The sequence below is a fragment of the Leptodactylus fuscus genome, unplaced genomic scaffold (genome assembly GCF_031893055.1).
Source record: "Leptodactylus fuscus isolate aLepFus1 unplaced genomic scaffold, aLepFus1.hap2 HAP2_SCAFFOLD_338, whole genome shotgun sequence".
Taxonomy (NCBI): Eukaryota; Metazoa; Chordata; class Amphibia; order Anura; family Leptodactylidae; genus Leptodactylus; species Leptodactylus fuscus.
Genome location: NW_027440361.1, coordinates 1 through 69,053, shown reverse-complemented (window position 1 = coordinate 69,053; position 69,053 = coordinate 1). Strand labels below are relative to the sequence as shown.

Below are 69,053 nucleotides of genomic sequence, written 5' to 3'. Positions count from 1 at the left end.
TATAGGACTTGTATTCTGCAGTGTCCCCTCTCCCGGCTATATCTGACTGTTATAGGACTTGTATTCTGCAGTGTCCCCTCTCCCGGATATATCTGACTGTTATAGGACTTGTATTCTGCAGTTTCCTCTCTCCCGGATATATCTGACTGTTATAGGACTTGTATTCTGCAGTTTCCCCTCTCCCGGATATATCTGACTGTTATAGGACTTGTATTCTGCAGTGTACTCTCTCCCGGATATATCTGACTGTTATAGGACTTGTATTCTGCAGTGTCCCCTCTCCCGGATATATCTGACTGTTATAGGACTTGTATTCTGCAGTTTCCTCTCTCCCGGCTATATCTGACTGTTATAGGACTTGTATTCTGCAGTGTCCTCTCTCCCGGATATATCTGACTGTTATAGGACTTGTATTCTGCAGTTTCCTCTCTCCCGGATATATCTGACTGTTATAGGACTTGTATTCTGCAGTTTCCTCTCTCCCGGCTATATCTGACTGTTATAGGACTTGTATTCTGCAGTGTCCCCTCTCCCGGATATATCTGACTGTTATAGGACTTGTATTCTGCAGTGTCCTCTCTCCCGGATATATCTGACTGTTATAGGACTTGTATTCTGCAGTTTCCTCTCTCCCGGATATATCTGACTGTTATAGGACTTGTATTCTGCCAGTTTCCTCTCTCCCGGCTATATCTGACTGTTATAGGACTTGTATTCTGCAGTTTCCTCTCTCCCGGATATATCTGACTGTTATAGGACTTGTATTCTGCAGTGTCCCCTCTCCCGGCTATATCTGACTGTTATAGGACTTGTATTCTGCAGTGTCCCCCTCTCCCGGATATATCTGACTGTTATAGGACTTGTATTCTGCAGTTTCCTCTCTCCCGGATATATCTGACTGTTATAGGACTTGTATTCTGCAGTTTCCCCTCTCCCGGATATATCTGACTGTTATAGGACTTGTATTCTGCAGTGTCCTCTCTCCCGGATATATCTGACTGTTATAGGACTTGTATTCTGCAGTTTCCTCTCTCCCGGATATATCTGACTGTTATAGGACTTGTATTCTGCAGTTTCCTCTCTCCCGGATATATCTGACTGTTATAGGACTTGTATTCTGCAGTTTCCCCTCTCCCGGCTATATCTGACTGTTATAGGACTTGTATTCTGCAGTTTCCCCTCTCCCGGATATATCTGACTGTTATAGGACTTGTATTCTGCAGTTTCCTCTCTCCCGGCTATATCTGACTGTTATAGGACTTGTATTCTGCAGTTTCCCCTCTCCCGGCTATATCTGACTGTTATAGGACTTGTATTCTGCAGTTTCCTCTCTCCCGGATATATCTGACTGTTATAGGACTTGTATTCTGCAGTTTCCTCTCTTCTGGCTATATCTGACTGTTATAGGACTTGTATTCTGCAGTTCCCTCTCTCCCGGATATATCTGACTGTTATAGGACTTGTATTCTGCAGTTTCCTCTCTCCCGGATATATCTGACTGTTATAGGACTTGTATTCTGCAGTTTCCTCTCTCCCGGATATATCTGACTGTTATAGGACTTGTATTCTGCAGTATCCTCTCTCCCGGCTATATCTGACTGTTATAGGACTTGTATTCTGCAGTGTCCTCTCTCCCGGCTATATCTGACTGTTATAGGACTTGTATTCTGCAGTGTCCTCTCTCCCGGATATATCTGACTGTTATAGGACTTGTATTCTGCAGTGTCCTCTCTCCGGCTATATCTGACTGTTATAGGACTTGTATTGTGCAGTTCCCTCTCTCCCGGATATATCTGACTGTTATAGGACTTGTATTCTGCAGTGTCCCCTCTCCCGGATATATCTGACTGTTATAGGACTTGTATTCTGCAGTTTCCTCTCTCCCGGATATATCTGACTGTTATAGGACTTGTATTCTGCAGTTTCCCCTCTCCCGGCTATATCTGACTGTTATAGGACTTGTATTCTGCAGTATCCCCTCTCCCGGATATATCTGACTGTTATAGGACTTGTATTCTGCAGTGTCCCCTCTCCCGGATATATCTGACTGTTATAGGACTTGTATTCTGAAGTTTCCTCTCTCCCGGATATATCTGACTGTTATAGGACTTGTATTCTGCACTATCCTCTCTCCCGGCTATATCTGACTGTTATAGGACTTGTATTCTGCAGTGTCCCCTCTCCCGGATATATCTGACTGTTATAGGACTTGTATTCTGCAGTGTCCCCTCTCCCGGATATATCTGACTGTTATAGGACTTGTATTCTGCAGTGTCCTCTCTCCCGGATATATCTGACTGTTATAGGACTTGTATTCTGAAGTTTCCTCTCTCCCGGATATATCTGACTGTTATAGGACTTGTATTCTGCAGTGTCCTCTCTCCCGGCTATATCTGACTGTTATAGGACTTGTATTCTGCAGTGTCCTCTCTCCCGGATATATCTGACTGTTATAGGACTTGTATTCTGCAGTTTCCCCTCTCCCGGATATATCTGACTGTTATAGGACTTGTATTCTGCAGTGTCCCCTCTCCCGGCTATATCTGACTGTTATAGGACTTGTATTCTGCAGTGTCCTCTCTCCCGGATATATCTGACTGTTATAGGACTTGTATTCTGCAGTGTCCCCTCTCCCGGATATATCTGACTGTTATAGGACTTGTATTCTGCAGTGTCCCCTCTCCCGGGTATATCTGACTGTTATAGGATTTGTATTCTGCAGTTTCCTCTCTCCCGGATATATCTGACTGTTATAGGACTTGTATTCTGCAGTGTCCCCTCTCCCGGATATATCTGACTGTTATAGGACTTGTATTCTGCAGTTTCCTCTCTCCCGGATATATCTGACTGTTATAGGACTTGTATTCTGCAGTTTCCTCTCTCCCGGATATATCTGACTGTTATAGGACTTGTATTCTGCAGTTTCCTCTCTCCCGGATATATCTGACTGTTATAGGACTTGTATTCTGCAGTGTCCCCTCTCCCGGATATATCTGACTGTTATAGGACTTGTATTCTGCAGTTTCCCTCTCTCCCGGATATATCTGACTGTTATAGGACTTGTATTCTGCAGTGTCCCCTCTCCCGGATATATCTGACTTTTATAGGACTTGTATTCTGCAGTTTCCTCTCTCCCGGATATATCTGACTGTTATAGGACTTGTATTCTGCAGTTTCCTCTCTCCCGGATATATCTGACTGTTATAGGACTTGTATTCTGCAGTGTCCCCTCTCCCGGATATATCTGACTGTTATAGGACTTGTATTCTGCAGTTTCCTCTCTCCCGGATATATCTGACTGTTATAGGACTTGTATTCTGCAGTTTCCTCTCTCCCGGATATATCTGACTGTTATAGGACTTGTATTCTGCAGTGTCCCCTCTCCCGGATATATCTGACTGTTATAGGACTTGTATTCTGCAGTGTCCTCTCTCCCGGATATATCTGACTGTTATAGGACTTGTATTCTGCAGTTTCCTCTCTCCCGGATATATCTGACTGTTATAGGACTTGTATTCTGCAGTTTCCTCTCTCCCGGATATATCTGACTGTTATAGGACTTGTATTCTGCAGTTTCCCCTCTCCCGGATATATCTGACTGTTATAGGACTTGTATTCTGCAGTTTCCTCTCTCCCGGCTATATCTGACTGTTATAGGACTTGTATTCTGCAGTTTCCCCTCTCCCGGATATATCTGACTGTTATAGGACTTGTATTCTGCAGTTTCCTCTCTCCCGGCTATATCTGACTGTTATAGGACTTGTATTCTGCAGTTTCCCCTCTCCCGGCTATATCTGACTGTTATAGGACTTGTATTCTGCAGTTTCCTCTCTCCCGGATATATCTGACTGTTATAGGACTTGTATTCTGCAGTTTCCTCTCTTCTGGCTATATCTGACTGTTATAGGACTTGTATTCTGCAGTTTCCTCTCTCCGGATATATCTGACTGTTATAGGACTTGTATTCTGCAGTTTCCTCTCTCCCGGATATATCTGACTGTTATAGGACTTGTATTCTGCAGTTTCCTCTCTCCCGGATATATCTGACTGTTATAGGACTTGTATTCTGCAGTTTCCTCTCTCCCGGATATATCTGACTGTTATAGGACTTGTATTCTGCAGTATCCTCTCTCCCGGCTATATCTGACTGTTATAGGACTTGTATTCTGCAGTGTCCTCTCTCCCGGATATATCTGACTGTTATAGGACTTGTATTCTGCAGTGTCCTCTCTCCCGGCTATATCTGACTGTTATAGGACTTGTATTGTGCAGTTCCCCTCTCTCCCGGATATATCTGACTGTTATAGGACTTGTATTCTGCAGTGTCCCCTCTCCCGGATATATCTGACTGTTATAGGACTTGTATTCTGCAGTTTCCTCTCTCCCGGATATATCTGACTGTTATAGGACTTGTATTCTGCAGTTTCCTCTCTCCCGGCTATATCTGACTGTTATAGGACTTGTATTCTGCAGTATCCCCTCTCCCGGATATATCTGACTGTTATAGGACTTGTATTCTGCAGTGTCCCCTCTCCCGGATATATCTGACTGTTATAGGACTTGTATTCTGAAGTTTCCTCTCTCCCGGATATATCTGACTGTTATAGGACTTGTATTCTGCACTATCCTCTCTCCCGGCTATATCTGACTGTTATAGGACTTGTATTCTGCAGTGTCCCCTCTCCCGGATATATCTGACTGTTATAGGACTTGTATTCTGCAGTGTCCCCTCTCCCGGATATATCTGACTGTTATAGGACTTGTATTCTGCAGTGTCCTCTCTCCCGGATATATCTGACTGTTATAGGACTTGTATTCTGAAGTTTCCTCTCTCCCGGATATATCTGACTGTTATAGGACTTGTATTCTGCAGTGTCCTCTCTCCCGGCTATATCTGACTGTTATAGGACTTGTATTCTGCAGTGTCCTCTCTCCCGGATATATCTGACTGTTATAGGACTTGTATTCTGCAGTTTCCCCTCTCCCGGATATATCTGACTGTTATAGGACTTGTATTCTGCAGTGTCCCCTCTCCCGGCTATATCTGACTGTTATAGGACTTGTATTCTGCAGTGTCCTCTCTCCCGGATATATCTGACTGTTATAGGACTTGTATTCTGCAGTTTCCTCTCTCCCGGATATATCTGACTGTTATAGGACTTGTATTCTGCAGTGTCCCCTCTCCCGGATATATCTGACTGTTATAGGACTTGTATTCTGCAGTGTCCCCTCTCCCGGGTATATCTGACTGTTATAGGATTTGTATTCTACAGTTTCCTCTCTCCCGGATATATCTGACTGTTATAGGACTTGTATTCTGCAGTGTCCCCTCTCCCGGATATATCTGACTGTTATAGGACTTGTATTCTGCAGTGTCCCCTCTCCCGGATATATCTGACTGTTATAGGACTTGTATTCTGCAGTTTCCTCTCTCCCGGATATATCTGACTGTTATAGGACTTGTATTCTGCAGTTTCCTCTCTCCCGGATATATCTGACTGTTATAGGACTTGTATTCTGCAGTTTCCTCTCTCCCGGATATATCTGACTGTTATAGGACTTGTATTCTGCAGTGTCCCCTCTCCCGGATATATCTGACTGTTATAGGACTTGTATTCTGCAGTTTCCTCTCTCCCGGATATATCTGACTGTTATAGGACTTGTATTCTGCAGTGTCCCCTCTCCCGGATATATCTGACTTTTATAGGACTTGTATTCTGCAGTTTCCTCTCTCCCGGATATATCTGACTGTTATAGGACTTGTATTCTGCAGTTTCCTCTCTCCCGGATATATCTGACTGTTATAGGACTTGTATTCTGCAGTGTCCCCTCTCCCGGATATATCTGACTGTTATAGGACTTGTATTCTGCAGTTTCCTCTCTCCCGGATATATCTGACTGTTATAGGACTTGTATTCTGCAGTTTCCTCTCTCCCGGATATATCTGACTGTTATAGGACTTGTATTCTGCAGTGTCCCCTCTCCCGGATATATCTGACTGTTATAGGACTTGTATTCTGCAGTGTCCTCTCTCCCGGATATATCTGACTGTTATAGGACTTGTATTCTGCAGTTTCCTCTCTCCCGGATATATCTGACTGTTATAGGACTTGTATTCTGCAGTTTCCTCTCTCCCGGATATATCTGACTGTTATAGGACTTGTATTCTGCAGTTTCCCCTCTCCCGGCTATATCTGACTGTTATAGGACTTGTATTCTGCAGTTTCCCCTCTCCCGGATATATCTGACTGTTATAGGACTTGTATTCTGCAGTTTCCTCTCTCCCGGATATATCTGACTGTTATAGGACTTGTATTCTGCAGTTTCCTCTCTCCCGGATATATCTGACTGTTATAGGACTTGTATTCTGCAGTGTCCCCTCTCCCGGATATATCTGACTGTTATAGGACTTGTATTCTGCAGTGTCCTCTCTCCCGGATATATCTGACTGTTATAGGACTTGTATTCTGCAGTTTCCTCTCTCCCGGATATATCTGACTGTTATAGGACTTGTATTCTGCAGTTTCCTCTCTCCCGGATATATCTGACTGTTATAGGACTTGTATTCTGCAGTTTCCCCTCTCCAGGCTATATCTGACTGTTATAGGACTTGTATTCTGCAGTTTCCCCTCTCCCGGATATATCTGACTGTTATAGGACTTGTATTCTGCAGTTTCCTCTCTCCCGGCTATATCTGACTGTTATAGGACTTGTATTCTGCAGTTTCCCCTCTCCCGGATATATCTGACTGTTATAGGACTTGTATTCTGCAGTTTCCTCTCTCCCGGCTATATCTGACTGTTATAGGACTTGTATTCTGCAGTTTCCCCTCTCCCGGCTATATCTGACTGTTATAGGACTTGTATTCTGCAGTTTCCTCTCTCCCGGATATATCTGACTGTTATAGGACTTGTATTCTGCAGTTTCCTCTCTTCTGGCTATATCTGACTGTTATAGGACTTGTATTCTGCAGTGTCCTCTCTCCTGGATATATCTGACTGTTATAGGACTTGTATTCTGCAGTATCCTCTCTCCCGGATATATCTGACTGTTATAGGACTTGTATTCTGCAGTGTCCCCTCTCCCGGCTATATCTGACTGTTATAGGACTTGTATTCTGCAGTGTCCCCTCTCCCGGATATATCTGACTGTTATAGGACTTGTATTCTGCAGTGTCCTCTCTCCCGGATATATCTGACTGTTATAGGACTTGTATTCTGCAGTGTCCCCTCTCCCGGATATATCTGACTGTTATAGGACTTGTATTCTGCAGTGTCCCCTCTCCCGGATATATCTGACTGTTATAGGACTTGTATTCTGCAGTTTCCTCTCTCCCGGATATATCTGACTGTTATAGGACTTGTATTCTGCAGTTTCCTCTCTCCCGGATATATCTGACTGTTATAGGACTTGTATTCTGCAGTTTCCTCTCTCCCGGATATATCTGACTGTTATAGGACTTGTATTCTGCAGTGTCCCCTCTCCCGGATATATCTGACTGTTATAGGACTTGTATTCTGCAGTTTCCTCTCTCCCGGATATATCTGACTGTTATAGGACTTGTATTCTGCAGTGTCCCCTCTCCCGGATATATCTGACTGTTATAGGACTTGTATTCTGCAGTTTCCTCTCTCCCGGATATATCTGACTGTTATAGGACTTGTATTCTGCAGTTTCCTCTCTCCCGGATATATCTGACTGTTATAGGACTTGTATTCTGCAGTGTCCCCTCTCCCGGATATATCTGACTGTTATAGGACTTGTATTCTGCAGTTTCCTCTCTCCCGGATATATCTGACTGTTATAGGACTTGTATTCTGCAGTTTCCTCTCTCCCGGATATATCTGACTGTTATAGGACTTGTATTCTGCAGTGTCCTCTCTCCCGGATATATCTGACTGTTATAGGACTTGTATTCTGCAGTTTCCTCTCTCCCGGATATATCTGACTGTTATAGGACTTGTATTCTGCAGTTTCCCCTCTCCCGGATATATCTGACTGTTATAGGACTTGTATTCTGCAGTGTCCCCTCTCCCGGATATATCTGACTGTTATAGGACTTGTATTCTGCAGTTTCCTCTCTCCCGGATATATCTGACTGTTATAGGACTTGTATTCTGCAGTTTCCCCTCTCCCGGATATATCTGACTGTTATAGGACTTGTATTTTGCAGTGTCCTCTCTCCCGGATATATCTGACTGTTATAGGACTTGTATTCTGCAGTTTCCTCTCTCCCGGCTATATCTGACTGTTATAGGACTTGTATTCTGCAGTTTCCCCTCTCCCGGATATATCTGACTGTTATAGGACTTGTATTCTGCAGTTTCCTCTCTCCCGGCTATATCTGACTGTTATAGGACTTGTATTCTGCAGTTTCCCCTCTCCCGGATATATCTGACTGTTATAGGACTTGTATTCTGCAGTTTCCTCTCTCCCGGCTATATCTGACTGTTATAGGACTTGTATTCTGCAGTTTCCCCTCTCCCGGCTATATCTGACTGTTATAGGACTTGTATTCTGCAGTTTCCTCTCTCCCGGATATATCTGACTGTTATAGGACTTGTATTCTGCAGTTTCCTCTCTTCTGGCTATATCTGACTGTTATAGGACTTGTATTCTGCAGTGTCCTCTCTCCTGGATATATCTGACTGTTATAGGACTTGTATTCTGCAGTGTCCCCTCTCCCGGATATATCTGACTGTTATAGGACTTGTATTCTGCAGTTTCCCCTCTCCCGGATATATCTGACTGTTATAGGACTTGTATTCTGCAGTTTCCTCTCTCCCGGATATATCTGACTGTTATAGGACTTGTATTCTGCACTATCCTCTCTCCCGGCTATATCTGACTGTTATAGGACTTGTATTCTGCAGTTTCCCCTCTCCCGGATATATCTGACTGTTATAGGACTTGTATTCTACAGTGTCCCCTCTCCCTGATATATCTGACTGTTATAGGACTTGTATTCTGCAGTTTCCCCTCTCTCGGATATATCTGACTGTTATAGGACTTGTATTCTGCAGTTTCCCCTCTCCCGGATATATCTGACTGTTATAGGACTTGTATTCTGCAGTTTCCCCTCTCCCGGATATATCTGACTGTTATAGGACTTGTATTCTGCAGTTTCCTCTCTCCCGGATATATCTGACTGTTATAGGACTTGTATTCTGCAGTTTCCCCTCTCCCGGATATATCTGACTGTTATAGGACTTGTATTCTGCAGTGTCCCCTCTCCCTGATATATCTGACTGTTATAGGACTTGTATTCTGCAGTTTCCCCTCTCCCGGCTATATCTGACTGTTATAGGACTTGTATTCTGCAGTGTCCTCTCTCCTGGATATATCTGACTGTTATAGGACTTGTATTCTGCAGTTTCCCTCTCTCCCGGATATATCTGACTGTTATAGGACTTGTATTCTGCAGTTTCCTCTCTCCCGGATATATCTGACTGTTATAGGACTTGTATTCTGCAGTTTCCCCTCTCCCGGATATATCTGACTGTTATAGGACTTGTATTCTGCAGTTTCCCCTCTCCCGGATATATCTGACTGTTATAGGACTTGTATTCTGCAGTGTCCCCTCTCCCGGATATATCTGACTGTTATAGGACTTGTATTCTGCAGTTTCCTCTCTCCCGGATATATCTGACTGTTATAGGACTTGTATTCTGCAGTTTCCTCTCTCCCGGATATATCTGACTGTTATAGGACTTGTATTCTGCAGTGTCCCCTCTCCCGGATATATCTGACTGTTATAGGACTTGTATTCTGCAGTTTCCCCTCTCCCGGCTATATCTGACTGTTATAGGACTTGTATTCTGCAGTGTCCCCTCTCCCGGATATATCTGACTGTTATAGGACTTGTATTCTGCAGTTTCCCCTCTCCCGGATATATCTGACTGTTATAGGACTTGTATTCTGCAGTTTCCCCTCTCCCGGCTATATCTGACTGTTATAGGACTTGTATTCTGCAGTGTCCCCTCTCCCGGATATATCTGACTGTTATAGGACTTGTATTCTGCAGTTTCCTCTCTCCCGGATATATCTGACTGTTATAGGACTTGTATTCTGCAGTTTCCCCTCTCCCGGCTATATCTGACTGTTATAGGACTTGTATTCTGCAGTGTCCCCTCTCCCGGCTATATCTGACTGTTATAGGACTTGTATTCTGCAGTGTCCTCTCTCCCGGCTATATCTGACTGTTATAGGACTTGTATTCTGCAGTGTCCCCTCTCCCGGATATATCTGACTGTTATAGGACTTGTATTCTGCAGTTTCCTCTCTCCCGGCTATATCTGACTGTTATAGGACTTGTATTCTGCAGTGTCCCCTCTCCCGGATATATCTGACTGTTATAGGACTTGTATTCTGCAGTTTCCTCTCTCCCGGATATATCTGACTGTTATAGGACTTGTATTCTGCAGTGTCCTCTCTCCCGGCTATATCTGACTGTTATAGGACTTGTATTCTGCAGTTTCCTCTCTCCCTGATATATCTGACTGTTATAGGACTTGTATTCTGCAGTGTCCCCTCTCCCGGATATATCTGACTGTTATAGGACTTGTATTCTGCAGTGTCCCCTCTCCCGGATATATCTGACTGTTATAGGACTTGTATTCTGCAGTTTCCTCTCTCCCGGATATATCTGACTGTTATAGGACTTGTATTCTGCAGTGTCCCCTCTCCCGGATATATCTGACTGTTATAGGACTTGTATTCTGCAGTTTCCCCTCTCCCGGATATATCTGACTGTTATAGGACTTGTATTCTGCAGTTTCCTCTCTCCCGGATATATCTGACTGTTATAGGACTTGTATTCTGCAGTGTCCCCTCTCCCGGATATATCTGACTGTTATAGGACTTGTATTCTGCAGTGTCCCCTCTCCCGGATATATCTGACTGTTATAGGACTTGTATTCTGCAGTTTCCTCTCTCCCGGATATATCTGACTGTTATAGGACTTGTATTCTGCAGTTTCCCCTCTCCCGGATATATCTGACTGTTATAGGACTTGTATTCTGCAGTTTCCTCTCTCCCGGATATATCTGACTGTTATAGGACTTGTATTCTGCAGTTGGGGTATATATGGTTGTGTTATCTCTTGGAGATGGGGTGTGTGTATGTGTGTGTATATATATATATATATATATATATATATATATATATATATATATATATATATATATATATATAATGTTGTCAGGGTCTGGGGTTGCTAGGTGGTAAGTTTATTTTCCGTCAGATAGGCAGTGCAGCAACAGAAGGAAACAATCCAGAAATCCCTCCCTGCCCGGCACTAACTAACATAGAACAGGTGACCTCAGCTAGAGGAACAGAAATCCAGAATCCAGCAGAATCATCCGGGACACCGCTCCACATCTATGACCTCTCTGTCAGCTCTGCAGCCAAGCTCTGCTGAAGTGTTGCTGCTGGAGCTTTTTAACCCCTTCCCGCCGATGGCACTTTTTGACTTCCTGCCCGAGCTTGATCTTTCATAGCTGCCATGTGTCACTTTATGTGGCAATATCTCTGGAACGCTTTAACTTACCAAAGTGATTGTGAGATTGTTTTCTCGTAACACATTGTACTTCATGTTAGTGGTAAACTTTTGTTGATATGTTTTGTGTTTAATTATGAAAAATTGGCAGTTTGGTGGAAATTTTGAAAACTCTGCATTTTATAAAGTTTGATACGATGTGCATTGCATACAGATAGTCAGACCGCCATCTATCCTAAATCTCATGGCCCAGGTCTCGGCTTTATGTCACATCAGACTTTAGTCGCCCTTTTATTTTTTCCGGACATTAGAAGATTTACAAGTGAAACAACAATATTCAAAATTTTCAAAAAATTTCCAAAACCCATTTTTTAAGGGACGAATCTAGTTATGAAGGGGTTTTGAAAGCCCCCTGTATTAAAGCCCCCCATAAGTCACCCCATTTTCAGAACTGCACCCCTTACATAAGCCAAAGCAACATATACCGAGTAATTTAACCCTATAAGTGCTTAACAGGAATGAAGACAAAATGGAGGTGAAATTTTCAAATTTGATTTTATTTTCCTAATATTTTCGTTTAGCCCTAGAATTTGCAGATTCACAAGGGGTTAAAGGAGAAATCGCTCCCAACAATTTGTTATGCAAGTTCTCTGGACTACCATAGTACCCCACTTATGGGTGTAAACTAATATATGGACGCACAGCGAGACGCAGAAGGGAGGGCGCGCCAAGGAGAGGGCAGATCTGGCTGGGATCAGTTTCGGGCCCCGCTGCCTGTGGGCCCCTCCTAGTAATGTGCCTACTGTACCCCAGACCCTCCCCGCTGCCTGTGGGCCCCTCCTGGTAATGTGACTGCTGTACCCCGGCCCCTCCCCGCTGCCTGTGGGCCCCTTCTAGTAATGTGACTGCTGTACCCCGGACCCTCCCTGCTGCCTGCGGGCCCCTCCTAGTAATGTGACTGCTGTACCCCAGACCCTCCCCGCTGCCTGTGGGCCCCTCCTGGTAATGTGACTGCTGTACCCTAGACCCTCCCTGCTGCCTGCGGGCCCCTCCTAGTAATGTGACTGCTGTACCCCAGACCCTCCCCGCTGCCTGTGGGCCCCTCCTGGTAATGTGACTGCTGTACCCCGGATCCCTCCCCGCTGCCTGCGGGCCCCTCCTACTAATGTGACTGCTGTACCCCGGACCCTCCCCGCTGCCTGTGGGCCCCTCCTAGTAATGTGAGTGCTGTACCCTCCACATCCAAAATGGCAATATCTGGCTCAACTACTTCAGAGGTCTCTACAAAAACATCCCAGAAGAAGAACTAACTCCAGGACAGCAACAGATAATCACCAAACTGAGGGACATGGAGAAAGTCATCAAAGACTTCCAGAACCCTCTGGACTCGCCAATCACCATAAAAGATATACAGGAAAGAATTGCCGTGCTGAAAGGCAAAAAGGCCAGTGGCCCTGACGGCATCCTACCAGAGATGATGAAATACAGCCCTCCAGCAATACACGCGGCACTGGCAAAGCTATTCACCCTCGTGCTCAATGCTGGACACTTCCCCGAAGACTGGAACAAAGGCCTCATAACCCCCATCTACAAGAATGGGGACCAATATGACCCTAACAACTACAGAGGGATCTGCGTCAGCAGCACATAGCTGGGGAAACTGTTCAACAGCATCATCAATAACAGAATCCTCACCTTCCTCACACAACACGGGGTCCTCAGCAAGAGCCAAGCAGGGTTCATGCCAAACCACCGCACCACAGACCATATCTACACCCTGCACAGCCTCATCAAGACGCACGTCCACAACACCAGAAGAGGCAAGATATTCGCCTGCTTCGTAGACTTTAAGAAGGCGTTCGACTCAGTATGGCACCCAGGCCTACTCCTGAAACTCCTAGAGAGTGGAATAGGAGGAAGAACGTACGACGTCATCAAGAGCTCCTACACCGGAAACCAGTGCAGTGTGAAGGTGAATGGGAAAAGGACAGCATACTTCCAACAGGCCCGAGGGGTCAGACAAGGCTGTAGCCTGAGCCCAACGCTCTTCAACATCTATATCAATGAACTGGCTACAGCCCTGGAGGCCTCACCAACCCCAGGCCTCACCCTGAACAATCGAGAGGTGAAGTTCCTGCTATACGCCGATGACCTCCTACTCCTGGCCCCCACCGAGAAAGACCTCCAAGAAAGCCTGTCAGTGCTGGAAAAATTCAGCACCACATGGGCCCTACCCATCAACCAGAAGAAGACCAAAGTCATGGTATTCCAGAAGAAGGGCCACAATAAAGCCTCCACCACCCCACAATTCACACTGAATGGCTCCACACTGGAGAAAACCAACAGCTACACCTACCTGGGGCTGGAGCTCAGCCAATCAGGAAGCTTCAAAGCAGCAATAGAAACCCTGAAAGCAAAAGCCTGCAGAACCTTCTACGCCATCAGAAGACAACTGTACCACCTCAAACCACCGGTGAGGGTCTGGCTGAAGATATTTGACGCAGTCATCTCCCCGATCCTTCTCTATGGCAGTGAGGTTTGGGGCCCAGCCACCTACCCAGACCAGTCAAGGTGGGATTCCAGCCCAACAGAGAACTTCCACCTGGAGTTCTGCAAATACCTGCTCCATGTCCATCGCAGCACCACCAACATGGCCTGCAGGGCAGAGCTAGGCAGACTCCCCCTATGGCTCACCATACAGAAGAGGGCGCTAGCTTTCCAGGCACACATCCAGGGGAGCGACTCCTACCACCACCAAGCCTGGCTAAGCCACCGGAGCAAACCAGACACTCACCAACCAAACAGCAGCCAACCACCAAACCAAAAACACCAACAGATGATAACCAAGGCCGAAATAAAGGCGACCACAGAGGCAAACAGAGAGCGGTACATTGAAGAATGGAGAAACCAAATAAATAACTCCAAGAAACTCACCAATGTGTACCAATCCCTACAAAGGGACTACACCATGGCCACCTACCTGGAGAGAATACGCCACCCCAAGCACAGACAGACCCTGAGCCAGTACAGACTGAGCGCCCACAACCTAGAGATAGAGACGGGGCGATACAGGCAGACGTACAAGCCACGGGAGAAGAGACTGTGCCAGCACTGTGACCAGGGGGTCCTAGAAGACCAGACCCACTTCCTGCTACACTGCACCAAATACTCAGCTATGAGGGCCGTCTACTACCAAAGACTCTCTGCCCACATCCCAGACTGGGAGAAGAGGAAACTCTACATCCTACTGGGAGAAGAAGAGGCCACTGTGGAGATCACTGCCCAATACGTGTCCAGCTGTCACCAAACCAGAGGAAGATGAGACTCCATGGACTGTTATACCCCAAACCACCCACCCCCACCCACCCCCACCACACACACACACACACACACACACTTTACTAGCTTTGGCAATGCCAAATATCTATTCGGACGTGCTAATAAAGCTTATTTGATTTGATACTCCGGCCCCTCCCCGCTGCCTGTGGGCCCCTCCTAGTAATGTGACTGCTGTACCCGGGCCCCTCCCCGCCCTCCTATCACGTTCCTACTTTCGTTTCTCTCCTGTGACTTCTCTTCCTGGTATTTTATCAGACATTAACTCCACGATTACTGAGAGAAGCAGAAGAAACCCCGGTAATACTGGCAGGGGGCTTGTTGTGGGGTCTCTGTATGTGATATATTATGGGGGGGGCTTGTTGTGGGGTCTCTGTATGTGATATATTATGGGGGGGCTTGTTGTGGGGTCTCTGTATGTGATATATTATGGGGGGCTTGTTGTGGGGTCTCTGTATGTGATATATTATGGGGGGCTTGTTGTGGGGTCTCTGTATGTGATATATTATGGGGGGGGCTTGTTGTGGGGTCTCTGTATGTGATATATTATGGGGGGGGCTTGTTGTGGGGTCTCTGTATGTGATATATTATGGGGGGGGCTTGTTGTGGGGTCTCTGTATGTGATATATTATGGGGGGGCTTGTTGTGGGGTCTCTGTATGTGATATATTATGGGGGGCTTGTTGTGGGGTCTCTGTATGTGATATATTATGGGGGGCTTGTTGTGGGGTCTCTGTATGTGATATATTATGGGGGGCTTGTTGTGGGGTCTCTGTATGTGATATATTATGGGGGGGCTTGTTGTGGGGTCTCTGTATGTGATATATTATGGGGGGGGCTTGTTGTGGGGTCTCTGTATGTGATATATTATGGGGGGGCTTGTTGTGGGGTCTCTGTATGTGATATATTATGGGGGGGCTTGTTGTGGGGTCTCTGTATGTGATATATTATGGGGGGGGCTTGTTGTGGGGTCTCTGTATGTGATATATTATGGGGGGCTTGTGGGGTCTCTGTATGTGATATATTATGGGGGGGCTTGTTGTGGGGTCTCTGTATGTGATATATTATGGGGGGGCTTGTTGTGGGGTCTCTGTATGTGATATATTATGGGGGGCTTGTGGGGTCTCTGTATGTGATATATTATGGGGGGGCTTGTTGTGGGGTCTCTGTATGTGATATATTATGGGGGGGGCTTGTTGTGGGGTCTCTGTATGTGATATATTATGGGGGGGGGCTTGTTGTGGGGTCTCTGTATGTGATATATTATGGGGGGGGCTTGTTGTGGGGTCTCTGTATGTGATATATTATGGGGGGGGCTTGTTGTGGGGTCTCTGTATGTGATATATTATGGGGGGGGGTTGTGGGGTCTCTGTATGTGATATATTATGGGGGGCTTGTTGTGGGGTCTCTGTATGTGATATATTATGGGGGGGGCTTGTTGTGGGGTCTCTGTATGTGATATATTATGGGGGGGGGGCTTGTTGTGGGGTCTCTGTATGTGATATATTATGGGGGGCTTGTTGTGGGGTCTCTGTATGTGATATATTATGGGGGGGCTTGTTGTGGGGTCTCTGTATGTGATATATTATGGGGGGGGGCTTGTTGTGGGGTCTCTGTATGTGATATATTATGGGGGGCTTGTGGGGTCTCTGTATGTGATATATTATGGGGGGGCTTGTTGTGGGGTCTCTGTATGTGATATATTATGGGGGGGGGCTTGTTGTGGGGTCTCTGTATGTGATATATTATGGGGGGCTTGTGGGGTCTCTGTATGTGATATATTATGGGGGGGCTTGTTGTGGGGTCTCTGTATGTGATATATTATGGGGGGGGCTTGTTGTGGGGTCTCTGTATGTGATATATTATGGGGGGGCTTGTTGTGGGGTCTCTGTATGTGATATATTATGGGGGGGGCTTGTTGTGGGGTCTCTGTATGTGATATATTATGGGGGGGGGCTTGTTGTGGGGTCTCTGTATGTGATATATTATGGGGGGGGCTTGTTGTGGGGTCTCTGTATGTGATATATTATGGGGGGGGGGCTTGTTGTGGGGTCTCTGTATGTGATATATTATGGGGGGCTTGTGGGGTCTCTGTATGTGATATATTATGGGGGGGCTTGTTGTGGGGTCTCTGTATGTGATATATTATGGGGGGGCTTGTTGTGGGGTCTCTGTATGTGATATATTATGGGGGGGGCTTGTTGTGGGGTCTCTGTATGTGATATATTATGGGGGGGGGCTTGTTGTGGGGTCTCTGTATGTGATATATTATGGGGGGGGGCTTGTTGTGGGGTCTCTGTATGTGATATATTATGGGGGGGGGCTTGTTGTGGGGTCTCTGTATGTGATATATTATGGGGGGGGCTTGTTGTGGGGTCTCTGTATGTGATATATTATGGGGGGCTTGTGGGGTCTCTGTATGTGATATATTATGGGGGGGCTTGTTGTGGGGTCTCTGTATGTGATATATTATGGGGGGGCTTGTTGTGGGGTCTCTGTATGTGATATATTATGGGGGGGGCTTGTTGTGGGGTCTCTGTATGTGATATATTATGGGGGGGGGCTTGTTGTGGGGTCTCTGTATGTGATATATTATGGGGGGGGGCTTGTTGTGGGGTCTCTGTATGTGATATATTATGGGGGGGGGCTTGTTGTGGGGTCTCTGTATGTGATATATTATGGGGGGGGCTTGTTGTGGGGTCTCTGTATGTGATATATTATGGGGGGCTTGTGGGGTCTCTGTATGTGATATATTATGGGGGGGGGCTTGTTGTGGGGTCTCTGTATGTGATATATTATGGGGGGGGGCTTGTTGTGGGGTCTCTGTATGTGATATATTATGGGGGGGGCTTGTTGTGGGGTCTCTGTATGTGATATATTATGGGGGGCTTGTGGGGTCTCTGTATGTGATATATTATGGGGGGCTTGTTGTGGGGTCTCTGTACATGATGTCGTCTCTTTCAGGATGGAGTTGGAGGTCCTCGGCCTGACGGATGATGTTGATACGGACTTCCTGATCCTGTACTTAGAGAGTGATCGTCTCTCTGGGGGGGGTCCGGTCTCCTCGTACATCCGCAATGGATCTCAGGCGATGGTCACATTTGAGAACCTTTCTGGTAAGTGGGGGAGGGGCTCTCGGGGTTTGGTGTGTTATGCCCCCCCTTCATCCTTCTGGATTCCTCTAACCATCACTGTACGGAGTTGTAATACTGAGGGTTGTAGTCCGCTATGTATGGGGTATAGTGGGGCTGTGTTATGGTCCTGTTGGGGGTTGTAGTCCGCTATGTATGGGGTATAGTGGGGTTGTGTTATGGTCCTGTTGGGGGTTGTAGTCCGCTATGTATGGGGTATAGTGGGGTTGTGTTATGGTCCTGTTGGGGGTTGTAGTCCGCTATGTATGGGGTATAGTGGGGTTGTGTTATGGTCCGGTTGGGGGTTGTAGTCCGCTATGTATGGGGTATAGTGGGGTTGTGTTATGGTCTGGTTGGGGGTTGTAGTCTGCTATGTATGGGGTATAGTGGGGTTGTGTTATGGTCCTGTTGGGGGTTGTAGTCCGCTATGTATGGGGTATAGTGGGGTTGTGTTATGGTCCTGTTGGGGGTTGTAGTCCGCTATGTATGGGGTATAGTGGGGCTGTGTTATGGTCCTGTTGGGGGTTGTAGTCCGCTATGTATGGGGTATAGTGGGGTTGTGTTATGGTCCTGTTGGGGGTTGTAGTCCGCTATGTATGGGGTATAGTGGGGTTGTGTTATGGTCCGGTTGGGGGTTGTAGTCCGCTATGTATGGGGTATAGTGGGGTTGTGTTATGGTCCTGTTGGGGGTTGTAGTCCGCTATGTATGGGGTATAGTGGGGTTGTGTTATGGTCCTGTTGGGAGTTGTAGTCCGCTATGTATGGGGTATAGTGGGGTTGTGTTATGGTCCTGTTGGGGGTTGTAGTCCGCTATGTATGGGGTATAGTGGGGTTGTGTTATGGTCCTGTTGGGGGTTGTAGTCCGCTATGTATGGGGTATAGTGGGGTTGTGTTATGGTTCGGTTGGGGGTTGTAGTCCGCTATGTATGGGGTATAGTGGGGTTGTGTTATGGTCCTGTTGGGGGTTGTAGTCCGCTATGTATGGGGTATAGTGGGGTTGTGTTATGGTCCTGTTGGGGGTTGTAGTCCGCTATGTATGGGGTATAGTGGGGTTGTGTTATGGTCCTGTTGGGGGTTGTAGTCCGCTATGTATGGGGTATAGTGGGGTTGTGTTATGGTCCTGTTGGGGGTTGTAGTCCGCTATGTATGGGGTATAGTGGGGCTGTGTTATGGTCCTGTTGGGGGTTGTAGTCCGCTATGTATGGGGTATAGTGGGGTTGTGTTATGGTCCGGTTGGGGGTTGTAGTCCGCTATGTATGGGGTATAGTGGGGTTGTGTTATGGTCCTGTTGGGGGTTGTAGTCCGCTATGTATGGGGTATAGTGGGGTTGTGTTATGGTTCGGTTGGGGGTTGTAGTCCGCTATGTATGGGGTATAGTGGGGTTGTGTTATGGTCCGGTTGGGGGTTGTAGTCCGCTATGTATGGGGTATAGTGGGGTTGTGTTATGGTCCTGTTGGGGGTTGTAGTCCGCTATGTATGGGGTATAGTGGGGTTGTGTTATGGTCCTGTTGGGGGTTGTAGTCCGCTATGTATGGGGTATAGTGGGGTTGTGTTATGGTCCTGTTGGGAGTTGTAGTCCGCTATGTATGGGGTATAGTGGGGTTGTGTTATGGTCCTGTTGGGGGTTGTAGTCCGCTATGTATGGGGTATAGTGGGGCTGTGTTATGGTCCGGTTGGGAGTTGTAGTCAGCTATGTATGGGGTATAGTGGGGCTGTGTTATGGTCCTGTTGGGGGTTGTAGTCCGCTATGTATGGGGTATAGTGGGGTTGTGTTATGGTCCTGTTGGGGGTTGTAGTCCGCTATGTATGGGGTATAGTGGGGTTGTGTTATGGTCCTGTTGGGGGTTGTAGTCCGCTATGTATGGGGTATAGTGGGGTTGTGTTATGGTCCGGTTGGGGGTTGTAGTCCGCTATGTATGGGGTATAGTGGGGTTGTGTTATGGTCCTGTTGGGGGTTGTAGTCCGCTATGTATGGGGTATAGTGGGGTTGTGTTATGGTCCTGTTGGGGGTTGTAGTCCGCTATGTATGGGGTATAGTGGGGTTGTGTTATGGTCCTGTTGGGGGTTGTAGTCCGCTATGTATGGGGTATAGTGGGGTTGTGTTATGGTCCGGTTGGGAGTTGTAGTCCGCTATGTATGGGGTATAGTGGGGTTGTGTTATGGTCCGGTTGGGAGTTGTAGTCCGCTATGTATGGGGTATAGTGGGGTTGTGTTATGGTCCTGTTGGGGGTTGTAGTCCGCTATGTATGGGGTATAGTGGGGTTGTGTTATGGTCCGGTTGGGGGTTGTAGTCCGCTATGTATGGGGTATAGTGGGGTTGTGTTATGGTCCTGTTGGGGGTTGTAGTCCGCTATGTATGGGGTATAGTGGGGTTGTGTTATGGTCCGGTTGGGAGTTGTAGTCCGCTATGTATGGGGTATAGTGGGGTTGTGTTATGGTCCTGTTGGGGGTTGTAGTCTGCTATGTATGGGGTATAGTGGGGCTGTGTTATGGTCCTGTTGGGGGTTGTAGTCCGCTATGTATGGGGTATAGTGGGGTTGTGTTATGGTCCTGTTGGGGGTTGTAGTCCGCTATGTATGGGGTATAGTGGGGTTGTGTTATGGTCCGGTTGGGAGTTGTAGTCCGCTATGTATGGGGTATAGTGGGGTTGTGTTATGGTCCGGTTGGGGGTTGTAGTCCGCTATGTATGGGGTATAGTGGGGTTGTGTTATGGTCCGGTTGGGGGTTGTAGTCTGCTATGTATGGGGTATAGTGGGGTTGTGTTATGGTCTGGTTGGGGGTTGTAGTCAGCTATGTATGGGGTATAGTGGGGCTGTGTTATGGTCCTGTTGGGGGTTGTAGTCCGCTATGTATGGGGTATAGTGGGGTTGTGTTATGGTCCGGTTGGGGGTTGTAGTCCGCTATGTATGGGGTATAGTGGGGTTGTGTTATGGTCCGGTTGGGGGTTGTAGTCTGCTATGTATGGGGTATAGTGGGGTTGTGTTATGGTCCGGTTGGGGGTTGTAGTCCGCTATGTATGGGGTATAGTGGGGTTGTGTTATGGTCCTGTTGGGGGTTGTAGTCCGCTATGTATGGGGTATAGTGGGGTTGTGTTATGGTCCGGTTGGGGGTTGTAGTCTGCTATGTATGGGGTATAGTGGGGTTGTGTTATGGTCCGGTTGGGGGTTGTAGTCAGCTATGTATGGGGTATAGTGGGGTTGTGTTATGGTCCTGTTGGGGGTTGTAGTCCTCTATGTATGGGGTATAGTGGGGTTGTGTTATGGTCCTGTTGGGGGTTGTAGTCTGCTATGTATGGGGTATAGTGGGGTTGTGTTATGGTCCTGTTGGGGGTTGTAGTCCGCTATGTATGGGGTATAGTGGGGTTGTGTTATGGTCCTGTTGGGGGTTGTAGTCAGCTATGTATGGGGTATAGTGGGGTTGTGTTATGGTCCTGTTGGGGGTTGTAGTCCTCTATGTATGGGGTATAGTGGGGTTGTGTTATGGTCCGGTTGGGGGTTGTAGTCTGCTATGTATGGGGTATAGTGGGGTTGTGTTATGGTCTGGTTGGGGGTTGTAGTCTGCTATGTATGGGGTATAGTGGGGTTGTGTTATGGTCTGGTTGGGGGTTGTAGTCCGCTATGTATGGGGTATAGTGGGGTTGTGTTATGGTCCTGTTGGGGGTTGTAGTCCGCTATGTATGGGGTATAGTGGGGTTGTGTTATGGTCCGGTTGGGGGTTGTAGTCCGCTATGTATGGGGTATAGTGGGGTTGTGTTATGGTCCGGTTGGGGGTTGTAGTCTGCTATGTATGGGGTATAGTGGGGTTGTGTTATGGTCTGGTTGGGGGTTGTAGTCCGCTATGTATGGGGTATAGTGGGGTTGTGTTATGGTCCTGTTGGGGGTTGTAGTCTGCTATGTATGGGGTATAGTGGGGTTGTGTTATGGTCCTGTTGGGGGTTGTAGTCTGCTATATATGGGGTATAGTGGGGTTGTGTTATGGTCTGGTTGGGGGTTGTAGTCTGCTATGTATGGGGTATAGTGGGGCTGTGTTATGGTCTGGTTGGGGGTTGTAGTCCGCTATGTATGGGGTATAGTGGGGTTGTGTTATGGTCCTGTTGGGGGTTGTAGTCTGCTATGTATGGGGTATAGTGGGGTTGTGTTATGGTCCTGTTGGGGGTTGTAGTCTGCTATGTATGGGGTATAGTGGGGTTGTGTTATGGTCTGGTTGGGGGTTGTAGTCTGCTGAGATTTGCGTATTTCCAGATGCAGAGAAGGTCTTGTGTAAGGAGGAGCACCGCGTGCAGTCTGTCCCCATCCAGTTGAGGCGTCCTCCACCATGGGATCCGGGCAAGGTGGCCTTGTGTGGTCTTCACCCGGAGATTGAAGAGGATTTGCTAGAACTGTATGTGGAGAAAGTAAGCCTCCGCGATGAGTTTGTAATGGTGCGCTCTTCAGACCGGAGGTCGCTCATCATCACCTTCCATGAGCCCCTGAGTGATGAAGGTGAGTGCTGCTCGGGGGTGGGGCGGGGATTGGGGTGTAGTCTCATCTCACCCATCTAATAAGTTTTCTTTCTCTAGAATTTGCCAATTTGGAGAGAAGTGTGGAGAAGCGGCCAGTGCATGGATCATCGCCGTCTGTGCAGCGGCTCCGGCTCTGCGCCGACCTCCTGGTGGAGAACCTCGGGGGCGGAGTCTCAGCCGAGCTCCTAGAGATGTATTTTGAGAATCGGCGGAGTGGAGGTGGCAGAGTAAAGTCGCTGACCATGCTCAGGAACAATGCTGCTGCCATTGTGTCCTTCTGTGATGTCAGTGGTGAGTGACCGCCCACAAAGATGGCAGCTCATTAACCCTTTGTGTGCTGAGGGCAGCCCTTCTAGACATGTCTCTAGTGCCTGTCAGCTACACGCGGCTGTCTCATGTTTTCTGTCTATTGCAGTGGCCGCGCGAGTCCTGAGCCGGTCGCATGTCCTGCAGAACGTCCAGCTGTCTGTCTCTCCATACTTCCCTTCTGTCATGGGGTCTGCCGAGGAGGTCAGACCCCCAGAAGAAGAGCCCCAGGAGGGGGCCAGTGGCAATAAAGATATACAAAACGGGCAGCAGACGGTCATAAAAACAGAGGAGGAGGTGGAGGATCAGGACTGCCAGGAGGAGCTGCTCAAGGACCCGGTCATAGTGGAGCCATGTGAGGAGCGGGTCAGAGGCTCAGCCGTGACTGACCATGAGGAGAACACAGGTCCATGTGAAGCGGAGGTCACACAAGCAAGTCCACCGATGGTGAAGACCTGGGCCAACACTGAAGAAGCCGAGGTCCACATGGAGTCATCAGAGCTCCGATTCATCCAAGAATATCACCATGAGCTGCTGGCCGGGATGGAGCAGGTGACCATCGTCCCACTGGAGGTGCAAGACAAGTGTGGATTCAAGGTGAGCGCCAGTGGTGGTGGGAAAAGAGCCCGTCCCTGTATTATTATATTACTCCGGCTTATTATATCCACTGTATTATTATATTACTCCGGGTTATTATATCCACTGTATTATTATATTACTCCGGCTTATTATATCCACTGTATTATTACATTACTCCAGGTTATTATATCCACTGTATTATTATATTACTCCGGCTTATTATATCCACTGTATTATTATATTACTCCGGGTTATTATATCCACTGTATTATTATATTAATCCGGCTTATTATATCCACTGTATTATTATATTACTCCGGCTTATTATATCCACTGTATTATTATATTACTCCGGGTTATTATATCCACTGTATTATTATATTACTCCGGGTTATTATATCCACTGTATTATTATATTACTCCGGGTTATTATATCCACTGTATTATTATATTACTCCGGGTTATTATATCCACTGTATTATTATATTACTCCGGCTTATTATATCCACTGTATTATTATATTACTCCGGGTTATTATATCCACTGTATTATTACATTACTCCGGGTTATTATATCCACTGTATTATTATATTACTCCGGCTTATTATATCCACTGTATTATTATATTACTCCGGCTTATTATATCCACTGTATTATTATATTACTCCGGCTTATTATATCCACTGTATTATTATATTACTCCGGCTTATTATATCCACTGTATTATTATATTACTCCAGGTTATTATATCCACTGTATTATTATATTACTCCGGCTTATTATATCCACTGTATTATTATATTACTCCAGGTTATTATATCCACTGTATTATTATATTACTCCGGCTTATTATATCCACTGTATTATTATATTACTCCGGCTTATTATATCCACTGTATTATTATATTACTCCGGCTTATTATATCCACTGTATTATTATATTACTCCGGGTTATTATATGCACTGTATTATTACATTACTCCGGGTTATTATTATATCCACTGTATTATTATATTACTCCGGCTTATTATATCCACTGTATTATTACATTACTCCGGGTTGTTATTATTATATCCACTGTATTATTACATTACTCCGGGTTGTTATTATTATATCCACTGTATTATTACATTACTCCGGCTTATTATTATATCCACTGTATTATTACATTACTCTGGGTTATTATTATATCCACTGTATTATTACATTACTCCGGCTTATTATTATATCCACTGTATTATTACATTACTCCGGGTTATTATTATATGCACTGTATTATTATATTACTCCGGGTTATTATATCCACTGTATTATTACATTACTCCGGGTTATTATATCCACTGTATTATTACATTACTCCGGGTTGTTATTATTATATCCACTGTATTATTACATTACTCTGGGTTATTATTATATCCACTGTATTATTACATTACTCCGGCTTATTATTATATCCACTGTATTATTACATTACTCCGGCTTATTATTATAGCCACTGTATTATTACATTACTCCGGGTTATTATAGCCACTGTATTATTACATTACTCCGGGTTATTATATCCACTGTATTATTACATTACTCCGGGTTGTTATTATTATATCCACTGTATTATTACATTACTCTGGGTTATTATTATATCCACTGTATTATTACATTACTCCGGCTTATTATTATATCCACTGTATTATTACATTACTCCGGCTTATTATTATATCCACTGTATTATTACATTACTCCGGCTTATTATTATATCCACTGTATTATTACATTACTCCGGCTTATTATATCCACTGTATTATTACATTACTCCGGGTTGTTATTATTATATCCACTGTATTATTACATTACTCTGGGTTATTATTATATCCACTGTATTATTACATTACTCCGGCTTATTATTATATCCACTGTATTATTACATTACTCCGGCTTATTATTATATCCACTGTATTATTACATTACTCCGGCTTATTATTATATCCACTGTATTATTACATTACTCCGGCTTATTATTATATCCACTGTATTATTATATTACTCCGGGTTATTATACCCACTGTATTATTACATTACTCCGGGTTATTATTATATCCACTGTATTATTACATTACTCTGGGTTATTATTATATCCACTGTATTATTACATTACTCCGGCTTATTATATCCACTGTATTATTACATTACTCCGGCTTATTATATCCACTGTATTATTACATTACTCTGGGTTATTATTATATCCACTGTATTATTACATTACTCCGGCTTATTATTATATCCACTGTATTATTACATTACTCTGGGTTATTATTATATCCACTGTATTATTATATTACTCCGGGTTATTATACCCACTGTATTATTACATTACTCCGGGTTATTATTATATCCACTGTATTATTACATTACTCCGGCTTATTATTATATCCACTGTATTATTACATTACTCTGGGTTATTATTATATCCACTGTATTATTACATTACTCTGGGTTATTATTATATCCACTGTATTATTACATTACTCCGGCTTATTATTATATCCACTGTATTATTACATTACTCCGGCTTATTATTATATCCACTGTATTATTACATTACTCTGGGTTATTATTATATCCACTGTATTATTACATTACTCCGGCTTATTATTATATCCACTGTATTATTACATTACTCCGGCTTATTATTATATCCACTGTATTATTACATTACTCTGGGTTATTATTATATCCATTGTATTATTACATTACTCCGGGTTATTATTATATCCACTGTATTATTACATTACTCCGGCTTATTATATCCACTGTATTATTACATTACTCCGGCTTATTATTATATCCACTGTATTATTACATTACTCTGGGTTATTATTATATCCACTGTATTATTACATTACTCCGGCTTATTATTATATCCACTGTATTATTACATTACTCCGGCTTATTATTATATCCACTGTATTATTACATTACTCTGGGTTATTATTATATCCACTGTATTATTACATTACTCTGGGTTATTATTATATCCACTGTATTATTACATTACTCCGGCTTATTATTATATCCACTGTATTATTACATTACTCCGGCTTATTATTATATCCACTGTATTATTACATTACTCTGGGTTATTATTATATCCATTGTATTATTACATTACTCCGGGTTATTATTATATGCACTGTATTATTACATTACTCCGGCTTATTATATCCACTGTATTATTACATTACTCCGGCTTATTATTATATCCACTGTATTATTACATTACTCTGGGTTATTATTATATCCACTGTATTATTACATTACTCCGGCTTATTATTATATCCACTGTATTATTACATTACTCCGGCTTATTATTATATCCACTGTATTATTACATTACTCTGGGTTATTATTATATCCATTGTATTATTACATTACTCCGGGTTATTATTATATGCACTGTATTATTACATTACTCCGGCTTATTATATCCACTGTATTATTACATTACTCCGGCTTATTATTATATCCACTGTATTATTACATTACTCCGTCACTGCCCAGAGTCTATAGAGGATTTCCCACCGCGGTAGCCTGGAGGCCATACTGAAGCCACTGGAGGGGGAGACGTGGCCTCATGGTCCCAGAAGCAGAACCCACTGATGACTAGATGGATAGATATGAGACTGATAGATCATGTCAGCAGGACATACAGACGTGTCAGCCATCTTGTCGCTGTGGACAGTGGGACAGTCTCATCCAGGACAGCTGAAGGAGCTTTTCGGCCCAGCCCCTCCTGTAGGACTTGTGGGTGTTTCCTGAATTGTCTATAGTAGACAATGGGGCAGCGGCCATCTCTGTCATGTAATGGACCTAGCTCTGACCAGAAGATCCAGAGGGAAGAGACGGGCGGACATTTAGTCAGATGTCTCTTGTGAGATCTCCTGTGGAAATGCCATGACATGACTCTACCCAGCATCAGGAAAGAAGATGCAGGACTCGGGGCTTTGTTGTCATCTTGCACTAGGCCTAAGGAGTTAGATGAGGAGATGATGGAGGCTTTTACTAGAAGACAGTGATCTGACAGGGTTCCAGTAATGCAACAGGTCCCGAGACTTGAATGGCATCCCTGTCAGGATGGTGGAAGAGGGAGAAGAGTGAGGAGAGATCTAGTGACACCTTCACATTGAGTCCAGAGACAACACTGCCTGTCAGGATGGTGGAAGAGTGAGGAGAGATCTAGTGACACCTTCACATTGAGTCCAGAGACAACACTGCCTGTCAGGATGGTGGAAGAGGGAGAAGAGTGAGGAGAGATCTAGTGACACCTTCACATTGAGTCCAGAGACAACACTGCCTGTCAGGATGGTGGAAGAGAGAGAAGAGATCTAGTGACACCTTCACATTGAGTCCAGAGACAACACTGCCTGTCAGGATGGTGGAAGAGGGAGAAGAGTGAGGAGAGATCTAGTGACACCTTCACATTGAGTCCAGAGACAACACTGCCTGTCAGGATGGTGGAAGAGGGAGAAGAGTGAGGAGAGATCTAGTGACACCTTCACATTGAGTCCAGAGACAACACTGCCTGTCAGGATGGTGGAAGAGGGAGAAGAGATCTAGTGACACCTTCACATTGAGTCCAGAGACAACACTGCCTGTCAGGATGGTGGAAGAGGGAGAAGAGTGAGGAGAGATCTAGTGACACCTTCACATTGAGTCCAGAGACAACACTGCCTGTCAGGATGGTGGAAGAGGGAGAAGAGATCTAGTGACACCTTCACATTGAGTCCAGAGACAACACTGCCTGTCAGGATGGTGGAAGAGGGAGAAGAGTGAGGAGAGATCTAGTGACACCTTCACATTGAGTCCAGAGACAACACTGCCTGTCAGGATGGTGGAAGAGAGAGAAGAGATCTAGTGACACCTTCACATTGAGTCCAGAGACAACACTGCCTGTCAGGATGGGGGAAGAGGGAGGAGAGATCTAGTGACACCTTCACATTGAGTCCAGAGACAACACTGCCTGTCAGGATGGTGGAAGAGAGAGAAGAGATCTAGTGACACCTTCACATTGAGTCCAGAGACAACACTGCCTGTCAGGATGGTGGAAGAGGGAGAAGAGATCTAGTGACACCTTCACATTGAGTCCAGAGACAACACTGCCTGTCAGGATGGTGGAAGAGGGAGAAGAGTGAGGAGAGATCTAGTGACACCTTCACATTCAGTCCAGAGACAACACTGCCTGTCAGGATGGTGGAAGAGTGAGGAGAGATCTAGTGACACCTTCACATTGAGTCCAGAGACAACACTGCCTGTCAGGATGGTGGAAGAGGGAGAAGAGATCTAGTGACACCTTCACATTGAGTCCAGAGACAACACTGCCTGTCAGGATGGTGGAAGAGGGAGAAGAGATCTAGTGACACCTTCACATTGAGTCCAGAGACAACACTGCCTGTCAGGATGGTGGAAGAGGGAGAAGAGTGAGGAGAGATCTAGTGACACCTTCACATTCAGTCCAGAGACAACACTGCCTGTCAGGATGGTGGAAGAGTGAGGAGAGATCTAGTGACACCTTCACATTGAGTCCAGAGACAACACTGCCTGTCAGGATGGGGGAAGAGGGAGAAGAGATCTAGTGACACCTTCACATTGAGTCCAGAGACAACACTGCCTGTCAGGATGGTGGAAGAGAGAGAAGAGATCTAGTGACACCTTCACATTGAGTCCAGAGACAACACTGCCTGTCAGGATGGTGGAAGAGGGAGAAGAGATCTAGTGACACCTTCACATTGAGTCCAGAGACAACACTGCCTGTCAGGATGGTGGAAGAGGGAGAAGAGTGAGGAGAGATCTAGTGACACCTTCACATTCAGTCCAGAGACAACACTTTGCCTGTCAGGATGGTGGAAGAGGGAGAAGAGTGAGGAGAGATCTAGTGACACCTTCACATTGAGTCCAGAGACAACACTGCCTGTCAGGATGGTGGAAGAGAGAGACGAGTGAGGAGAGATCTAGTGACACCTTCACATTGAGTCCAGAGACAACACTGCCTGTCAGGATGGTGGAAGAGGGAGAAGAGATCTAGTGACACCTTCACATTGAGTCCAGAGACAACACTGCCTGTCAGGATGGTGGAAGAGTGAGGAGAGATCTAGTGACACCTTCACATTGAGTCCAGAGACAACACTGCCTGTCAGGATGGTGGAAGAGGGAGAAGAGTGAGGAGAGATCTAGTGACACCTTCACATTGAGTCCAGAGACAACACTGCCTGTCAGGATGGTGGAAGAGGGAGAAGAGATCTAGTGACACCTTCACATTGAGTCCAGAGACAACACTGCCTGTCAGGATGGTGGAAGAGTGAGAAGAGATCTAGTGACACCTTCACACTGAGTCCAGAGACAACACTGCCTGTCAGGATGGTGGAAGAGGGAGAAGAGATCTAGTGACACCTTCACATTGAGTCCAGAGACAACACTGCCTGTCAGGATGGTGGAAGAGGGAGAAGAGATCTAGTGACACCTTCACATTGAGTCCAGAGACAACACTGCCTGTCAGGATGGTGGAAGAGGGAGAAGAGTGAGGAGAGATCTAGTGACACCTTCACATTGAGTCCAGAGACAACACTGCCTGTCAGGATGGGGGAAGAGAGAGAAGAGTGAGGAGAGATCTAGTGACACCTTCACACTGAGTCCAGAGACAACACTGCCTGTCAGGATGGTGGAAGAGGGAGAAGAGTGAGGAGAGATCTAGTGACACCTTCACATTGAGTCCAGAGACAACACTGCCTGTCAGGATGGGGGAAGAGAGAGAAGAGTGAGGAGAGATCTAGTGACACCTTCACATTGAGTCCAGAGACAACACTGCCTGTCAGGATGGTGGAAGAGGGAGAAGAGATCTAGTGACACCTTCACATTGAGTCCAGAGACAACACTGCCTGTCAGGATGGTGGAAGAGAGAGACGAGTGAGGAGAGATCTAGTGACACCTTCACATTGAGTCCAGAGACAACACTGCCTGTCAGGATGGTGGAAGAGGGAGAAGAGATCTAGTGACACCTTCACATTGAGTCCAGAGACAACACTGCCTGTCAGGATGGTGGAAGAGGGAGAAGAGTGAGGAGAGATCTAGTGACACCTTCACATTGAGTCCAGAGACAACACTGCCTGTCAGGATGGTGGAAGAGGGAGAAGAGTGAGGAGAGATCTAGTGACACCTTCACATTGAGTCCAGAGACAACACTGCCTGTCAGGATGGTGGAAGAGTGAGGAGAGATCTAGTGACACCTTCACATTGAGTCCAGAGACAACACTGCCTGTCAGGATGGTGGAAGAGGGAGAAGAGTGAGGAGAGATCTAGTGACACCTTCACATTGAGTCCAGAGACAACACTGCCTGTCAGGATGGTGGAAGAGGGAGAAGAGTGAGGAGAGATCTAGTGACACCTTCACATTGAGTCCAGAGACAACACTGCCTGTCAGGATTGCAGTGAAGTCGGATATTTTGCAGTGTCCCCTCCTGATTACAAATGTCAGTCTAGGCGGCCTGAGACGCAGTCAACATCTCGTGTAGAAGAGCTAACTGGAACGTTCTCTCTACTTACCGTCGTTCAATGGGGTTGGGCCGTTGTGACAACCAAGATCAAGAAATATTAAAGAACCCAAAACCCTTCCATATTGTGTGAGGAACGTCCACCTCAGCCGCTCCTGCTGCTCCAGGGGACACCGCAGTGAAGAAGGCAAAGTAAGACCGCGGGTAGAAAGAGCGGGATCTCAATGTCCTGGAGATTGCAAGAAGAACGTGCTGCAACATTGGGTAATGGCAAATGATGTAGGGCCAAAGTACTGTAGATGTGTCCTGACCGTGCGTCCTGCACCGCTCTCCTACAGGGGGTGCTGTCTGAGAGGACCAGGCTCAGTAAGCTGTGTATGGGCTCCCTCCTCACACCTTCTAATGTACCCACAGGCTGAAACGTGCTGCAGCCCCTCCACAACAGCCAAGCAGTGCCGAGAGCTGCTCCAAGAGACGACCGCAGGGGCTCACAAATATGGGCATTAATGGCAGAGACGACCATCAAAGAGCCACAAGTTGGTCAAACTGAGTCCGTAAAGAGATGGCTCATGGAGGGGGCCAGCCAAGAAGAGAGGAAGGGGCTCCTTTGCCTCCAGTAGTGGGACCTTCTTGTCACCTGTACAGATGTGCTGTGTCAATGGGTGAAGCCGCCGACAGCAGTAGGTCCCACCTGGCATATCGTGAGAAAGAGGTGAGTGACTCCAGCATGGATCCAAGAGAAGAAGGGCCTGAGAAGATATTCTGCTGCTGCTTCAGAACAACTAGCCCCAGTCTCACCTTCAGGAAGTCTCCTACAAAGTCTGTACAGAAATGGCAATGTGGCCAGGACAGGAAAGAACAGGCCGATGAACTGTCCAATGTTAGTTACTGTACGGCTAGCTGTTGGTCATTGAGGGCCACGTCATCTGAGACCAGACCATCGAGTCCACAGCGCAAGCATTGTAGAAGAACCTCATCCTGCCCTATGGATGCCCCATTGTATTCTGATTAGGAGGACGGCTTGGACCGCAGGCTGATAATACTGCACCTCACCACCTCCAGGGGAACGGCACTTGTGAGCTCTGGAACGGGACACGGTGTGGCTGCTGAAGAGCCAGGAGGCCCAGAAAAAGGAGAGCTGGATGGCTGTATTACGACACATTGTATTCTGCCATGGGCCACTCACCTTCTGGATCGTATCTGGAAGGATTGGATTGTGCCCTTAACATGATGATGTCCAATTGCACTGAAAATGAAGACTAGACAAGCTAGACCAAGAAGGATGGACAATGCAGGAACATACAAGAAATGTGGAAGAAGGAGTCCTTGTGTAACAGGGATCCACCAGGAGTCTCTGAGGTCACTGGAAAGCCCAATCCACCTGAGGACCTAGCCATGGAAGATGTGAGGCCCTGTACGCTAGAGGGCTCAGCGCCAGCACCTATGAGGATGGAAGGAACCATCTCATGTAGTCCCTAATACAGTCCTGTTATCTCTCACCATCCTCAATATAGTCCTGTTGTCTCACACAGTCCATAATGCAGTTCCATCTTCTCATACTGTCCGCTAATTTCACATGACCATTGCATTCATATCCATCATGTCGTCCCATAATCCCATACAATCACAGTCCTGTAATGTCAGAGTCCCTAGTTTCTCACGGTCCCATAGTCTTTTGAGATCTCAGTGGCTCAGTGGTTAGCACTGCAGCCTTGCAGCACTGGAGTCCCGGGTTCGAATCCTGCCAAGGACAACATCTGCAAGGAGTTTGTATGTTCTCCCCGTGTTTGGTGTGTGGGAGGAAACCGGAGTACCCAGGGGAAACCCACACAAAGACATACTGATAGGGAATGTAGATTGTGAGCCCTATATGGGACAGTGACTGCCATGTGTGTACAGCGCTGCGGAATAGGATGGCGCTATATAAGTAAGCAGAATAAATAATAATAGCCTCTCACAGTCTAATGTCGTGGTCCACTGTCTCTTGCGGTCCTACAGGACCATAGTTCTCTAGAGTTTTGGTAGGGTTGGGAGTAGACTACAGTTTGTAGGTTTCCCACTTTGGCAGGGCATTTATGACCAATCTGACGGAGGTGCTGAGCTTGGTGTCTCCAGCAATACGGCCTCCAGCTATACGGGGCCTCCAGCTATACGGGGCCTCCAGCTATACGGGGCCTCCAGCTATACGGGGCCTCCAGCTATACGGGGTCTCCAGCTATACGGTCTCCAGCTATACGGTCTCCAGCTATACGGTCTCCAGCTATACGATCTCCAGCTATACGGTCTCCTACGGCCTCCAGCTATACGGTCTCCTACGGCCTCCAGCTATACGACCTCCAGCTATACGACCTCCAGCTATACGACCTCCAGCTATACGGCCTCTCATGTATTCCTTCCTATCTTCCAGGTTGCTGGAGATCCAGTTTCTTGTAAGACGGCAGTGGAAATTCTCCTTCACATTGTGTCTTCCCTGTCATCTCGTATGGTGACATTACAGTATCCAGGGGTCTCGCTGTTTTTTCTGGAAGATGAGGGTCAGCGGGCTGTGCTGGAGACTGAACACCAACACCAGTGTGTCATCGACACGTCTAATCTCAGCTGGAAGGTGATGGGCTGTAAGGTAAAGACCTTGTATATCATCTTAGGCTGTATATCTGACCACTGAGGAGGGTCTCATGCAATCTTGTCTTCTTCTGCAGCCTGTGGACCCCTGGAGCTTTGTACATGTCTCCGACACAGACGTATTCCCAGTCCAATCCATCATAGCTGAGGAGTTGTCAGAGGTAGCAAGACCACAGCTTGGCGCAGACTTCGGTGAGTCATGTCTTGTATGGTAAAGTGAAGCCGGGCCCTGACACCCACTGATCTGACCACCACACCATATAGGAAGAGGGAGCCGAACTGCCACTGGACACCTCTGTCATCTCCAGGAAGCTTCTCCTGGCATGGCCGATCCTGGCCCTCAGCTGGAGGGACCCCAACACATGACACTGCTAGTAGACTCCATGGAAATGGTCAGGATCCTTCTACTGTCTACTGATGTGTAGAGAGCCTTCTATACTAGTGACTTTGTCAGTTTAGTCCCCATATGGGACCTGCAGATTATTACCCCCAGGGACAGAACTTTCCATTTATTTACCAGATGAAGGCCGAACAGTCATGTTATACAGTCGTTTGTAAGAATCTTCTATAGGCGTCCATTATACTATGACTTCATGTAGACCAACCATTGGAAGAGTATGAGGGCCTAATAAGAGTGTAACTTCTACAAGGAAGGAAGGAAGGCTAATGCTAAATGAAATAAGGGATCAGAGAGTCGGGAACGGGGACAGTCCACCTCATGTGTCACCGCAAACACTCTCGTGTTCCATATAACTAGGAGGTCACCAGTGTTCTCCATTGTCCTTTCACAGTCCACGTCACATCTCCTACATCTTGAGATCATTTCAGGTTCACGCTTTGTTCACACTCGTGAATTTTTTTTCATTGATAATTTTTTCCTAATATTTTCCCCTTAGAGGACATAAAGGTCATCGCTTCTGTTCTGAAGAATTCACCAAATAATGAAAACCAAGAAGAAATTCTGGCTACAACCACTGAATGGAACATAAAAGAAGACGACGATCTAGATCTCTACACAGATAGACCTGCCACGGGCCCCGATGAAGACTCCTCCGAAACAGCAGACGAGGAGCTAGACCAAGTCTGTAAAATGTCACGAGACGAATTTCAGGATAGACAGCTGGATGAAGAAGCTCAGCTGCTCTTAGCAATACAAATGTCCATGGACACCCAAGGCCCGACCACGGAAAAGGAGGACAAGGACCTACAGCGGGCACTTCAACTTTCTCTTAGAGATCAAGTCCTGGAGGAGGCAGAAGAACCTCTACAGAGAGCCTTAGAGATGTCGCTGCAGCATTGCTGGGCTTCTGATGGAACGTCTCCTGGTCAGGAGGATGTCCAGGAAGTTTCTGGAGATGAAATGGCAAAAGCTCTGGACACTGTTCAAATAAAAGTATTAGCAGCGGATGAGACCAGTCTAGTGGTGGCCTGTGCGGCCATAAGAAAGGCTGTGACAGCAAAACTGTGCACCGTGACTCTGGACGGAATAGAAGATTTCTCACGTAAAGCCGAGATCCTGTCTGCTCTGGAGAAGAAGCACAAGGTGACCATCGCCGTCCAAAAAGGGCAGGCTCAAATTCACGGATTCTTACAAAACCCCCTAAGATGCCAGGAAGAGCTCTCCCAAATCATGAGCACTCTCCATAGAGACCGCAGCTCTCAACCTGGACTTATGACTCTTGACACTCAACAGACTGTTGTTCTGATCCCTGTGTCAGAGTTGTCAGAGGAGTATAACAGAGTTGTCCAGCAATTCTTCAGCACTCTAAAGGAAGTGAAGCCTGTCACTCAAGTCCTTCAGGTAATGTAATACGCTATAATGTGTATGGGGCTGTAAGGTGAGGCCATAGGTCCTCTAGATAATGGGATATACGGGAGACAATGGTGTGTCTGGCGCTCTAGTGTCTCCACCAGGCTGAGGCTCTTGTTGACCACTGTGTTATTTGTTTAGGTGCAAAAGGTGCAAAACACTTTGTTGTATAACCAATACCAGCTGAAAAAGCAAAGTATGCTGGCACAGCACCCGCGGACACCCATCGAGCACACGCTGTACCATGGAACCTCAGAAAGTGGCGCCAAGGAGATCTGTCACCGTGGATTTGACCGCAGCTTCTGTGGAAAGAATGGTAGACACTATCTTACACTCTCTGTTGTTACACACCTATAAATTCTTCATCGTGTTACGCTCCTCCTCTTGTACTCTCTCCTTTGTGTTACGCTCCTCCTCGTGTACTCTCTCCCTTGTGTTACGCTCCTCCTCTTGTACTCTCTCCTTTGTGTTACGCTCCTCCTCTTGTACTCTCTCCCTTGTGTTACGCTCCTCCTCGTGTACTCTCTCCCTTGTGTTACGCTCCTCCTCTTGTACTCTCTCCTTTGTGTTACGCTCCTCCTCTTGTACTCTCTCTCTTGTGTTACGCTCCTCCTCTTGTACTCTCTCCCTTGTGTTACGCTCCTCCTCTTGTACTCTCTCCCTTGTGTTACGCATCTCCTCTTGTACTCTCTCCCTTGTTACGCTCCTCCTCTTGCACTCTCTCCCTTGTGTTACGCATCTCCTCTTGTACTCTCCCTTGTGTTACGCTCCTCCTCTTGTACTCTCTCCCTTGTGTTACGCTCCTCCTCTTGTACTCTCTCCCTTGTGTTACGCTCCTCCTCTTGTACTCTCTCCCTTGTGTTACGCTCCTCCTCTTGTACTCTCTCCCTTGTGTTACGCTCCTCCTCTTGTACTCTCCCTTGTGTTACGCTCCTCCTCTTGTACTCTCTCCCTTGTGTTACGCTCCTCCTCTTGTACTCTCTCTCTTGTGTTACGCTCCTCCTCTTGTACTCTCTCCTTTGTGTTACGCTCCTCCTCTTGTACTCTCTCCCTTGTGTTACGCTCCTCCTCTTGTACTCTCCCTTGTGTTACGCATCTCCTCTTGTACTCTCTCCTTTGTGTTACGCATCTCCTCTTGTACTCTCTCCCTTGTGTTACGCTCCTCCTCTTGTACTCTCTCCCTTGTGTTACGCATCTCCTCTTGTACTCTCCCTTGTGTTACGCATCTCCTCTTGTACTCTCTCCTTTGTGTTACGCATCTCCTCTTGTACTCTCTCCCTTGTGTTACGCTCCTCCTCTTGTACTCTCTCCCTTGTGTTACGCTCCTCCTCTTGTACTCTCCCTTGTGTTACGCATCTCCTCTTGTACTCTCTCCTTTGTGTTACGCTCCTCCTCTTGTACTCTCTCCCTTGTGTTACGCATCTCCTCTTGTACTCTCTCCCTTGTGTTACGCATCTCCTCTTGTACTCTCTCCCTTGTGTTACGCTCCTCCTCTTGTACTCTCTCCCTTGTGTTACGCATCTCCTCTTGTACTCTCTCCCTTGTGTTACGCATCTCCTCTTGTACTCTCTCCCTTGTGTTACGCATCTCCTCTTGTACTCTCTCCCTTGTGTTACGCTCCTCCTCTTGTACTCTCTCCCTTGTGTTACGCATCTCCTCTTGTACTCTCTCCCTTGTGTTACGCTCCTCCTCTTGTACTCTCTCCTTTGTGTTACGCTCCTCCTCTTGTACTCTCTCCTTTGTGTTACGCTCCTCCTCTTGTACTCTCTCCCTTGTGTTACGCATCTCCTCTTGTACTCTCTCCCTTGTGTTACGCTCCTCCTCTTGCACTCTCTCCCTTGTGTTACGCTCCTCCTCTTGTACTCTCTCCCTTGTGTTATGCTCCTCCTCTTGTACTCTCTCCCTTGTGTTACGCTCCTCCTCTTGCACTCTCTCCCTTGTGTTACGCTCCTCCTCTTGCACTCTCTCCCTTGTGTTACGCTCCTCCTCTTGCACTCTCTCCCTTGTGTTATGCTCCTCCTCTTGTACTCTCTCCTTTGTGTTACGCTCCTCCTCTTGTACTCTCTCCTTTGTGTTACGCTCCTCCTCTTGTACTCTCTCCTTTGTGTTACGCTCCTCCTCTTGTACTCTCTCCCTTGTGTTACGCATCTCCTCTTGTACTCTCTCCCTTGTGTTATGCTCCTCCTCTTGTACTCTCTCCCTTGTGTTACGCTCCTCCTCTTGCACTCTCTCCCTTGTGTTACGCTCCTCCTCTTGTACTCTCTCCTTTGTGTTACGCTCCTCCTCTTGTACTCTCTCCCTTGTGTTACGCATCTCCTCTTGCACTCTCTCCCTTGTGTTACGCTCCTCCTCTTGTACTCTCTCCCTTGTGTTACGCTCCTCCTCTTGTACTCTCTCCTTTGTGTTACGCTCCTCCTCTTGTACTCTCTCCCTTGTGTTACGCTCCTCCTCTTGTACTCTCTCCCTTGTGTTACGCTCCTCTTCTTGTACTCTCTCCTTTGTGTTACGCTCCTCCTCTTGTACTCTCTCCCTTGTGTTACGCTCCTCCTCTTGTACTCTCTCCTTTGTGTTACGCTCCTCCTCTTGTACTCTCTCCTTTGTGTTACGCTCCTCCTCTTGTACTCTCTCCCTTGTGTTACGCTCCTCCTCTTGTACTCTCCCTTGTGTTACGCTCCTCCTCTTGTACTCTCTCCTTTGTGTTACGCTCCTCCTCTTGCACTCTTTCCCTTGTGTTACGCTCCTCCTCTTGCACTCTCTCCCTTGTGTTACGCTCCTCCTCTTGCACTCTCTCCCTTGTGTTACGCTCCTCCTCTTGTACTCTCTCCTTTGTGTTACGCTCCTCCTCTTGTACTCTCTCCCTTGTGTTATGCTCCTCCTCTTGTACTCTCTCCCTTGTGTTACGCTCCTCCTCTTGTACTCTCTCCCTTGTTACGCTCCTCCTCTTGTACTCTCTCCCTTGTGTTACGCTCCTCCTCTTGTACTCTCTCCCTTGTGTTACGCTCCTCCTCGTGTACTCTCTCCCTTGTGTTACGCTCCTCCTCTTGCACTCTTTCCCTTGTGTTACGCTCCTCCTCTTGCACTCTCTCCCTTGTGTTACGCTCCTCCTCGTGTACTCTCTCCCTTGTGTTACGCTCCTCCTCTTGTACTCTCTCCCTTGTGTTACGCTCCTCCTCTTGTACTCTCTCCCTTGTGTTACGCTCCTCCTCTTGTACTCTCTCCCTTGTGTTACGCTCCTCCTCTTGTACTCTCTCCTTTGTGTTACGCTCCTCCTCTTGTACTCTCTCCCTTGTGTTACGCTCCTCCTCTTGTACTCTCTCCCTTGTGTTACGCTCCTCCTCTTGTACTCTCTCCCTTGTGTTACGCATCTCCTCTTGTACTCTCTCCCTTGTGTTACGCTCCTCCTCTTGTACTCTCTCCCTTGTGTTACGTTCCTCCTCGTGTACTCTCTCCTTTGTGTTACGCTCCTCCTCTTGTACTCTCTCCCTTGTGTTACGCTCCTCCTCTTGTACTCTCTCCTTTGTGTTACGTTCCTCCTCTTGTACTCTCTCCCTTGTGTTACGCTCCTCCTCTTGTACTCTCTCCCTTGTGTTACGCTCCTCCTCTTGTACTCTCTCCCTTGTGTTACGCATCTCCTCTTGTACTCTCTCCCTTGTGTTATGCTCCTCCTCTTGTACTCTCTCCCTTGTGTTATGCTCCTCCTCTTGTACTCTCTCCCTTGTGTTACGCTCCTCCTCTTGTACTCTCTCCTTTGTGTTACGCTCCTCCTCTTGTACTCTCTCCCTTGTGTTACGCATCTCCTCTTGTACTCTCTCCCTTGTGTTACGCTCCTCCTCTTGTACTCTCTCCCTTGTGTTACGCTCCTCCTCTTGTACTCTCCCTTGTGTTACGCTCCTCCTCTTGTACTCTCTCCCTTGTGTTACGCTCCTCCTCTTGTACTCTCTCCCTTGTGTTACGCTCCTCCTCTTGTACTCTCTCCTTTGTGTTACGCTCCTCCTCTTGTACTCTCTCCCTTGTGTTACGCTCCTCCTCTTGTTCTCTCTCCCTTGTGTTACGCTCCTCCTCTTGTACTCTCTCCCTTGTGTTATGCATCTCCTCTTGTACTCTCTCCCTTGTGTTACGCATCTCCTCTTGTACTCTCTCCCTTGTGTTACGCTCCTCCTCTTGTACTCTCTCCCTTGTGTTACGCTCCTCCTCTTGTACTCTCTCCCTTGTGTTACGCTCCTCCTCTTGTACTCTCTCCCTTGTGTTACGCTCCTCCTCTTGTACTCTCTCTTGTGTTACGCTCCTCCTCTTGTTCTCTCTCCCTTGTGTTACGCTCCTCCTCTTGTACTCTCTCCCTTGTGTTACGCTCCTCCTCTTGTACTCTCTCCCTTGTGTTACGCTCCTCCTCTTGTTCTCTCTCCCTTGTGTTACGCTCCTCCTCTTGTACTCTCTCCTTTGTGTTACGCTCCTCCTCTTGTACTCTCTCCCTTGTGTTACGCTCCTCCTCTTGTACTCTCTCCCTTGTGTTACGCTCCTCCTCTTGTACTCTCTCCCTTGTGTTACGCATCTCCTCTTGTACTCTCTCCCTTGTGTTACGCTCCTCCTCTTGTACTCTCTCCCTTGTGTTACGCTTCTCCTCTTGTACTCTCTCCCTTGTGTTACGCTCCTCCTCTTGTACTCTCTCCCTTGTGTTATGCTCCTCCTCTTGTACTCTCTCCCTTGTGTTACGCTCCTCCTCTTGTACTCTCTCCCTTGTGTTACGCTCCTCCTCTTGTACTCTCTCCCTTGTGTTACGCATCTCCTCTTGTACTCTCTCCCTTGTGTTATGCTCCTCCTCTTGTACTCTCTCCCTTGTGTTACGCTCCTCCTCTTGTACTCTCTCCTTTGTGTTACGCTCCTCCTCTTGTACTCTCTCCCTTGTGTTACGCATCTCCTCTTGTACTCTCTCCCTTGTGTTACGATCCTCCTCTTGTACTCTCCCTTGTGTTACGCTCCTCCTCTTGTACTCTCTCCCTTGTGTTACGCATCTCCTCTTGTACTCTCTCCCTTGTGTTACGATCCTCCTCTTGTACTCTCCCTTGTGTTACGCTCCTCCTCTTGTACTCTCTCCCTTGTGTTACGCTCCTCCTCTTGTACTCTCTCCCTTGTGTTACGCTCCTCCTCTTGTACTCTCTCCCTTGTGTTACGCTCCTCCTCTTGTACTCTCTCTTGTGTTACGCTCCTCCTCTTGTTCTCTCTCCCTTGTGTTACGCTCCTCCTCTTGTACTCTCTCCTTTGTGTTACGCTCCTCCTCTTGTACTCTCTCCCTTGTGTTACGCTCCTCCTCTTGTACTCTCTCCCTTGTGTTACGCTCCTCCTCTTGTTCTCTCTCCCTTGTGTTACGCTCCTCCTCTTGTACTCTCTCCTTTGTGTTACGCTCCTCCTCTTGTACTCTCTCCCTTGTGTTACGCTCCTCCTCTTGTTCTCTCTCCCTTGTGTTACGCTCCTCCTCTTGTACTCTCTCCTTTGTGTTACGCATCTCCTCTTGTACTCTCTCCCTTGTGTTATGCTCCTCCTCTTGTACTCTCTCCCTTGTGTTACGCTTCTCCTCTTGTACTCTCTCCCTTGTGTTACGCTCCTCCTCTTGTACTCTCTCCCTTGTGTTACGCTCCTCCTCTTGTACTCTCTCCCTTGTGTTACGCTCCTCCTCTTGTACTCTCTCTTGTGTTACGCTCCTCCTCTTGTACTCTCTCCCTTGTGTTACGCTCCTCCTCTTGTACTCTCTCCCTTGTGTTACGCTCCTCCTCTTGTACTCTCTCCCTTGTGTTACGCTCCTCCTCTTGTACTCTCTCCCTTGTGTTACGCATCTCCTCTTGTACTCTCTCCCTTGTGTTACGCTCCTCCTCTTGTACTCTCTCCCTTGTGTTACGCATCTCCTCTTGTACTCTCTCCCTTGTGTTACGCATCTCCTCTTGTACTCTCTCCCTTGTGTTACGCATCTCCTCTTGTACTCTCTCCCTTGTGTTACGCTCCTCCTCTTGTACTCTCTCCCTTGTGTTACGCTCCTCCTCTTGTACTCTCTCTCTTGTGTTACGCTCCTCCTCTTGTTCTCTCTCCCTTGTGTTACGCTCCTCCTCTTGTACTCTCTCCCTTGTGTTACGCATCTCCTCTTGTACTCTCTCCCTTGTGTTACGCTCCTCCTCTTGTACTCTCTCTCTTGTGTTACGCTCCTCCTCTTGTTCTCTCTCCCTTGTGTTACGCTCCTCCTCTTGTACTCTCTCCTTTGTGTTACGCTCCTCCTCTTGTACTCTCTCCTTTGTGTTACGCTCCTCCTCTTGTACTCTCTCCCTTGTGTTACGCTCCTCCTCTTGTACTCTCTCCCTTGTGTTACGCTCCTCCTCTTGTACTCTCTCCCTTGTGTTACGCATCTCCTCTTGTACTCTCTCCCTTGTGTTATGCTCCTCCTCTTGTACTCTCTCCCTTGTGTTACGCTTCTCCTCTTGTACTCTCTCCCTTGTGTTATGCTCCTCCTCTTGTACTCTCTCCCTTGTGTTACGCTCCTCCTCTTGTACTCTCTCCCTTGTGTTACGCTCCTCCTCTTGTACTCTCTCCCTTGAGTTACGCTCCTCCTCTTGCACTCTCTCCTTTGTGTTACGCTCCTCCTCTTGCACTCTCTCCCTTGTGTTACGCTCCTCCTCTTGTACTCTCTCCCTTGTGTTACGCTCCTCCTCGTGTACTCTCTCCCTTGTGTTACGCTCCTCCTCTTGTACTCTCCCTTGTGTTACGCTCCTCCTCTTGTACTCTCCCTTGTGTTACGCTCCTCCTCTTGTACTCTCTCCCTTGTGTTACGCTCCTCCTCGTGTACTCTCTCCCTTGTGTTACGCATCTCCTCGTGTACTCTCTCCCTTGTTACGCTCCTCCTCTTGTACTCTCTCCCTTCTGTTACGCATCTCCTCTTGTACTCTCTCCTTTGTGTTACGCTCCTCCTCTTGCACTCTCTCCTTTGTGTTACGCTCCTCCTCTTGTTCTCTCTCCCTTGTGTTACGCTCCTCCTCTTGTACTCTCTCCCTTGTGTTACGCTCCTCCTCTTGTACTCTCTCCCTTGTGTTATGCTCCTCCTCTTGTACTCTCTCCCTTGTGTTACGCTCCTCCTCTTGTACTCTCTCCCTTGTGTTACGCTCCTCCTCTTGTACTCTCTCCCTTGTGTTACGCTCCTCCTCTTGTACTCTCTCCCTTGTGTTACGCTCCTCCTCTTGTACTCTCTCCCTTGTGTTACGCTCCTCCTCTTGTACTCTCTTCTTTGTCTTACGCTCCTCCTCTTGTACTCTCTCCCTTGTGTTACGCTCCTCCTCTTGTACTCTCTCCCTTGTGTTACGCTCCTCCTCTTGTACTCTCTCCCTTGTGTTACGCTCCTCCTCTTGTACTCTCTCCCTTGTGTTACGCTCCTCCTCTTGTACTCTCTCCCTTGTGTTACGCTCCTCCTCTTGTACTCTCTCCCTTGTGTTACGCTCCTCCTCTTGTACTCTCTCCCTTGTGTTACGCTCCTCCTCTTGTACTCTCTCCTTTGTGTTACGCATCTCCTCTTGTACTCTCTCCCTTGTGTTACGCTCCTCCTCTTGTACTCTCTCCTTTGTGTTACGCTCCTCCTCTTGTACTCTCTCCCTTGTGTTACGCTCCTCCTCTTGTACTCTCTCCTTTGTGTTACGCTCCTCCTCTTGTACTCTCTCCCTTGTGTTACGCATCTCCTCTTGTACTCTCTCTCTTGTGTTACGCTCCTCCTCTTGTACTCTCTCTTGTGTTACGTTCCTCCTCTTGTACTCTCTCCTTTGTGTTACGCATCTCCTCTTGTACTCTCTCTCTTGTGTTACGCTCCTCCTCTTGTACTCTCTCCCTTGTGTTACGCTCCTCCTCTTGTACTCTCTCCCTTGTGTTACGCTCCTCCTCTTGTACTCTCTCCCTTGTGTTACGCTCCTCCTCTTGTACTCTCTCCCTTGTGTTACGCTCCTCCTCTTGTACTCTCTCCCTTGTCTTACGCTCCTCCTCTTGTACTCTCTCTTGTGTTACGTTCCTCCTCGTGTACTCTCTCCCTTGTGTTACGCTCCTCCTCTTGTACTCTCTCCCTTGTGTTACGCTCCTCCTCTTGTACTCTCTCCCTTGTGTTACGCATCTCCTCTTGTACTCTCTCCCTTGTGTTACGCTCCTCCTCTTGTACTCTCTCCCTTGTGTTACGCTCCTCCTCTTGTACTCTCTCCCTTGTCTTACGCTCCTCCTCTTGTACTCTCTCTTGTGTTACGTTCCTCCTCGTGTACTCTCTCCCTTGTGTTACGCTCCTCCTCTTGTACTCTCTCCCTTGTGTTACGCTCCTCCTCTTGTACTCTCTCCCTTGTGTTACGCATCTCCTCTTGTACTCTCTTCTTTGTCTTACGCTCCTCCTCTTGTACTCTCTCCCTTGTGTTACGCTCCTCCTCTTGTACTCTCTTCTTTGTGTTACGCATCTCCTCTTGTACTCTCTCCCTTGTGTTACGCATCTCCTCTTGTACTCTCTTCTTTGTCTTACGCTCCTCCTCTTGTACTCTCTCCCTTGTGTTACGCTCCTCCTCGTGTACTCTCTCCCTTGTGTTACGCTCCTCCTCTTGTACTCTCTCCCTTGTGTTACGCTCCTCCTCTTGTACTCTCTCCCTTGTGTTACGCTCCTCCTCTTGTACTCTCTCCCTTGTGTTACGCTCCTCCTCTTGTACTCTCTCTTGTGTTACGCTCCTCCTCTTGTTCTCTCTCCCTTGTGTTACGCTCCTCCTCTTGTACTCTCTCCCTTGTGTTACGCTCCTCCTCTTGTACTCTCTCCCTTGTGTTACGCTCCTCCTCTTGTACTCTCTCCCTTGTGTTACGCTCCTCCTCTTGTACTCTCTCCCTTGTGTTACGCTCCTCCTCTTGTACTCTCTCCCTTGTGTTACGCTCCTCCTCTTGTACTCTCTCCCTTGTGTTACGCTCCTCCTCTTGTACTCTCTTCTTTGTGTTACGCTCCTCCTCTTGTACTCTCTCCCTTGTGTTACGCTCCTCCTCTTGTACTCTCTCCCTTGTGTTACGCTCCTCCTCTTGTACTCTCTTCTTTGTCTTACGCTCCTCCTCTTGTACTCTCTCCCTTGTGTTACGTTCCTCCTCTTGTACTCTCTCCCTTGTGTTACGCTCCTCCTCTTGTACTCTCTCCCTTGTGTTACGCTCCTCCTCTTGTACTCTCGCTGTTGTGTTACTTCATCTAATCTCCATGTTGTCTCCTTTGCTTGCACACTTGTCTTGTCCTTTCATCTCTGGTCTTTCTCTTCCATCAGCCACCTTCTATGGACATGGTGTGTATTTTGCTGTTGAGGCTGCAATGTCTGCGAGGGACAGATATTCCCCCCCATCAAGTAACGGACACAAGTACATCTTGGTGGCCCAGGTACTGACTGGAGAGTTTACATTGGGGATAGAAGACATGAAGAAGCCTCCCATTAAGCCAGATTCGGTTGGCGAAGTCCTGCAGCGATATGACAGCTTAGTGGACAATCTTGAGACGCCCACCATCTTTGTCATATTTAATGACACACAAGCTTATCCGCAATACCTTATTACATGTTGTAATACCAGAGACGGTGAGAAATAAGAGCAAGTAATTCTGGGGGTGATGGTTATAGTTATCATATTCAGTGGAAATGGGGAAGAAAAGGAATGTCCAGTAGGCCGTAAATACAGCTTCTAACCAATGGTCGATGACTTCATAAGGTGGAGAGGGCACGCGCACTGATAATGGCTTCCATTAGAGTGATGAGTGTCAGGGCCAGTACCGGATTTACATCTCAGGATCCCGTAACCACAGACTGTCTAGCTAGAGTCCATCCATCATGTAGACTAAATCCTATGTTATGTATGGCCTCAAATGTTTATCTGCCTTAACAAAATAAATCTGGACATTGCAGTGCACTTCTCATAACATCTACCACCCTCTGGAACCTACTTGGTGTTGTCCTCCTCCACTGTAGAATTCCTCTTGTCCCTCCTCGTTGACCTTCCCCTCACTCTTCCCCCATGTCAATCCAGGGTGTCCTCCACCTCTTCCTCTATATTCCCTTCCCCTTTTCCCTGTGTCTCTTCCTCCTCCTCTATAGTCTTCCCCTTCTCCTTCCTTGTTGTCCTCGTTCTCCTCTATAGTCTTCCCCTTGTCCCTCCCGGGTGTCGTCCTCCTCTACCCTCTTCCCCTTGTCCCTCCCGGTTGTCTTCGTCCTCCTCTACCCTCTTCCCCTTGTCCCTCCCGGTTGTCTTCGTCCTCCTCTACCCTCTTCCCCTTGTCCCTCCCGGTTGTCTTCGTCCTCCTCTACCCTCTTCCCCTTGTCCCTCCCGGTTGTCTTCGTCCTCCTCTACCCTCTTCCCCTTGTCCCTCCCGGTTGTCTTCGTCCTCCTCTACACTCTTCCCCTTGTCCCTCCCGGTTGTCTTCGTCCTCCTCTACCCTCTTTCCTTTGTCCCTCCTGTCTGTCCTCCTCCTCTTCCCCTTGTCCCTCCCGGTTGTCTTCGTCCTCCTCTACCCTCTTCCCTTTGTCCCTCCTGTCTGTCCTCCTCCTCTTCTCCTTGTCCCTCCCGGTTGTCTTCGTCCTCCTCTACCCTCTTCCCCTTGTCCCTCCCGGTTGTTTTCGTCCTCCTCTACCTTCTTCCCTTTGTCCCTCCCGGTTGTCTTCGTCCTCCTCTACCCTCTTCCCTTTGTCCCTCCTGTCTGTCCTCCTCCTCTTCTCCTTGTCCCTCCCTGTTGTCTTCGTCCTCCTGTACCCTCTTCCCCTTGTCCCTCCCGGTTGTCTTCATCCTCCTCTACACTCTTCCCTTTGTCCCTCCCGGTTGTCTTCGTCCTCCTCTACCCTCTTCCCTTTGTCCCTCCCGGTTGTCTTCGTCCTCCTCTACCCTCTTCCCTTTGTCCCTCCTGTCTGTCCTCCTCTACACTCTTCCCTTTGTCCCTCCCGGTTGTTTTCGTCCTCCTCTACACTCTTCCCCTTGTCCCTCCCGGTTGTTTTCGTCCTCCTCTACCCTCTTCCCCTTGTCCCTCCCGGTTGTCTTCATCCTCCTCTACCCTCTTCCCCTTGTCCCTCCCGGTTGTCTTCGTCCTCCTCTACCCTCTTCCCTTTGTCCCTCCTGTCTGTCCTCCTCCTCTTCCCCTTGTCCCTCCCGGTTGTTTTCGTCCTCCTCTACCCTCTTCCCCTTGTCCCTCCCGGTTGTCTTCATCCTCCTCTACCCTCTTCCCCTTGTCCCTCCCGGTTGTCTTCGTCCTCCTCTACCCTCTTCCCTTTGTCCCTCCCGGTTGTTTTCGTCCTCCTCTACCCTCTTCCCCTTGTCCCTCCCAGTTGTTTTCGTCCTCCTCTACCCTCTTCCCCTTGTCCCTCCCGGTTGTCTTCGTCCTCCTCTACCCTCTTCCCCTTGTCCCTCCCGGTTGTCTTCATCCTCCTCTACCCTCTTCCCCTTGTCCCTCCCGGTTGTCTTCGTCCTCCTCTACCCTCTTCCCTTTGTCCCTCCCGGTTGTTTTCGTCCTCCTCTACCCTCTTCCCCTTGTCCCTCCCGGTTGTTTTCGTCCTCCTCTACCCTCTTCCCCTTGTCCCTCCCGGTTGTCTTCGTCCTCCTCTACCCTCTTCCCCTTGTCCCTCCCGGTTGTTTTCGTCCTCCTCTACCCTCTTCCCCTTGTCCCTCCCGGTTGTCTTCGTCCTCCTCTACCCTCTTCCCTTTGTCCCTCCTGTCTGTCCTCCTCCTCTTCCCCTTGTCCCTCCCGGTTGTCTTCGTCCTCCTCTACCCTCTTCTCCTTGTCCCTCCTGGGTGTCCTCCTCCTCTTCCCCTTGTCCCTCCTGGGTGTCCTCCTCCTTTACACTCTTGGCGGCAGAGCACTGCACAGCCTGGTGGGCGGGCCGAGGGGAGTAAGAATTACAAGCGCTTATACTCACCTCTCTAGGGAGTCCTGCCATGCTCCGGTGTCCATTTCAAGCCTCTTCCGTCTCTCACTGATATCACACACCCCAGGGGTCACCGCTGAGGCCTGTGTTTGGCCTGAATAGGATATGGGGTGACCGCAGGACGTCACTAGACACCTAGAGGATACCCAGGAGAGGTGAGTCTAAATGTTAGTTATTGTTACACCTCCCCTGCACCTCTATTCACTATACTCTGGGGTCTGAGGGACAATATATGTTGTGTGGGGGTCATAGGACAGAAAACTGTATGATACATTGAGGAGGAGGGGGCCCATACCTCCTGATGGCAGTATACAGGTGGGGTCCACTGTGTACGTTATAGGGGGGTCTGTCCAACAGTAGGTCCTGCCTTTGGAAAGTTTGGGAACCAGTGCACTGGATTATACCTGGACCGAGCCGATGTGATAGAAACCTCTAGAATCACTGAAGACCCCTAAGCCCTGCCGTCTAAAACTGGATGGGGCTTCTAATCCTACAAGATGGAGATGTGTGATGCAGCGGTCCCTGTAAGCCTGGAGGCACCTGACCCTGTGACCACGACTGGAAGATGCTGGAAATATAAAAACACACAAACCTTGCGAGTCTTCAGTAGTGGATCCCTATTAATGGCTGACTAATAATGAGGACGGGTCACAACGTTTCGGATCTCTCGGCTCCTTTCTCAAGTAAATATAAAACCATTTCTGAAGGCTGAATATTTATATACAGAGGGGCACACGGGTAGAATTCTAGGGGGGAGGGGGGGTTATTAGTAATTGGTAGAGACCATGTAACAATTCCAGGTTCTTATCAGGTCTCGGGTCAGTGATGTCTGTAAGATGCCATAAACCCATGTGACTGATTTATGTACAGAGGGGCACACGGGAATAGAATTCTAGGGGGGAGGGGGGGTTATTAGTAATTGGTAGAGACCATGTAACACTTCCAGGGTCTTATCAGGTCTCAGGTCAGTGATGTCTGTAAGATGCCATGAACCCATGTGACTGATTTATGTACAGAGGGACACATGGGAATAGAATTCTAGGGGGGGGGGTTTATTAGTAATTGGTAGAGACCATGTAACACTTCCAGGGTCTTATCAGGTCTCAGGTCAGTGATGTCTGTAAGATGCCATAAACCCATGTGACTGATTTATGTACAGAGGGACACACGGGAATAGAATTCTAGGGGGGGGGGGGGGGGGGTTATTAGTAATTGGTAGAGACAATGTAACACTTCCAGGGTCTTATCAGGTCTCAGGTCAGTGATGTCTGTAAGATGCCATAAACCCATGTGACTGATTTATGTACAGAGGGACACACGGGAATAGAATTCTAGGGGGGGGGGGGGGGGGGTTATTAGTAATTGGTAGAGACAATGTAACACTTCCAGGGTCTTATCAGGTCTCAGGTCAGTGATGTCTGTAAGATGCCATAAACCCATGTGACTGATTTATGTACAGAGGGACACATGGGAATAGAATTCTAGGGGGGGGGGGGGGGTTATTAGTAATTGGTAGAGACAATGTAACACTTCCAGGGTCTTATCAGGTCTCAGGTCAGTGATGTCTGTAAGATGCCATGAACCCATGTGACAGATTTATGTACAGAGGGACACACGGGAATAGAATTCTAGGGGGGGGGGGGGGGTTATTAGTAATTGGTAGAGACCATGTAACACTTCCAGGGTCTTATCAGGTCTCAAGGTCTCAGGTCAGTGATGTCTGTAAGATGCTATAAACCCATGTGACTGATTTAACCCCTTCTCCAGTGTGTGAAGCAGAGTCATAAGTTTATACGCATTCACATCGCCATACAATTAGAGAACGAAGACTGGACCTTCCCGTATCAAAACATTTCTGCAATGAGGATCAGAATATCACCGATCACATGAGAATTCTGGTTTTAAGAGGGAATTTCAAATCAAAGAAATGAAGTCGGAGGTAGTCAGAGCGCACCCCGGAGGAGGGGACTTAATGGACATTGAGAAGTAAGAGTCTCGCTCCCGGGGGCCTGAATGAAAATCTAAATTCTAGCTGTTTTATTTGAATAGGAAGCCGATTGTGGATTGGAGTTAGGGGGGGGGGGGGGAGTATTTTTAACATCTTTAATAACAAAAAATAGTCCGGAGATACATTGGGGGATGGGATATGGTGGGATTGGCAGGTTTTGTATATATATATATATATATAGAGATGAGCGAACACTAAAATGTTCGAGGTTCGAAATTCGATTCGAACAGCCGCTCAATGTTCGTGTGTTCGAATGGGTTTCGAACCCCATTATAGTCTATGGGGAACAGATACTCGTTAAGGGGGAAACCCAAATCCATGTCTGGAGGGTCACCAAGTCCACTATGACACCCCAGGAAATGATGCCAACACCTCTGGAATACAACTGGGCCAGCAGGGGAAGCATGTCTGGGGGCATCTAACACACCAAAGCCCCTCTATTACCCCAACATCACAGCCTAACAACTACACACTATACACACTCAATACAACCTCTATCAAAGTGGGAAAATACCTGGAAACCTTCTTTACTCCCCAAATGGATGGACACAAACCCCAATTTAAGCTCAACAAACAGTAACAACCACCCCTTTAAATCACGTTCCCCATGACAACCACAAATGGAATAGGCAAAGGGAAATCCTTTAGTCATCACCCTTAACTGTCATTGTGTGTGTGTGTGTGTGTGTGTGTGTGTGTGTGTGTGTGTGTGTGATGTGGTAAGACCTTCCAAAATTGACTTTTCTAGCCCTTAACATGAGCCCTTCCAAACAAAGTTACAGGACCTTAAGCTGAGCTACCAGCAGAGATTGAGGCCCTTGGCATGAGTAGAGCCTTGCACCAGCAGTGTTTTTGGCACTTAGGGTGAGTTGAGCCTTGTACCAGCGTGTGTCCCTTAACATCAGGCGGGCCCTAAGTTCTGCGCTTTGCACAAAAGTTCCACATTAACTAGGCTGAATGGTACAAAGATTAGTAGGCCCGAGAACCAGGAACAGGTCTTGCAATGGCTGTCGGATAACGCTTAAAGCACATTGTCCACCAGCCAGTCAGCCTCTACCTCCTCTTACCCAACAGTCTTGTCCTCCTTCCACCCAAAATTCCCAATCTCCCCAGAACAATAACCCCAACTGTCCCTGCTCCCCAGAGCTGTTCTCCCTTCCTTTGACTGTACCGCAACCTGCCCCTCCATTTCCCGATTCCACGGACCTAACAGACGAGTATCTGTGTCCAGATGCTCAAACACTAGAGTCTCCTCCATCTCCGGTCGATTTGGTGGTGGATGACCAGCAACCCACCCTCATCGACGATGATGTGACGCAGTTGCTGTCAGGAGAGCCAGTTGACATGCGCATTGTGCAGGAGGAGGAGGCGAGACAGGAGTTGGAAGAGGAGGTGGTGGACGACGAGGACATTGACCCGACCTGGACAAGGCGGATGTCAAGCTGGGAAAGTAGTGTGGATGTTGAGGCAGGTGCAGCACCAAAAAGGGTAGCTAGAGGCAGGAATGCTTTTCAAGGAATGCGCCGAGGACAGATATAGTGTCATCTACACAAATTGCCTCTCGAAATCGAGTAGGGGCCCTGAGAAGAGCAACCTGTCCACCACTTCAATGCACCGTCATTTGGAATCCAAGCACTGGAATCAGTGGCAGGCAGCAACGGCAGGACAAAGGCCGCCTGCCGTTCATGCCACTGCCTCTGCTCACGGTGCTGGCAATGCAGTCCAGAGGACGAGCCAGGACATCACTTCATCTGCCTCCGCCACTTTGTTGACTTCTCCCTCATCCTCCCCTTTTCCTGACACTTCTCCTTTTGCCCGCGCCATCATGCGCCTCTTCCCAGCAACTCCCCATCTCCCAGGCCTTTCATTTCATGCTAAAGTACAGCGCAACCCACCCACATGCCCAAAGCTTCAACGGCCTCATCTCAAAAAATCTGGCCCAGGAAATGTTGGAGTCCCGGCTGGGGGTCACTCTGCCCTTTTTGGGCAGAGTGTCTACTGCGCCACCTCACTGCGCCGTCCACACCAGCACTTTTACCCAAACATGAGGCGGTCCCTAAATTCAGCGCTTAGCTTAGCTGGGAAGAGGCGCATTATGGTGCAGGCCAAAAGGGCGGATGAGGGTGAACTCCCCAATGTGTCACAGACGGATATGTAAGTGTCCTTGCATCATATCCTTGCACCATACTTGGCTGGATTGGACTTTCATTTTGTGCCAAAAAGTGGTCAAGACAGCGATCCCTCAGCTAATCCCATTACACCATCCATTGCCAACTGCAGCACTGAAATTACCATCTCTGGAAGTGGTCCAAAATCTTTCTCTGCATTTAGCCAGGCTCGATGCTATGGTAGGCTCCAGGGTTCTCTTAATGCATATTGCATGGGGGACTCAGATGTGTTTCTCAGCACTGAGACCACCACTTCTGAGATCCCGAAGGAAGTAGGCAAGAGATGTGCAGTGCAGAACAAAAGATGAGAAAATAAGTGTAGGCTGTAGAGCACAGAGGGATCGGAGAGGGCAGAGCTGGTGTCGGCCAGGTATTCCCACAACATGCGCCTATACTTGTCCCTCCTGGTGACACTAGGCCCCTGAGTGGCAGTAATTTGTCCAGGGGGGCCAGTAACGTGTTCCAGACCTAGGAATAAGTCTTCCAACAGGGTAGAGTTTTGCATGCCTTTGCTTCTACCCACTGTTTTTGCTGCTTAGCTTTCCTCCACATCTACACTGCTTTCGCCCCTAAACATCACCCCAGTTTATGCCTTTGCTTCTACCCTGTTTTTTTGTTTAATTAGCTTCCCTCCACATCTACACTGCTTTCACCCCTAAACATCACCCCAGTTTATGCCTTTGCTTCTACCCTGTTTTTTTGTTTAATTAGCTTCCCTCCACATCTACACTGCTTTAGCCCCTAAACATCACCCCAGTTTATGCCTTTGCTTCTACCCTGTTTTTTTTGTTGAATTAGCTTCCCTCCACATCTACACTGCTTTAGCCCCTAAACATCACCCCAGTTTATGCCTTTGCTTCTACCCAGGTTTTTTGTTGATTTAGCTTCCCTCCACATCTACACTGCTTTAGCCCCTAGACATCACCCCTGTCCATGTGGGGTCGTGGCCTCGTCATCCACCAACTCCTCTTCCAATTGCGCACTGTTCCCTTACTGCAAACCGCACATGACCACAGCTTGCGCTGATGGCAACTGTGTCTCATGATCCCCACTGAGGTCCAGAAAAGTCGGTGGCGGGTCCAAAACCCCATAATTGGAAGGAAATGGCGGATGCTGCAGTATTTCTAACACCTGTTCCTGGTGCTCGGGCCTGGTCTGTGTTGTACCCTGCACCCTGCTTAACGCAGCTGCCATATCCGGAGTTGTGATGAGCGCATGCTAATGTTTCGTGTCCAGTGCAATGGATGGGATGGGATTTCACATATGTCTGCCACCCATGACCACTCATGGTTGAGCAACTGATTAGCTATTGGCTACTGCTAGGCAGAAAACATTCAGAGCACACTCTTCTCATCTTTGCACCGTTGGCTGGCGGAGGAAGACGGGGTTGGAGTGGCATCTGATGTCCCTGTCCCACACGAGGCTAGAGGGTGCACTTCAGTGCATCCCATTGCTTCACCACAAATGGTGTGAAGGGGAGTGGAAAATGGAGGAAATGGAGAGTGACCCTTACAGTTGGGGCCAGCAAAGGCATGCCAAGTAACACACTGGCACACATGGCTGACTTCTTCTTGGGTTGCTTTTCAACACATATTTCACATCATGGAGAACAAATAATACTGGATTTTTACAAGCCTCGAACCCCGGTCTAGGTCTAATGTCTGTTCCTTTCTTATATTAGGGGAGAGGGAAAAAAATTACTTCAGTGATAAGTTTAGCGTACATAGACTGACTATTAATGTGTATCCCACTTAGTGTTGTTAGGGTTACACACCGTCACAACCTGGCTAAAGCTTCTATAGCTGTTAATAAACTCAACATAACTTTACGGTATCCAAAAAGACAGCTGGTACCGACAGAGAGCAAGACAAATGTCACCCAAAGCTGTGAGCTCTGAACACCCACAGTGACTTTGGCGTCATCATCATTATAAGGGAGCTGGTGGTAATAAATAACTTGGCAGTGCCTAAAACCCAACAAGCTTATACAACTATATTTACATTAAGATACACAAATGACACTTTTTAGTAGCATGTCATGAGACAAGCTGATAAGATCTTCCTTTGTGCAGTGCTATTTGAAAGTTAAACGCTGCCTTCATTTTAATTAAGGAGAAGGTGCAGACATTAGATTTAGAACATGTTGTCTTCATTGTCCGAATCCTCTATATAGGTAATGTGTTTTTCGGGCCAAGCTGTCTGGGAACGAGCTGGTGCAGCACTGACAACCTAGGTGAATATGGCAAGAGCCTGAGATGTAGGGTGAATGAATCCCCAAATTATTTGGGGAATTTCCACTCAGAAACTGGCACTATATACCAGTAGCAAAAATTGTGGGTGCACGTAACCCCAATATATTCTTTGAATTCCCAGTCAGACAATGGCACTATATGGCAGTAGCAAACATAGTGGGTGTATATAGCCCCAATCCTATTGCTAGGGGACTTGCAGGGTATTTCTGGGGTGAAGGTGGGGGGGCACACCGTTGGAACGGGGATTTGGGGTGTATATATGGGGTATACGGGAATACACTGACAGTGTATTCCATTCAGGATCCTGGGAAAGCTGGGTTGCGGCGATTGAGCCCGTCAGTGCCACGTTACACTGACAAGCTTCTCCCTGGAATTTAGCTCTTACAAGAGCTGTTGGTTGTCTTCTCCTTCCTATCCTAGCCTGTCCCTGCCTACCCAGAATCTAAGCCCTAGCTAACTGGACGGAAACCTCCGTCCTCGGTGAATTGCAAGCTCAGAATGACGCGAACCTGGGCGGCGCTGTTCTTTTAAATTAGAGGTCACATGGGTTTTGCCTACTTTTTTCAACGTCACCGGTGTCGTAGTTCCTGTCCCACCTACCCTGCGCTGTTATTGGAGCAAAAAAGGCGCCAGGGAAGGTGGGAGGGGAATCGAGTAATGGCGCACTTTACCACGCGGTGTTCGATTCGATTCGAACATGCCAAACAGCCTAATATCCGATCGAACATGAGTTCCATAGAACACTGTTCTCTCATCTCTATATATATACATCAATGTATACACCTTTATCCTTACCTGTCCGCCTGAACCCACAGAGTTTCCAAATGATGTATACATGTATGTAAATGACCTGTCCACCCAAACCCACAGCTTTTATGAAGCAGCGAGGTGTGCGTGTAAGTTTATAAAGTCCAATCCATCTGACAGCGGCCGTCTATAGTCATGGATATGGGACCGACATGAATGAAACGCGTGATCTCTGCTTCCTTATATCCAAGAGAACTGGCTACGGATAGATGGAGGCGACGGTATTACATGGAGTCCGGGGGATTTGTGAGTTGGGGGTAATTAGGATAGAAACAACATAAGGATACATAATAGGGACACATCATAGGGACACATCATAGGGACACATCATAGGGATATATAATAGGGACACACAATAGGAACACATCATAGGGATACATAATAGGGACACATCATAGAGATACACAATAGGGACACATCATAGGGATACATAATAGGGACACACAATAGGGACACATCATAGAGATACACAATAGGGACACATAATAGGGACACACAATAGGGACACATCATAGAGATACACAATAGGGACACACAATAGGGACACATCATAGAGATACACAATAGGGACACATAATAGGGACACACAATAGGGACACATCATAGAGATATATAATAGGGACACATCATAGAGATACACAATAGGGACACACAATAGGGACACATCATAGAGATACACAATAGGGACACATCATAGAGATATATAATAGGGACACATCATAGGGATACATAATAGGGACACACAATAGGGACACATCATAGAGATATATAATAGGGACACATCATAGGGATACATAATAGGGACACACAATAGGGACACATCATAGGGACACATAATAGGGACACATCATAGGGATACATAATAGGGACACACAATAGGGACACATCATAGGGATACACAATAGGGACACATAATAGGGACACATCATAGGGATACATAATAGGGACACATAATAGGGATACATCATAGGGACACACAATAGGGACACATAATAGGGACACATCATAGGGATATATAATAGGGACACACAATAGGAACACATCATAGGGATACATAATAGGGACACACAATAGGGACACATCATAGGGATATATAATAGGGACACACAATAGGAACACATCATAGGGATACATAATAGGGACACACAATAGGGACACATCATAGAGATACACAATAGGGACACACAATAGGGACACATCATAGAGATACACAATAGGGACACATAATAGGGACACACAATAGGGACACATCATAGAGATATATAATAGGGACACATCATAGAGATACACAATAGGGACACACAATAGGGACACATCATAGGGACACATAATAGGGACACACAATAGGGACACATCATAGAGATACACAATAGGGACACACAATAGGGACACATCATAGAGATACACAATAGGGACACATAATAGGGACACACAATAGGGACACATCATAGAGATATATAATAGGGACACATCATAGAGATACACAATAGGGACACACAATAGGGACACATCATAGAGATACACAATAGGGACACATCATAGGGACACACAATAGGGACACATCATAGAGATACACAATAGGGACACATCATAGAGATACACAATAGGGACACATCATAGAGATACACAATAGGGACACACAATAGGGACACATCATAGAGATACACAATAGGGACACATCATAGAGATACATAATAGGGACACATCATAGAGATACACAATAGGGACACATCATAGAGATACACAATAGGGACACATCATAGAGATACATAATAGGGATACATAATAGGGACACATCATAGAGATACACAATAGGGACACACAATAGGGACACATCATAGAGATACACAATAGGGACACACAATAGGGACACATCATAGGGATACATAATAGGGACACACAATAGGGACACATCATAGGGATACATAATAGGTACACATCATAGAGATACACAATAGGGATACATAATAGGGACACATCATAGGGACACACAATAGGGACACATCATAGGGATACATAATAGCGATACATAATAGGGACACATAATAGGGACACATCATAGGGATACATAATAGGGACACACAATAGGGACACATCATAGGGATACATAATAGGGACACACAATAGGGACACATCATAGGGATACATAATAGGGACACACAATAGGGACACATAATAGGGACACATAATAGGGACACACAATAGGGACACATCATAGGGATACATAATAGGGACACATCATAGAGATACACAATAGGGACACATAATAGGGACACATCATAGGGATACATAATAGGGACACATCATAGAGATACACAATAGGGACACATAATAGGGACACATCATAGGGATACATAATAGGGACACACAATAGGGACACATCATAGGGATACATAATAGGGACACACAATAGGGACACATCATAGGGACACATCATAGGGACACACAATAGGGACACATCATAGGGACACACAATAGGGACACATCATAGGGATACATAATAGGGACACATAATAGGGACACATCATAGGGATACATAATAGGTACACATAATAGAGATACACAATAGGGACACATAATAGGGACACATCATAGGGATACATAATAGGGACACATCATAGGGATACATAATAGGGACACACAATAGGGACACATCATAGGGATACATAATAGGGACACATCATAGGGATACATAATAGGGACACACAATAGGGACACATCATAGGGATACACAATAGGGACACATCATAGGGATACATAATAGGGACACATCATAGAGACATATAATAGGGACACATCATAGGGATACATAATAGGGACACGTAATAGGGACACATCATAGGGATACACAATAAGGACACATAATAGGGATACACAATAGGGATACACAATAGGGATACATAATAGGGACACATAATAGGGATACATAATAGCAATAGATAATAGGGACACATAATAGCGATACATAATAGCGATACATAATAGGGACACATAATAGGGACACATTATAGGGATACACAATATGGACACATCATAGGGACACATCATAGGGACACATCATAGAGATACACAATAAGGACACATAATAGGGAAACATCATAGGGATACATAATAGCAATAGATAATAGGGACACATAATAGAGACATATAATAGGGACACATCATAGAGATACACAATAGGGACACATCATAGGGATACATAATAAGGACACGTAATAGGGACACATCATAGGGATACATAATAGGGACACATCATAGGGACACATCATAGGGATACACAATAAGGACACATAATAGGGATACATAATAGCAATACAAAATAGGGATACATAATAGGGACACATAATAGGGATACATAATAGCAATAGATAATAGGGACACATAATAGCGATACATAATAGGGACACGTTATAGAGACATATAATAGGGACACATCATAGAGATACACAATAGGGACACGTAATAGGGACACATCATAGGGATACACAATAAGGACACATCATAGGGATACATAATAGGGACACATAATAGGTACACATCATAGGGATACATAATAGAGACATATAATAGGGACACATCATAGAGATACACAATAGGGACACATAATAGGGATACATAATAGGGACACATAATAGGGACACATCATAGGGATACATAATAGCGATACATAATAGGGACACATCATAGGGACACATCATAGGGATACATAATAGAGACATATAATAGGGACACATCATAGGGACACATCATAGGGATACACAATAGGGACACATAATAGGGACACATCATAGAGATACACAATAGGGACACATCATAGAGATACACAATAGGGACACATCATAGAGATACACAATAGGGACACATAATAGCGATAGATAATAGGGACACATCATAGAGACATATAATAGGGACACATAATAGGGACACATCATAGAGATACACAATAGGGACACATCATAGAGATACATAATAGGGACACATAATAGCGATAGATAATAGGGACACATATACCTATTACATGTCATGATCGGGGATATGTAAGGAATAGAGTAAAGCCCTGTTCACACTCTAGCTAACCTGTAGTAACGTTTCCTCTGATGGATCAGCAGCAGTAGAATCGGAGCTGTATAGAAAGCTGGTCATTTACGCACTGGCTGGGACTTGTGGTTCGCCAGCCCAATGGGGATCATAGTGAGCATTGTTAGATCCAATACGCCGGGTGACAGAGTAAGAGGGTGTGACCAATAGGAACACGCTGAGTCACCGGGAGGCGGGTCTTGGGGCGGACTTTCAGCCATAAAGAAACGGCAGTCCGGCGCGCACGCCGGCAACATACTGGTACCGCGTCCTACCATCAAGGGCGCGGGAAATGCCGTTCTAACTGCAAATATTCTCCTTACCCACAATATTCTCCTCCTGATGAGCGAGGCATAATCCCCAGCGAAACGCGTGTGAGGGCGAAACTGATACAATAGGTGGCAAACATATCCGGGACCATAGAGTGTATCTACCCAGCCAGGATACAAACGCAGACTAACAGGGCACATGGAAGCAAACCCTAATGTGGCAACAGTGTTACTCCAGGCAATCTCGTGTTTGGAGCGTCCCTGAGATTAGCAGAGCACGGTGAGGGGTGTCGGGGTGTGGGACGCGGCTTGTGAGAACGGGAAACTGCGCTGTACTGAATATCCTCCATAACTCCTATCATAATACACGGGGGTTAGTCCAGGGGTGAGCCTGCTCCTTTCACTGCCCGAGGCTAACTGCAGAAAGCCGCCCCCCCCCACCGGGAGGAGGGGGCGGATCGGGGGCGTGACCGGGCGGATCGGGGGGTGGATAGGGGCGTGGCCGAGTGAAGGGGCAGGGCTTAGCCCCGTTCGCCGGCAGAGAATAGGCCCGGAGTCTGCCTGCTCTCTGCCTGAGCGTGAGGGGAGGCCACTGGAGTAGCGCTGCTCCAGTGGCCTCCCCAATCCACCGCTCCGTGATAAGCAACTGGCTTAGGTTAGCAAAAATGCCGCCCTCCCTGGGGCCCTGGCATAGCGCCGCCTGAACCGCTCGCTTCAGGTCGCCTCATGGGAGGTGCGGCGCTGGGTTAGTCTGTCAGAACCAGAGACCGCGCGCAGCTTTCACCTCCAGGACCTCCCTCTGCCTGACTAAGAGCCGAAGTGGGACCACCAGGGATTGGGATCCAGATCTGCCTCACACATGGTCTTATCCAGAATATCCAGAGATATATAAGTGTGTGCTGGGACATATCAAGTACAGACACACAATCAGGACATGAGATAGTGACTGGCCGTATCAGATAGGGAGTGACATCATCAGCACACGTATGTAGAAAACCAATATCCAGCTCCCCCTTCCTGATATATAGAGTAGGCTCCCGTCATCAGCACACGTATGTAGAAAACCAATATCCGGCTCCCCCTTCCTGACATATAGAGTAGGCTCCCGTCATCCGCACATGTGACCCGTTACCAGTGAGGTCATTGTACAGTTTTATAAACATTATATAATAAATATACTCTAAGGAATTCTATTACAAGTTATGTTTTATAAGTGTTTACTCCTACAGTGATATAGTTTATATGTAACTACCCGTCAGTGACAACTACACTCACCGGCCACTTTATTAGGTACACCTGTCCAACTGCTCGTTAACACTTAATTTCTAATCAGCCAATCACATGGCGGCAACTCAGTGCATTTCGACATGTAGACATGGTCAAGACAATCTCCTGCAGTTCAAACCGAGCATCAGTATGGGGGGGAAGAAAGGTGATTTGAGTGCCTTTGAACGTGGCATGGTTGTTGGTGCCAGAAGGGCTGGTCTGAGTATTTCAGAAACTGCTGATCTACTGGGATTTTCACGCACAACCATCTCTAGGGTTTACAGAGAATGGTCCGAAAAAGAAAAAACATCCAGTGAGCGGCAGTTCTGTGGGCAGCGGAAATGCGTTGTTGATGCCAGAGGTCAGAGGAGAATGGCCAGACTGGTTCCAGCTGATAGAAAGGCAACAGTGACTCAAATAGCCACCCGTTACAACCAAGGTAGCCAGAAGAGCATCTCTGAACGCCGCACAGTACGTCCAACTTTGAGGCTACAGATGGGCTACAGCAGCAGAAGACCACACCGGGGGCCACTCCTTTCAGCTAAGAACAGGAAACTGAGGCTACAATTTGCACAAGCTCATCGAAATTGGACAATTGAAGATTGGAAAAACGTTGCCTGGTCTGATGAGTCTCGATTTCTGCTGCGACATTCGGATGGTAGGGTCAGAATTTGGCATCAACAACATGAAAGCATGGATCCATCCTGCCTTGTATCGGTAACGGTTCAGGCTGGTGGTGGTGGTGTCATGGTGTGGGGAATATTTTCTTGGCACTCTTTGGGCCCCTTGGTACCAATTGAGCATCGTTGCAACGCCAAAGCCTACCTGAGTATTGTTGCTGACCATGTCCATCCCTTTATGACCACAATGTACCCAACATCTGATGGCTACTTTCAGCAGGATAATGCTCCATGTCATAAAGCTGGAATCATCTCAGACTGGTTTCTTGAACATGACAATGAGTTCACTGTACTCCAATGGCCTCCACAGTCACCAGATCTCAATCCAATAGAGGAGCATCTTTGGGATGTGGTGGAACGGGAGATTCGCATCATGGATGTGCAGCCGACAAATCTGCGACTGCAACTGTGTGATGCCATCATGTCAATATGGAGCAAAATCTCTGAGGAATGCTTCCAGCACCTTGTTGTATCTATGCCACCAAGAATTGAGGCAGTTCTGAAGGCAAAAGGGGGTCCAACCCGTTACTAGCATGGTGTACCTAATAAAGTGGCCGGTGAGTGTAATATACCAGGTGGGGCATTATATACCAGGTGGGGCATTATATACTATGTGGAGCATTATATACCAGGTGAGGCATTATATACCAGGTGGGGCATTATATACCAGGTGGAGCATTATATACTATGTGGGGCATTATATACCAGGTGGGGCATTATATACTATGTGGGGCATTATATACCAGGTGGGGCATTATATACCAGGTGAGGCATTATATACCAGGTGAGGCATTATATACCAGGTGGGGCATTATATACCAGGTGGAGCATTATATACCATGTGGAGCATTATACTGTGGAACATTATATACCATGTGGGGCATTATATACCAGGTGGGGCATTATATACCAGGTGGAGCATTATATACCATGTGGAGCTTTATATACCAGGTGGGGCATTATATACCAGGTGGGCCATTGTATACCAGGTGGGGCATTATATACCAGGTGGGGCATTATATACCATGTGGAGCATTATATACCAGGTGGGCCATTATATACCAGGTGGAGCATTATATACCAGGTGGGGCATTATATACTATGTGGGGCATTATATACCAGGTGGAGTATTATATACCATGTGGGGCATTATATACCTTGTTGGGCATTATATACCAGGTGGGGCATTATATACCAGGTGGAGCATTATATACCATGTGGAGCATTATATACCAGGTGGGGCATTATATACCAGGTGAGGCATTATATACCAGGTGGGGCATTATATACCAGGTGAGGCATTATATACCAGGTGGGGCATTATATACCAGGTGGGGCATTATATACCATGTGGAGCATTATATACCAGGTGGGCCATTATATACCAGGTGGAGCATTATATACCAGGTGGGGCATTATATACCATGTGGAGCATTATATACCAGGTGGGCCATTATATACCAGGTGGAGCATTATATACCAGGTGGGGCATTATATACTATGTGGGGCATTATATACCAGGTGGAGTATTATATACCATGTGGGGCATTATATACCAGGTGGGGCATTATATACCTTGTTGGGCATTATATACCAGGTGGGGCATTATATACCAGGTGGAGCATTATATACCATGTGGAGCATTATATACCAGGTGGGGCATTATATACCAGGTGGAGCATTATATACCAGGTGGGGCATTATATACCTTGTTGGGCATTATATACCAGGTGGGGCATTATATACCAGGTGGAGCATTATATACCATGTGGAGCATTATATACCAGGTGGGGCATTATATACCAGGTGGAGCATTATATACCAGGTGGGGCATTATACTGTGGAACATTATATACCATGTGGGGCATTCTATAGCAGGTGGAACATTATATACCATGTGAGGCATTATATACCAGGTGGGGCATTATATACCAGGTGGGCCATTGTATACCAGGTGGGGCATTATATACCAGGTGGGGCATTATATACCATGTGGAGCATTATATACCAGGTGGGCCATTATATACCAGGTTGAGCATTATATACCAGGTGGGGCATTATATACTATGTGGGGCATTATATACCAGGTGAGGCATTATATACCAGGTGAGGCATTATATACCAGGTGGGGCATTATATACCAGGTGGGGCATTATATACCAGATGGGGCATTATATACCAGGTGGAGCATTATATACCAGGTGGGGCATTATATACCAGGTGGAGCATTATATACCAGGTGGGGCATTATATACCATGTGGAGCATTATATACCAGATGGGGCATTATATACCAGGTGGAACATTATATACCAGGTGGGGCATTATATACTATGTGGGGCATTATATACCAGGTGAGGCATTATATACCAGGTGAGGCATTATATACCAGGTGGGGCATTATATACCAGGTGGAGCATTATATACCATGTGGAGCATTATACTGTGGAACATTATATACCATGTGGGGCATTCTATAGCAGGTGGAACATTATATACCATGTGAGGCATTATATACCAGGTGGGGCATTATATACCAGGTGGAGCATTATATACCATGTGGAGCTTTATATACCAGGTGGGGCATTATATACCAGGTGGGCCATTGTATACCAGGTGGGGCATTATATACCAGGTGGGGCATTATATACCAGGTGGGGCATTATATACCATGTGGAGCATTATATACCAGGTGGGGCATTATATACCAGGTGGAGCATTATATACCAGGTGGGGCATTATATACCATGTGGAGCATTATATACCAGGTGGGCCATTATATACCAGGTGGAGCATTATATACCAGGTGGGGCATTATATACTATGTGGGGCATTATATACCAGGTGGAGTATTATATACCATGTGGGGCATTATATACCAGGTGGGGCATTATATACCAGGTGAGGCATTATATACCAGGTGGGGCATTATATACCAGGTGGGGCATTATATACCAGGTGAGGCATTATATACCAGGTGAGGCATTATATACCAGGTGAGGCATTATATACCAGGTGGGGCATTATATACCAGGTGGAGCATTATATACCATGTGGAGCATTATACTGTGGAACATTATATACCATGTGGGGCATTCTATAGCAGGTGGAACATTATATACCATGTGAGGCATTATATACCAGGTGGGGCATTATATACCAGGTGGAGCATTATATACCATGTGGAGCTTTATATACCAGGTGGGGCATTATATACCAGGTGGGCCATTGTATACCAGGTGGGGCATTATATACCAGGTGGGGCATTATATACCATGTGGAGCATTATATACCAGGTGGGCCATTATATACCAGGTGGAGCATTATATACCAGGTGGGGCATTATATACTATGTGGGGCATTATATACCAGGTGGAGTATTATATACCATGTGGGGCATTATATACCAGGTGGGGCATTATATACCTTGTTGGGCATTATATACCAGGTGGGGCATTATATACCAGGTGGAGCATTATATACAATGTGGAGCATTATATACCAGGTGGGGCATTATATACCAGGTGAGGCATTATATACCAGGTGGGGCATTATATACCAGGTGGGGCATTATATACCAGGTGAGGCATTATATACCAGGTGGGGCATTATATACCAGGTGGGGCATTATATACCATGTGGAGCATTATATACCAGGTGGGGCATTATATACCAGGTGGGGCATTATATACCATGTGGAGCATTATATACCAGGTGGGCCATTATATACCAGGTGGAGCATTATATACCAGGTGGGGCATTATATACTATGTGGGGCATTATATACCAGGTGGAGTATTATATACCATGTGGGGCATTATATACCAGGTGGGGCATTATATACCTTGTTGGGCATTATATACCAGGTGGGGCATTATATACCAGGTGGAGCATTATATACCATGTGGAGCATTATATACCAGGTGGGGCATTATATACCAGGTGGAGCATTATATACCAGGTGGGGCATTATATACCTTGTTGGGCATTATATACCAGGTGGGGCATTATATACCAGGTGGAGCATTATATACCAGGTGGGGCATTATATACCAGGTGGAGCATTATATACCATGTGGAGCATTATATACCAGGTGGGGCATTATATACCAGGTGGGCCATTGTATACCAGGTGGGGCATTATATACCAGGTGGGGCATTATATACCATGTGGAGCATTATATACCAGGTGGGCCATTATATACCAGGTTGAGCATTATATACCAGGTGGGGCATTATATACTATGTGGGGCATTATATACCAGGTGAGGCATTATATACCAGGTGGGGCATTATATACCAGGTGGGGCATTATATACCAGGTGGAGAATTATATACCATGTGGAGCATTATACTGTGGAACATTATATACCATGTGGGGCATTCTATAGCAGGTGGAGCATTATATACCATGTGAGGCATTATATACCAGGTGGGGCATTATATACCAGGTGGAGCATTATATACCATGTGGAGCATTATATACCAGGTGGGCCATTATATACCAGGTGGAGCATTATATACCAGGTGGGGCATTATATACCAGGTGGGGCATTATATACCTTGTTGGGCATTATATACCAGGTGGGGCATTATATACCAGGTGGGGCATTAAATACCATGTGGAGCATTATATACCAGGTGGGCCATTATATACCAGGTGGAGCATTATATACCAGGTGGGGCATTATATACTATGTGGGGCATTATATACCAGGTGGAGTATTATATACCATGTGGGGCATTATATACCAGGTGGGGCATTATATACCTTGTTGGGCATTATATACCAGGTGGGGCATTATATACCAGGTGGAGCATTATATACCATGTGGAGCATTATATACCAGGTGGGGCATTATATACCAGGTGGAGCATTATATACCAGCTGGGGCATTATACTGTGGAACATTATATACCATGTGGGGCATTCTATAGCAGGTGGAACATTATATACCATGTGAGGCATTATATACCAGGTGGGGCATTATATACCAGGTGGAGCATTATATACCAGGTGGGGCATTATATACCAGGTGGAGCATTATATACCATGTGGAGCATTATATACCAGGTGGGGCATTATATACCAGGTGGGCCATTGTATACCAGGTGGGGCATTATATACCAGGTGGGGCATTATATACCATGTGGAGCATTATATACCAGGTGGGCCATTATATACCAGGTGGAGCATTATATACCATGTGGAGCATTATATACCAGGTGGGGCATTATATACCATGTGGAGCATTATATACCAGGTGGGCCATTATATACCAGGTGGAGCATTATATACCAGGTGGGGCATTATATACTATGTGGGGCATTATATACCAGGTGGAGTATTATATACCATGTGGGGCATTATATACCAGGTGGGGCATTATATACCTTGTTGGGCATTATATACCAGGTGGAGCATTATATACCATGTGGAGCATTATATACCAGGTGGGGCATTATATACCAGGTGGGGCATTATATACCATGTGGAGCATTATATACCAGGTGGGCCATTATATACCAGGTTGAGCATTATATACCAGGTGGGGCATTATATACTATGTGGGGCATTATATACCAGGTGAGGCATTATATACCAGATGAGGCATTATATACCAGGTGGGGCATTATATACCAGGTGGGGCATTATATACCATGTGGGGCATTCTATAGCAGGTGGAGCATTATATACCATGTGAGGCATTATATACCAGGTGGGGCATTATATACCAGGTGGAGCATTATATACCATGTGGAGCATTATATACCAGGTGGGCCATTATATACCAGGTGGAGCATTATATACCAGGTGGGGCATTATATACCAGGTGGGGCATTATATACCTTGTTGGGCATTATATACCAGGTGGGGCATTATATACCAGGTGGGGCATTAAATACCATGTGGAGCATTATATACCAGGTGGGCCATTATATACCAGGTGGAGCATTATATACCAGGTGGGGCATTATATACCAGGTGGGGCATTATATACCTTGTTGGGCATTATATACCAGGTGGGGCATTATATTCCAGGTGGAGCATTATATACCATGTGGAGCATTACATACCAGGTGGGGCATTATATACCAGGTGGGGCATTATATACCAGGTGGGGCATTATATACTGTGTGGGGCATTATATACCAGGTGAGGCATTATATACCAGGTGGAGCATTATATACCATGTGGAGCATTATATACCAGGTGGGGCATTATATACCAGGTGGAGCATTATATACCATGTGGAGCATTATATACCATGTGGGGCATTATATACCAGGTGGGGCATTATATACCAGGTGGAGCATTATATACCATGTGGAGCATTATATACCATGTGGGGCATTATATACCAGGTGGGGCATTATATACCATGTGGAGCATTATATACCAGGTGGGCCATTATATACCAGGTGGAGCATTATATACCAGGTGGGGCATTATATACTGTGTGGGGCATTATATACCAGGTGAGGCATTATATACCAGGTGGGGCATTATATACCAGGTGGGACATTATATACCAGGTGGGGCATTATATACCAGGTGGAGCATTATATACCATGTGGAGCATTATATACCAGGTGGAGCATTATATACCAGGTGGGGCATTATATATCAGGTGGAGCATTATATACCATGTGGGGCATTCTATAGCAGGTGGAGCATTATATACCAGGTGGGCCATTATATACCAGGTGGAGCATTATATACCAGGTGGGGCATTATATACCAGGTGGAGTATTATATACCATGTGGAGCATTATATACCATGTGGGGCATTATATACCAGGTGGGGCATTATATACCAGGTGGGCCATTATATACCAGGTGGAGCATTATATACCAGGTGGAGTATTATATACCATGTGGGGCATTATATACCAGGTGGGGCATTATATACCAGGTGGGGCATTATATACCAGGTGGGCCATTATATACCAGGTGGAGCATTATATACCAGGTGGAGTATTATATACCATGTGGGGCATTATATACCAGGTGGGGCATTATATACCAGGTGGGGCATTATATACCTTGTTGGGCATTATATACCAGGTGGGGCATTATATACCAGGTGGAGCATTATATACCATGTTGAGCATTATACCAGGTGGGGCATTATATACCAGGTGGGGCATTATATACCATGTGGAGCATTATATACCAGGTGGGCCATTATATACCAGGTGGAGCATTATATACCATGTGGAGCATTATATACCATGTGGGGCATTATATACCAGGTGGGGCATTATATACCATGTGGAGCATTATATACCAGGTGGGCCATTATATACCAGGTGGAGCATTATATACCAGGTGGGGCATTATATACTGTGTGGGGCATTATATACCAGGTGAGGCATTATATACCAGGTGGGGCATTATATACCAGGTGGGACATTATATACCAGGTGGGGCATTATATACCAGGTGGAGCATTATATACCAGGTGGGGCATTATATACCAGGTGGGGCATTATATACCAGATGGAGCATTATATACCATGTGGGGCATTCTATAGCAGGTGGAGCATTATATACCAGGTGGGCCATTATATACCAGGTGGAGCATTATATACCAGGTGGGGCATTATATACCAGGTGGAGTATTATATACCATGTGGAGCATTATATACCATGTGGGGCATTATATACCAGGTGGGGCATTATATACCAGGTGGGCCATTATATACCAGGTGGAGCATTATATACCAGGTGGAGTATTATATACCATGTGGGGCATTATATACCAGGTGGGGCATTATATACCAGGTGGGGCATTATATACCAGGTGGGCCATTATATACCAGGTGGAGCATTATATACCAGGTGGAGTATTATATACCATGTGGGGCATTATATACCAGGTGGGGCATTATATACCAGGTGGGGCATTATATACCTTGTTGGGCATTATATACCAGGTGGGGCATTATATACCAGGTGGAGCATTATATACCATGTTGAGCATTATACCAGGTGGGGCATTATATACCAGGTGGGGCATTATATACCATGTGGAGCATTATATACCAGGTGGGCCATTATATACCAGGTGGAGCATTATATACCAGGTGGGGCATTATATACTATGTGGGGCATTATATACCAGGTGAGGCATTATATACCAGGTGAGGCATTATATACCAGGTGGGGCATTATATACCAGGTGGGGCATTATATACCAGGTGGAGCATTATATACCATGTGGAGCATTATACTTTGGAACATTATATACCATGTGGGGCATTCTATAGCAGGTGGAGCATTATA

General features: G+C 46.6%; 1 protein-coding gene across 1 annotated transcript; it reads left to right on the top strand.

Moving 5' to 3' along the window:
• The first annotated feature begins 15,040 nt into the window (after positions 1-15,040).
• PARP10 (poly(ADP-ribose) polymerase family member 10) lies at positions 15,041-45,232 on the top strand. Its single transcript, XM_075261742.1, has 10 exons — positions 15,041-15,133; positions 17,797-17,948; positions 22,205-22,444; positions 22,522-22,755; positions 22,880-23,367; positions 33,295-33,507; positions 33,587-33,701; positions 34,406-35,310; positions 35,461-35,635; positions 44,607-45,232. Exons 2-10 carry the CDS (start codon positions 17,798-17,800, stop codon positions 44,918-44,920), a joined length of 2,835 nt encoding a protein of 944 aa, XP_075117843.1. The 5' UTR covers positions 15,041-15,133; position 17,797; the 3' UTR covers positions 44,921-45,232.
• The last annotated feature ends 23,821 nt before the right edge of the window (positions 45,233-69,053 follow it).

Excerpts from the sequence above, each read along its gene's own strand:
- PARP10 (XM_075261742.1), top strand. The coding sequence starts at position 17,798 with ATGGAGTTGGAGGTCCTCGGCCTGACGGATGATGTTGATACGGACTTC. Across the intron at positions 17,949-22,204 it reads CACATTTGAGAACCTTTCTG|ATGCAGAGAAGGTCTTGTGT; the intron begins GTAAGTGGGGGA and ends GCGTATTTCCAG. Across the intron at positions 22,756-22,879 it reads GTCCTTCTGTGATGTCAGTG|TGGCCGCGCGAGTCCTGAGC; the intron begins GTGAGTGACCGC and ends TGTCTATTGCAG.